This window comes from Erigeron canadensis, chromosome 9 (genome assembly GCF_010389155.1).
Source record: "Erigeron canadensis isolate Cc75 chromosome 9, C_canadensis_v1, whole genome shotgun sequence".
NCBI lineage: Eukaryota > Viridiplantae > Streptophyta > Magnoliopsida > Asterales > Asteraceae > Erigeron > Erigeron canadensis.
In genome coordinates, this window is record NC_057769.1 from 32,191,991 (window position 1) to 32,264,079 (window position 72,089).

The 72,089-nt window shown below is 30.8% G+C and overlaps 6 protein-coding genes across 7 annotated transcripts; 3 read left to right on the top strand and 3 right to left on the bottom strand.

Moving 5' to 3' along the window:
* The first annotated feature begins 550 nt into the window (after positions 1–550).
* Positions 551–1,669, top strand: LOC122583597 (putative F-box protein At3g16210). The gene has a single exon (XM_043755983.1). It carries the CDS (start codon positions 551–553, stop codon positions 1,667–1,669), a length of 1,119 nt encoding a protein of 372 aa, XP_043611918.1.
* A 1,659-nt stretch (positions 1,670–3,328) lies between these two features.
* On the bottom strand, positions 3,329–5,580 carry LOC122582801 (E3 ubiquitin-protein ligase PUB23-like). Its single transcript, XM_043755238.1, has 2 exons — positions 4,262–5,580; positions 3,329–3,593 (listed from the first exon to the last, which is right to left on the bottom strand). Exons 1-2 carry the CDS (start codon positions 5,490–5,492, stop codon positions 3,586–3,588), a joined length of 1,239 nt encoding a protein of 412 aa, XP_043611173.1. The 5' UTR covers positions 5,493–5,580; the 3' UTR covers positions 3,329–3,585.
* Positions 5,581–13,536: 7,956 nt separating this feature from the next.
* Positions 13,537–14,818, top strand: LOC122583829 (E3 ubiquitin-protein ligase PUB22-like). Its single transcript, XM_043756209.1, has one exon. The coding sequence runs from the start codon at positions 13,538–13,540 to the stop codon at positions 14,777–14,779; it is 1,242 nt and encodes a 413-aa protein (XP_043612144.1). The 5' UTR covers position 13,537; the 3' UTR covers positions 14,780–14,818.
* A 4,896-nt stretch (positions 14,819–19,714) lies between these two features.
* Positions 19,715–27,348, bottom strand: LOC122581898 (DExH-box ATP-dependent RNA helicase DExH1). Of its 2 annotated transcripts, XM_043754214.1 has the most exons (16): positions 27,066–27,348; positions 26,500–26,645; positions 25,477–25,576; positions 25,172–25,387; positions 24,667–24,762; positions 24,299–24,574; positions 24,023–24,226; positions 23,784–23,939; positions 23,575–23,667; positions 23,040–23,254; positions 22,746–22,905; positions 22,094–22,367; positions 21,537–21,729; positions 21,267–21,453; positions 20,298–20,666; positions 19,715–19,966 (listed from the first exon to the last, which is right to left on the bottom strand). In XM_043754214.1, exons 1-16 carry the CDS (start codon positions 27,336–27,338, stop codon positions 19,835–19,837), a joined length of 3,090 nt encoding a protein of 1,029 aa, XP_043610149.1. In that variant the 5' UTR covers positions 27,339–27,348; the 3' UTR covers positions 19,715–19,834. The 2 variants fall into 2 exon arrangements, with proteins under 2 accessions (XP_043610149.1, XP_043610150.1); XM_043754215.1 differs by lacking the exon at positions 27,066–27,348 and having other exon boundaries at positions 25,477–25,580; positions 26,500–26,552.
* Positions 27,349–40,132: 12,784 nt separating this feature from the next.
* LOC122581237 (syntaxin-121-like) lies at positions 40,133–41,881 on the top strand. The gene is made up of 2 exons (XM_043753414.1): positions 40,133–40,726; positions 41,217–41,881. Exons 1-2 carry the CDS (start codon positions 40,248–40,250, stop codon positions 41,632–41,634), a joined length of 897 nt encoding a protein of 298 aa, XP_043609349.1. The 5' UTR covers positions 40,133–40,247; the 3' UTR covers positions 41,635–41,881.
* Positions 41,882–42,106: 225 nt separating this feature from the next.
* On the bottom strand, positions 42,107–46,999 carry LOC122581236 (cytochrome P450 97B2, chloroplastic). The gene is made up of 14 exons (XM_043753412.1): positions 46,740–46,999; positions 46,458–46,641; positions 45,752–45,859; positions 45,491–45,575; positions 45,077–45,315; positions 44,382–44,555; positions 44,242–44,289; positions 44,105–44,164; positions 43,901–43,987; positions 43,658–43,746; positions 43,328–43,419; positions 43,174–43,235; positions 42,913–43,062; positions 42,107–42,404 (listed from the first exon to the last, which is right to left on the bottom strand). The coding sequence occupies exons 1-14, from the start codon at positions 46,859–46,861 to the stop codon at positions 42,180–42,182; spliced, it is 1,725 nt and encodes a 574-aa protein (XP_043609347.1). The 5' UTR covers positions 46,862–46,999; the 3' UTR covers positions 42,107–42,179.
* Between the last annotated feature and the right edge of the window lie 25,090 nt (positions 47,000–72,089).

Genomic DNA, 72,089 nt, shown 5'->3' on the forward strand with positions numbered 1-72,089 from the left:
TGATTGGGATAAAATTTTAAGGAGTATTCACGTTTGTTTAAATGATACTAGGTGTAGAACTAGTTACAGATGAAACGGGTCGATCTAAGAGGTTAACTGGGTTATAAACTTAGTCATGTGACATATATCGGAATATATGCAGCTGGTCTTTCGAATGTAATGTACTCGATATGGCACTAACCTAGTCACATGATCATCATATATATAACTTGACTTTGTAAATGTAAATGACTTGAGTTGTTTTTCAAATTAGACCCAATATATGGCTTTGTTAAGTTAATGACGTTAGATCTTTTGTAAGTAAATTAACTAAGAAGTCATTAACATAAATCAAGAGTATTGGGCCTTAGATGCCTATAATATTAATTAGGGCCTAACACTTAGATTAAACCCTAATAATCTGAGCCCGAAACATCCCTTAAAAGTTGAAACCCTCGATGCCACTTCATCGGTTTTATATTCATCTGCCATTATTTTTCTTACATTATTTCAATGTTTTGAAAACTTAATTATTACTTCCGAAGAATAATAACCTAACTAGAATTATACAATGCCGGATTATATGTGCGAAGAGTTGATGATCAACATCTTGTCAAGACTGCCACCCAAATCCCTACTCCGGTTTAGATCAGTCTCGAAATCATTACGTTCTTGTATCGATAGCCCATCTTTTATCCGCTTGAGAACGCTTCGATCTTCAACAACAAAAGTCTTTATCAGACACATGTGTAATCAAGGTTTAGATGTCGACTTCTACACTTTACATACGAAAGGTGAATTGCCATTGTGTCCACAAACCGGATACAATGACACAAAGCCAATCAAGTATAATTTTTCTTCTTCGGTTATAGTCGGTTCATGTAATGGAATTTTCTGTTTAGCTGACGATGAAAAAGACATTTATCTATGGAACCCTTCAATTAGGCGCGCGGTGAAAGTGCATGATCTCACTTCTTGGAGTTTAAATGAACTATACGGGTTTGGTTTTGACCCAATCGTCGATGATTACAAAATTTTGAAGATCTCTTATTCCCTTAGCGGACAATGGACTTCATCTGTTTACGCCGTTAAGACAGGTATTTGGAGTGAGATTTCTTCTACACCTACTACTACTTCATTTAGTACAGAGGTATCACGTTCGTGCTTTTTGAATGGAGCATTGCATTGGCTCGTTAAAAGGATTATACGATATGATCATATGAGCATGACTTATCTTAATATATTGACATTTGATTTGAGCACTCATGTTTTTGGCGAGATTGAGTTGCCAAAACGCAATTGGGAATCCGGGCATTTAATAATCATAGAAGGTTGTCTGGCTGCAAGTTCTTCAAGAGATGGCAAATGTTTGATTTGGATAATGAGAGAGTACAACTGGTCTGTCTTTTTTGTATTCGGGTTGAATGTAATTGGAAGAGATTTGCAAGTATTGCCCTTTAGCACCAACGATAAAGATTTAATGATCACAACTTTACGTGACAAGATCACAGTTTATAATCTTGACACTAGGGTCCAACAAAGAGTAGCTGCATTCAGTGCCTCTTCTACGATTATTAACGCTGAAGTATTTGCTGAAAGCCTTGAGTTGTTAAACTGGAGGAATACGTATAAGGAAAACGAACTGTCGTTTATTGGAAGAAGAAGATCAGGAATCAGATCGAATAAGTAAATTTTTGGAACAGAACCGTAGCAGCAGTGACTAGTGGTGGTATTATGCGATTTTTAACCTTTTCGTTGGTCAAAAACTTTTAATTTCTGATTTGAATTGTTAAATTTAGTATTCTGAAGTTGTTCAAAGTCTTGTTTGAATCTGAAAATTACATCATATGCAACATTAAAATTGACATGTTTTAATTTACAGTACTTTTTTTTTTCTCAAAACAGAAATAAACATAATAAAATTGATGGATGGTGCGAGGTTGTAAATGTTCTTTGAATTCAGGTGCCATGATCATGACTTGGAGGCAATTCCCCTCTGTTTGTTAATCATTTTAGCTTAAATAAAATTAATCCCTATCACATCAATCGAAACTCGTGAATAAGAACACAATGTGAATACGAGTATCTTTTAAAGTATTTGACAGTGAATACGGATTTAACTGCGTACATCATATATACTCATATCGTCTGAACATAAAAAATAAAAATGAAAAACAAAAACAAAAAACCTCTGCATTCTTATGCAAACCAATTATCTAAAAGTTATTTGATCTTAGTGAACAAAATATGCATTCAAAGATCTTATTAAGCAATATTCTCAGTATATTTTCACATTGTATCACAGTTATATATTCTAATAATAATAAAAGTATATGATAGTAATGTGTTTGCCGAGTTGTATATGTGTAAATATGATCATAATCTACATTGGTGGATAAAAAAATTACATAAATTTTTTTTGGTTTTTTAAAAGGTGAATTTCGCTGGAAACTTCGTGTCGCGATCAATTTGAAAACAGAAGATCCGACATGCGTTGTCTTAACCGGGTCTACTATAGAGACCTCACTCGAAGTAGAAATGTTTATTTTAAATACCCGATGGGGAAAACCCCCCTAATAATACGCCTAAAGGCACGATGATTAATAAGGATAAACCCTGCTCCTTTGGACTTGAGTCTGGATATACCCAAATCAAACCTTCATAAAGGAACTTAATTCTTATGTCTTCGTCCAACACTTTAACTCAGAATCTCATGCAAGAGAATTGTCTTACAACTTTAAGGTAAACGGCCGGCCCTATGACTCTACGAGAGTTGTGACGAATTTGATATTTGCTCAAGTTTAAACTGCCCGCTAACTAACTCAATGTTGACTTACAGTCAACGTTTACAAGTCAATACTACAAGATTTTCCTTGCTTTACAATATTTCAATATTATTTAATTTATTCAATATATTAATCAATATGTACGTCGTTCACACGTTAGGCACGCTTCTTTTATTTTAAAGTGATCGATATAGAAAGAACTTAATACAAGTAGCTAGAAATTAATTATATGGCTATTATTATTTAATTTCCAAAAGATTAGCTAGGTACACATATATATTTCATCATCGATCATAATGATAATATAAATGTGATAATTATGCAATGATGATATATATATATATATATAAAAACGATGCTATATATAGGGGTAGTGAGTATGGGGTTGTCCCCCATCTAAGCTTAAATGGAAAACCCATCACATTTGGTTTTATAATCATAAAAATCATGAGGGACCATGTATTTAATTAAAATTCAACAAATATTAAAATATTTGTATGTTAGGGGTTCCTCGTCTAAGCTTAGATGAGGAACAACTCCATACTCATTTTTCTCATAATATATATATATATATACTTCTTATTTTTTTATTATTTATTAAACTACGGTTAGAAGTCTTTCTATAATAGTACATATTGAAATAAATTTAAAAGTAACACATGTTTAATTAATGTAAAGATTGGTGTTGCAGGTTTAAGATTCTCGACGGACAATATATGGCTTCACTTTAGTTGAGTCGTCGCCTAAAGCCAGCATTCCTTTCTTGACATATATTGGATGATGATGCTCCTTATTTTATATTCAGCTCTTTCGTACCTATTTAAGTACCTATTAACAATAAAAAATTATCAGGGACAAATATATCATTCATAGTTAGATTATAAATAGATATTAGTACAAATTTAGTTCACTTTCTACAATATTTGAGCAGTAGATTATTAAGGGTTTTTCCCATATTACGGGCCGGGCAAGATCAGACTTTTAAATGGGACGATATAGAGCCAAGAACCAAAATCGTGACTACTCTATTAAAGATTAGTTCCAGTCTCGATCGATCTTTTGGTCGAATCAATTTCTTAAGGTTTGAATTCACTTGAACGAAACTAAGACTCGTTTTTGGGTTTAAGGATTTTTGTTCATCTCTTACTTTAACTAGCTTGCTAGCATTATCACTTATTAATTGAATACATATATTTTATACATTACGGATGGTTATTGATCTAAGTTCATTTTACTAATTAAAAAACACCATTGTCAAACTGTTTTTGTATCCAAGTAAATTTGATTTCGTAATATTAACATGTGAAAGTCAATACATGCAACTTGCAGATTGAAACATATCTAAATTGGGATCTAAATTTTTGCCCCAGATTACTAAAACCATTAGCATGGTAAAACCTAAAAAGAAAAAAAAATTGAACTTCGGTTGATCCAAAGTTTTTCGATTAATTAGTAAGTAATTAACCAATTAATCAAACATCTTTAATTTCTTTCACCTAAATCATATATCACACAAGGAGACTTCTTCCAAACCCTAGAATTCACCTTCAAAATCTCTCTTGCTTTCTCCTTCATCTTACTCCCACAATCAACTTGTAACACTAACAAAAGCTTCTCCACCACCCCTACCTCCAACATTTCTTGCACAACACGCGCGTTTCCGGAATACATCGCCACCGAATACAATATCCTCACCGCCCTCTCACTTGCCACCGGCGAAACCCTAAAAATCTTCTTGGAAACGACCGCTAAACCACCTTCATGTTTCAATAAATCCGCCCTTCCTTCCGCACATTGACAAACCTCATACAATACAATCATAACCATCTCTAATACCCTCTTTTCGGTACAATCCAAAAGGGTATCAATTAACACCCTGACTACCCCAGCCTCGGCCGCTTTGATCCTATTTCGGCCCCACGGACAAACATTTATTAGTAGTTTAAGTGTTGCTTTTGTTGCCTTTTGAGAAACTTGATCCTTCAAGATTTGTGTTAGCTCCATGAAGAATTTAGGGTCTAGTGACGTCACTTGCATGGGCTCCGCCACCTCAAACATCGATTTTAGTAGCATAACGGCGTAAGCACGTGAATCATAACTGGTGGCGCGTTGCATCACACGCGTCAATGTTTCTACAAAATCTCCCGTCTTTCCAAATAAAGACTTGAGACCCGTTTTTGAGAGTTTAAGGTGGCAAAGAATACTTAATGCTTCATCGGCTGCGGTGACTTCCCCAGCCGGTGAAGATGACGTCATGGCATTAGTATCATTAAACATGTTGTTTAAGATGGTTGTTAGGTAATCAGTTGCTCCAACTGATTCCATCAACCGTTTATTTTTTTCGTTCTCGGAAACGATTGTTTTTAGTCTTTTTAAACTATTCATTTGCAAATGAGGAGACTTTGATTCTTTGAGAAGTTTTATGATATCGGTCTTGGAGATCGAAGGTCGTGGAGTAGGGAACCTTTCGACTCCTAATGAGGCATTGAGAGTGCACCAAGATTGGATTAATCGACGAAGGGTGTGGTTCGGTGTGAGGTCGATATCCACAACGACTTGTTTGGTTACGGGACAAAAATCGTTCTTTTGAGAAAACAACCATTTTTCAATGCTATCGCGATCATATGTGATTCCCGTTGAGAGTGTTACCGGATCTCTCATGATCTCGAGTGAAATCGGACAAATGAAAAATCTTGGAACTTCAACTTCATTTTGAAGATCACCCATTATTGAATCAAGAATTATTTGAAGAGAATTAAACCCTTGTAAGTGAATATGAAAAAAAAAGAAGATAGAGAAGTTGAGAGCTTTTGTGATGAATTTTTGTTTGTTATGAAATGATCATGTTGTTTGATACTTATATATGAATTTATATATACGAGTTATGTGAGGGAAAAATTGAATTTGAAAAAGGGAAAGTCAAAACACGTAGGAAGTTTGACTTTTCAAAGATGCATAAATGATCGATCGAGAATCTCAAGGAAGACAGCTTGTCACCTTCCTTTTGGTCATAATATACATGTGGGATCGATAATCCAAGTGTACGTACGTCCAAGTTGTTTGTGGAGTGCCGCAATTGTAAAGAATTGAAGAAATTAATTTGTCATAAAATGTATACTTTTGACCCATGTGGTCCAAAGCTTGTACTTTTTTAAGGAAGTGAACTTTGATATTTCCAAACGTGGTAATTATTATTTTGCACCACCTGAATTTCTCGTGTATCGTTTGAAATGAATATTGATATCCCCTTTCCATTCTAGGATGCGTCAAAAGGATTTAGACATAACTGCATTTGTGGTGACCTATTATTACTAATTAAAAAATTAATTGGTAGCTTTACTCATTATAAAGAGCTACAAATGTTTGTTATAATATAAAAAGATGAATGACAAAACAATTATGGTGTTTAATTTGATAGAAAGGAATAAAGGATTGTTCTTTCGTGAAAGGTAGTAGCAATTATTTGTCAATTAATGTTTTGCTGGTTATATAATTAGGATATTCGTTGATCCGTAACTTATCTATTAAATTTACATCAGCAAGATCGAGTATTTTTAGAACTTCAATTTTGACTTCACTTTATGTATTGTCTTTGGTGATCAAAGAATATTGATTTACTTAATTGACAACTTTTCCTTTTTCACTGATGAATAACGATCTATCTACTTGGCATCATATTATAAGTACCAAATTAACCAATCTGTATAGTAAAATGGAATCACTTGTTTAAAATATGTTTATCCTAATTTCATATGTTTTCTTTTGATATAATAAATTAGAGGTGATTCTATGAATGATAATTTAATGGGAGGTGACTTTTGATAAATCTACTACAGTCGTGCATTAATGGTTTGTACAATCAGCTATATATAAAACCTGTACAATGTGGTAATTTTATCGAAAATTATGGCATGAACAGCAATACTATAATTTTATAGATCGTTTCTACATTTTATTGATGACAAATCGATCAAAGTTTGTTTCCATTTTCATTTATCCCTCTTTTTATATATAATTACACATTTGATTAGTCGGTTTCGTTTTAACCAGCCAGCCGACTCGGCTAGAGGTTGAATCGGAACTTGACACCAATTCATGAGTTGAACTTGTGAATTAATTTAAAAAATCTATTATTGTCACTTGCAATGTCTTATTCTTATATAGGAGCTAGCCTTATCTATCGCGTTGACCACCATAAATTTATCATTTGATGCGGATTCAAAAGTTTCAAACACTAGCTTGCCATGTCAAATTTATCATTCTATAACTTATTTTCATTTGTTCTAATAAGCTAGAAAAAGAATTCCATGTGGTAATGTGGAAGTAATATATGTTTATAAATTATAAAATATCCAACTTAAATATTACTTGATATTGTTATAGCTTGTTAAGTGTGATTAGTTACACAATTTCCACCGGTTTTGATACCTCTAATTGGCAATATGGACAAAAAAAACATCAAAGGTATCATTTCTCAGCATGTTCGTATGAGATTCGTTTCTTGATTTCTTCATCTAATTTGTAAATAACTTTTATATTAATCATGCATGAGTTTCCTTGATGCTTGAATACTATGGATTTTAGTCATATATAAAAATAATCATCACGTACCTACCATGTAGTTGGATAAGAGTGATTATAATATTGAAATCAATTGCCTTGCAAAAAAGATAATAATAATTAATTATAATAAAGAAATTAATTCAATTGGAATATAAATGAAGGAAGAAAAAGTATTCAGTGACGAAATGGTTCATGCATATATATGCTTAATCTGGCGGTGGCTGATTGTCTGCCAATAAACCTTTTGACCTCTCAATCTCAATAAATTAATTAGTCAAAAGTTTCATTCACCAAAAAATTGAAAAAAGTAATCAGTCAAATTAGGATACCCACAATAGTCCATGTAGATTTTACAATCATGTATAATTATTATATTCCTTATAACTTTTTTTGCCATATATGTAAATATATTACTTAATTATTCAAGTGATTAAAATGTGTTGTCTTATTATATTCGTCGTGTGTAAGACGTACTAAAACATTCCATATACTTTAATCAGATCAGTCTATTCAAGATTGATAGGAATAGATTTTGAATAGAAATAACATTAATATATAGTGAATATATTTTCATTTCCACATTGGATTGGCTTAATTACGTACGGCGTCGGTTTTTATTTGGTTGATCATCGAGGCCGGTTGGACTATATATGAAGAACTTAACACCGTATATAGCGCGCAATCAATGTGCATGTGGTGTTCACTACAAGAAAAGCTAGGGACTTTCGTATATTTTTTTAACAACAATGTTGTTTAGAACCTGTCCTCACCAATGTTTTAAAAATCGGTATTTTAATCATACCGGCGTGAAAAAAAATTTCGGTATTACCGGTATTATCGGAATTACCGAAAATACCGGCCGGTATGACCATTTTAGTTTATTTTGTTATTATTTTAAAAAATTTGTTACAATTTGACAAAAATAGTCAAAAATAATTATAATTCACTCCAAAATAACACCAAATAGGTATTTCATAACAAAATATAAGGTTTAAACAAATAACAAAAAGCTAACAGTAAGTATCATAAGAAAATATTTTAAAATTTTTTTTTTAAAAAATAAATTAAAATACCAGAAATACTGAAATGGTAATACCAGAAAATACCGGGAATACCGAAAATACCGGCCGGTAAGAAATAATGAAAATACCAAAAAAATACCGAGATTAAAATATCGAAGTAGCCTCAAATACCGGTAATACCGGCCGGTATATACCGGTATTTAAAACATTGGTCCTCACCAATCAAAAGTGAAGGTCTACTCAAACCAAGGAAAACAGTTTCCTTTAACCAGATTTCGCTACATATGCATACAAGAAAAAACCAGACTAGAGGCCCCAACAAACTAACTTTCATATTTACCATAATAGTGTTGGCCAAGGGTGAACATGACAATCTTATACGTTTATAAAACTATATATTTTTAGTACTATTTTTATAAATTTATTTAATTATAAGGTAATTGGCAACCCCAATGTAGTGTGATTGAAGTTTGTAGTTTACCATTACACTTTTTATTATTGTGAAAACTGTTCGACGACGCCAAAATATTATGACTTCCCCATTGACTTTAAGTATATCATATTTACCATAATATTAATTAGTACATATATAGTTATTTACACTGACCAAAAAGCTAATTATGTAGGAGAGGATCATGAAGTCATCTCAAGTTTATCATGAGTGTTGTTGACGCATATCGACGTTGCGATTTTGCCAAATATATAGTCCATAGATCGAGCCCTTTTTATAACAATTCCAATAATAATTAAAACATCTAATTAGTTACCCAAGGACAGCGAGGTAGCTCAATTCATTAAGCCGGTAACAGAGGAGTCATTCATCAGTTGGTGTATATATTCCACCATTAATTTGTTATTGGAAATGATTAATTCTCCTAATCAAATAGCCTAATAATACTTTTAATTATGAGATAATAACATGTGGAAAAATCAGGGGCAAGATTAGGATAAAGAATTAGTGGATACCACATGTCACTTTCTTAATGTGTTAGGAGGATTATTAGGGTATTTGGTTAAGAGGATTTATCATTTTCCTTTTGTTATCTATACTTCTATACTACTATATCAAAATTATACTCCTATGTTGAAAAATTTACAATTTTGGAACATGCAAAATTACCATTTTACCCTTAACTAATTAACCTATACAATCATTTCATAATCTTTTAAAAGATATTCACATTTCTAAAAATCAAATATCTTTGAATCAATTACCTACACCCCTTGACGCCGACACCATCACCATCCGTCAACTACACCACATTGCAACTAATGTCATTACCGCCACATTGCTCGGGTATCATGCTCGTTAAATTTAAAAGATATCAACCTAATAATCAACCTAATTCCTTTATCACTTAACATGTGTAATCCACTTATTCTCTCTCCAAATCTCTTCCTTTGATTATGCCAAATGTCATTATCATGTTATTAGGTTAATCATTAGGTTGATCTATTAGGTTGATTAATCATTTTTCATATAATAAATTTTTTGGTATTACTCCGTATAATTTTAAAGTTAACGTTTTGATTAGTGTTAAAATTAGTTTTGTTGAAGATCATATTTAATATTCAAAGCATCTCCCAATAATAATAAAAGAGCCCCTTAAATTCTTTTTTGAAAAAACCACAATCCTTAGATGAGAAGTAAAATTGAATTGTAACCTTTGGATAATTTTTTTATATCATCTTCCATATTTAGATTAATTTTTACTATATTATATTATAATAACTAGTAACTAATTAATTAAAATAAACAATCTCTCAAATAACTTACTAATTAATACTACGTACATTTAATTCAAATTAAAACATAGTGAAAATATGGACTTAAGGAGATATGCGTTCCTACTTTTCTTTTCTTTTTTTATTTTTTTTGAAAATTATTATTTTCTTAGTTTATTTTTTATATAATAAACTACTTTTATTCTGAATTTCTAATAGACTTTTGTTTGTTTGTTTTTTTGTTTTGTTTTGATTTCATTTAACTGACTTCGATATACTTTATGTTAGTTTTTATATATTTCTAATAAATTCATTCTTAATTAGTTTTTTATTTCACTTTCTTACGTTAGTCTGAACAATTGACTACATTATATTTGTAGTTTGTTATATGCTAAATTATGTTTCAATTCACTTTTTATATTTTACTAGCTAATTAATTCAGATTCAACCCGGACTTATTAATAAAAGTCTTATAATATTAAGTTACGTCGATGTTTAAGAATTATGGGATAGTTTAACCATACTCATAACCTTGAATACTATACCTTATATTTCGATAAATATAATTAGTTTATTAGCCTGCATAATATGCAAAAAATTTAAAATTTTGTTATGATAAAATTATTTAGATGATTGAAATTATAAGAAGGTTATGGGTTTGGTTTTCATTAGGAAGGGTTTTTCTTATGTTTACAAGTTTTCCCCTATGGTGTTACCCTATTGAAATATGATCGGGTGAGCTATTGGTGGCACAATTACATTCTAGCATATGATTCATTGGTGATTTTAAATAACCTTTAAAGAAAAATATTTTGAAAACTAATAATTAAGTTATTAGAAGGTATGGGATCAATTCTCATCAAAAAAAGGTTTTCCTTATAATTATGGGTTTTCTCCTAGCGTGTTTTTATTATTGCAATATGTTTGGATAGGCTGTTGGTGGCACATTTAAATTCTAACCTATGATCCGTTAATAAATTTAAAAAATCGTTACAAAAATGGATAATTTGAAAACTAATATTTTAGTTAGTCTGATAACAATTTTAGCATTAAAACTAAATTTGGCAACTGGCAGAAGTATGAATAGATCTACATTACCATTCCATTGGTTATGTAGAATTATCTAAATTACAAGAACAGTATTTTTTGTCATATATAATACGCAAGTAATCATACGGAGTTATGTATAAAGGTGTATTTGATAATATATGCCCTCATAGTTTTTTAGATTTCTTTTTAGTTAATTATAGAACCCGTAATAAGATTAAATGGTTTATTTATTTATTTGAGCCAATGTGAGGTTATTCTATTTTCTAAAACTTTTACCTTTTAAAATAATTATTTCGATGAATCATTTCTTCGGACAGAAGAAGACAGAGAGCATCATTGAATCCCGAAGAGGTTTCCTCTCGGTTTCATATTCAGGAGTATAATAAGTCAATTTATAATCTTTAGACTAAGGTTATACCCTTGATAATGATATAATGTAGAGTTATTTAATGTAAAAATTTGGTTAGTTAAAAAAAGTTATGTATTTGAATATCTATATATAACATATTTTTAATATATGTCATAGAAATCACTGTTTAAGTCACAACTTTTATAGCTATGTAAAAACAAAATATAGTCTATTAAAAAGTAGTAGTTATATTATATGTTATAATATTTTAGATATGAGTGCTAAATTCATTACAAACATTATTAGAACAAATTAAAGTTAAATACGATATAATTAAAATTGTGATTTTGTATAAAACATTTATAATATCACATAATAAAACTTTGTCATATGTATTTTCTTTTATATACTTTACTATTATATCTTAAAATATTTACATAAATGATACTAATTAAATGTTGATAGTTAATACAATTATTTTTGACAGAATGATAATATAATTATTTTCAATATTTTTGTACTTACATCTGTCAATATTTGATATCATGAAAAATAGCATGTCATTCATTATATATGTTCACCCGCGTATTACGCGGGATTATAATCTAGTTTATAATATATATTGGCAAACAAATATGTATATAATAATTATTCTAAATCGTCTTATATGTTTGGCCCAATGATATTCAACTCATTATGTTTGATACTGTCTCTTATGCGGATCACATTGTTGCATAGGAAACCAATGAAGATCTTATTTGATTACTCTTTGGGTAACTGTGGAGATTTAGAAATGACTTCACCTTTTGATATCAATAAAACCGAGATCCAATGCCTTGATTATTGATAATGCGATGTTATAAATCCTTTACACATGGATATATATATATATATATATATATATTGTAAAAATCTAATGAATGTGTTTATATTTTAGCGTCATTGACCACTTTTATTGTCCAACCCAATTTAATAGAGCTCCCTATCCTGAATCATTCAATGCGATTCTACAACTTAACTCTACAAGTTAAACTATTGCGTTTTTTTTATAAAGAAAATGTTAAAAAACTTAAAGACTGTAATTAATGTACATTAAAAAAAATAATAATAACATAATTTGTTGTATCTTTCATATTAAAAATTCATCTTCATAATTTTGTTATAAATTTACAGGTATTTTTATGCATTTAAAATAAATTTTATTTGCATAGTGTATAATAACTAACGTAAAGAGTCCAGTTGACATTTATTTAAGGAAAAGTCAAAAAGGAATTAGCTATGAATTGGCAGTGCCAATAATACAAGTGGACAACCAGTTTTTATAGGCATTACACCGCGATTCTTTTCTGTATTTTGAATATCCCGTTGACAAGAGAAATATTCATATAGTTCCACGTCGATCATTTATTAAAATTTTGTTTTTTATATCACGCACCAAACTTCATATACTTGTCATTCAACCCATACTACTACTTGAATGTAGAATTTACATATCACGCACCGAGCTTCATATACTTGTCATTTATTTATTTTTTATTAAGATCAAATTTTACTATCAACAACAATAATTTGTACAGAAACAACAAAAATTAAACTAAAACTATACAAAATTATTTTTTATAGAGGACCTAGCTAATGATTAAGTTTGTCAGTTCTAAAAAAAAGATGGACCTAATGAAGTAAGTGTTTAAACATCCATAACCGTATGATGGCATGGTTATGGAAAAGAAAAAGAAAAAGGAAAAACTTAAAGGGCCAAAGATGGACATTTAGTAATCACAAAGAACGTCTTATCCTTTCACACTAGAAAAACACTTTTGCCACTCTTTGAGCATAGCATAAATCTATTTTTGAAAAGTCAAAGTCTATACGTGTTTTGACTTTTTCATGAACCCTTAATTAATAAGGGCTTTAACAATTTGTATAAAACCAAGTCCTCCGTACTCTTTGTATCATTCATATCCAATATACAAAGAACAAAGAAATTCTCGATCTACTTGTACAACATAAATCAACAATCAAATTTTCCAATATTTTCTAGCATCATATATATTTAGTTCAACATGGGTGATAATATTCAAAACGACATCGAAATTCCAAGCTTTTTCGTGTGCCCAATTTCGCTAGAGATGATGAAAGACCCCGTCACACTCTCATCAGGAATCACATATGATCGCGATAGCATTGAAAAGTGGTTGTTTTCTCAAAAGAACGAGTTTTGTCCCGTAACCAAACAAGTCGTTGTGGATATCGACCTCACACCGAACCACACCCTTCGTCGGTTAATCCAATCTTGGTGCACTCTCAATGCCTCATTAGGAGTCGAAAGGTTCCCAACTCCACGACCTTCGATCTCCAAAACCGATATCATAAAACTTCTCAAAGACTCAAAATCTCCTCACTTGCAAATGGATAGTCTAAAAAGACTAAAAACAATTGTTTTCGAGAACGAAAAGAACAAACGTTTGATGGAATCAGTTGGAGCAGTTGATTACCTAACAACCATCTTAAACAACATGTTTAATGATAGTAATGTCGTGACGTCATCATCACCTGGAGCCGCGGACGAAGCGTTAACTATACTTTACCATCTTAATCTTTCACAAATGGGCCTCAAGTCTTTATTTGGAAATAAGACAGCAGATTTTGTAGAAACATTGACGCGTGTGATGCAACGCGCCACCAGTTACGACTTACGTGCTTACGCTGTCATGTTACTAAAATCGATGTTTGAGGTGGCGGAGCCCATGCAAGTGACGTCACTAGACCCTAAATTCTTCATGGAGCTAACACAAATCTTGAAGGATCAAGTTTCTCAAAAGGCAACACTTAAACTACTAATAAATGTTTGTCCGTGGGGCCGGAATAGGATCAAAGCGGCCGAGGCAGGGGCGGTCGGGGTGTTAATCGACACCCTTTTGGATTGTACCGAAAAGAGGGTATCCGAGATGGTGATAATTGTTTTGGATCAAATTTGTGAGTGTGCGGAAGGAAGGGCGGAGTTATTGAGCCATGGAGGTGGTTTAGCGGTTGTTTCTAAAAAGATTTTTAGGGTTTCGTCGGTGGCAAGCGAGAGGGCGGTGCGGATGTTGTATTCGATAGCCAAGTTTTCGGGTAATAGAAGTGTCGTGCAAGAGATGTTAGAGATAGGGGTGGTGGGAAAGCTTTATTTGGTGGTGCAAGTAAATTGTGGTAAGAAGATGAAGGATTATGCATGGGAGATTTTGAAGATGCATTCTAGGGCTTGGAAGAATTCTTCTAATTGTATGCCTAATAATTTGATTTCTTCATATCCATCTAATTAATTAGCTAGCTAGGTTATAGATGTTTTATGAAGTTTTGTAGTTGCATGTGTTAATTGGTCAGATTTCCTTTAATTAAACAGGTTTATGAAAAACCTTAGTTAAAGTAATCAAATGACAAAAACACAGATTATAATTAAATTTGTAAGATGTAAATTGTATTATTTTTAATTTTGATGTTAGAATGTATCTAGGATGAAACCTTGAAACCAAAGGAATTAATTGGAAACATCAAATTAAGATGTTGTCCTTGGATGTGATGAAGTGCACCATGATTAATAAACTACCGATTTAAAATTATTGTTATGATCGAGAATTAATATGAGATTTGTACGTAGTGTACTCTCTTTTGAGAGAAAAACGGGTAAAGATAATCAAAATCCGGTTATATTAGTAAGTAACTACGTATGATGATTGTAACGGGGTCCTAGCAAATAGCCAATCTAGATGAGAGTCTATGTATATAATTTCTTAACCTTTAATATTTGAAACAGCAGAAACTTATTAATCAATAATTTGTATGTTACAAAAACACAAATACGAGTTAATCAGTTAATTACAAGTTAAACTTGTAACAAGATAATTGTCTAATTGACAATAATATATCTAATGTTTTGCTAAACGAAACCTTAGAGGGCGTTTGGTCACATAATGTTTTTGAAAGAATTATAATTTGTCAAAAGAATTGAAATTTTAAGTTATTAAGATTTGAAAGTTTTAAAATCTGTCATGTGTTTGGTTGACAGAATTTAATAGAATTCAGTTAAAGGAATCTGAATTTAATTTATAAAATAACAAAAATACTCTTTATTAATAATAAAACAAATATAGATATTAATAATATTTAAATTTAAACAATATAAATAAATTTAAATGTTAATAATATAAATAATATATTATAATGTATTATTTATTTTATTAATATTTATTATTTTTATATAATATTATTACAAATATATAAAAATATTAATAATATAAATAATATAATAATAATATTATTATATAATTTATATTATTAATTATTTTTATATAATATTATTAAAAATTTTTATATAATATTATTATAAATATATAAAAATATAAATATACAAAAATATTAATAATATAAGTAATATAATAATATTATTATTGTATTATTTATGATATTTTTATTAATAATAGTAATAAAAATAAATGAAATAATAATAATAATATCTATTTATTTAAGAGTTTTTTGAGTAAATTATACACATTCCATAGGAATTCTATTGGAATATCAAACATTCCTTTCATATCTTAAAAGAATCTTAAATTCCATGTTTTACAGAATTTAAAGGGATGTTTTAAATTCCAATTCCATTATATTTTCCAACCAAACATGGTAAAGGATGGAATTCATATTCCAATTCCCATGAATTCCAAAGAATTCCGTGAACCAAACACCCCCTTAAGGGTTTTCGTTACGGTAAGTGAAGCCTCCAATCAAGCATTAACAACCAAATTAATGAAGTAAACAACATTTAGACGGAATTCTCTGGAATTCCGTGAACCAAACTGAGGTTGTGGCTTTTATGACGGAAGACGGCGGCACCATGGCAGAAGGGAGGTTGGTGTCAAGCACTCAGGGTGGTGGCACAACAACGAGGTGGGAGGTAGGGTGGCTGGGACGAAGGTTCTAATCACTAGTGGTAGTTGCAGGCGACGAGGAGGTAATGGTGGCGGTTGATGGCGGCATGACGGCGGAGCAAAGAACGATGATTGCACTAGAAATTCAATGGAGGAAAGGTTTGTGTGTGTTAGGGGCTTTTGTGTCAAAATGTTTCAATTCCATGGAATTGAAAACTTTCCATGGGAAAAGGGAATGATTTGTGAATTCTCTATTTTAAAGAATTTGAAGGAATATTTTTAATTTCAATTCTAATTCCTTTCCAACCAAACAAGGTAAAGATTGAAATTTAAATTCCAATTCCATGAAATTCTTTGAGATTCCATGAACTAAATACCACCTAAGAAATTCCATTCTCTTACAGTTATATACTCACAAAAACTCTCTCACGAAGGGATCCGATTATAATTTAATTAAATAACTTCCTAATATTTTAGACGATTTAGATTGGAACACGAAACTTAATTTTGAAAATTATTTAACTAGAGAATCCACAATGAAGGCCAAACAACTAGCTATATGGTCATCCTCGATTTTACTTTAGACGTGGGTTTGGCTCCAAAAAGTAACGTAATATGTGTGATTTTTGACATGAATACCTGTAAAAGCCTAACCGGCCTCTTTTTTCTTTTTTATTTATTGTAATTAGTTATTTCTTTATTCAATATCGGCACATGATCTACTAAGCATGTATATTATTTTATAAAATAATAGTTTACTACTTTTTATTTTTATTTAAGTATAAAAACTTGCAAATATCGGAAGGTCTAACATACATTTTCTTAATTAGATCCGCACTTTGTAATTTTCTCGTTGAATAGATGTCACATTTAAACATGTTGATTATAGATATGATCTCTATCACCTAATAGTTAAATATCTTTGTATGTTTATTTAATTGGAGGATTTTCATCATATATAAACTGGGTGGTTACAAACATATCTCGATTCTTAATAAAGATCTTTGTTCCAAGTAGTTTGAAGTTTGAAGTAATTAAGTAAATATATTATTTTATCAAGAGTTTGTCACTTTGTTAGAAAAAGTCCAAACTGGAGTAACCAAGTAGACCAGCCCAACTTGAAAATCATTTTATTGTTCTATGCCGGTATTGAGAGTGGGTCCAGTCCAATTAAGACCAAGTTACGTTCGTTCAAAAGAAAAGGATTAAGACCAAGCCAATCGGCTAATTATATTGAAGGAAGGACCCGACGATAAGATTAATATAATGAATGGAATAATCCAATTTTAAAGTAGCATTTTGAACTTTTACCTAAATTGAAAATTCGGTTGATGTACTTAAAAAAAAAAAAAAAAATTTAACATGTCTATATTAGCAAGTTAAATGACTTTGTGAACTTCATAACTATTAAATTTGAATTAAGTATAGATAATCTTTCAACTTCAAATTTCATATTGGAAAAGGAGGGGGTTTACTTGCATTGAATTTCTTTTTAAAGTTATAGGTTCATAAGACCCTCCTTTATCTTAACGTTAATGCGAGTCAAATGTTTTAAAACTTAGAGGCTAAATGCATTATATATATGTCCTGGATCTCAGCTTATATATATTGAATTTCAGTTAAGGGTTTGGTATAAAAAAATAATATAAGAGAAACAAAAATGGTTGTATTTCTCGATGTTTTAAAAACAGGTTTATTGGTTAAATCGGAAAAAAATCTGGGGCCGTTCTGACCAGTTGACCATTTTGCATTTTTAAAGATTGATGTATAAATGCTACAGAATCTGTTACAATCCACTACAAAATAACTAATAGTTATAATAAAATAAAAATATAAGTTTTAAGTTCATAAATAACACAAAAAATATTAAAATATATACATCATCATAAATTTAATTAAATTCTATGGAAAAAAAATACAAAAATAGTTGAATAGAAATAACCGATCAAAGATAGAAAACTGATTGGTTCAGAATAAGCCCCAAAAGTTTAAGGGCTCAATTTTTTTAATACAAATGCAGTCGAACAAATCTGATCGGCCAAGTCATTCCAAACTCTTAATGCATTGGTATTTTCTTTGTTTGTTTGGTTGAGTCCCAAAACATAGAACCTTTCAGGAAATAGGTTTTTCCATCTATTTACTACATCCGTCTTAATTTAAATGTCCTATTTTGACTGTCATAATCTTTTTCTTTTAATTTCGACCATAAACATTTTTGTTTTTATCGTACAACACTTGATATAAGTTATATGAATGGATTGGGGTTTTAATATACTTTCCGTTGATGTAAGTTTCATCACTAATATATATTACAAACAAAATTGCTTACGGTCAAAATTAAATGGAAAAAACTTTGAAAGTCATAATAAAACTTTTAAAGTGACACAGGGAGAGTATTTTATTTCGCTCATTTTTATGAATATGAATAAATCCATTTTGTTAACAATATATTTTTCTTCTCCAAACGGTGAGCCATGTGCAAAAGAAAGGAAGAGTAAACCAAACTCACTTAGATGGGTTTGTCATTGGTTCATTTAAAATGGTCTAAGAAGGGTTCCACCTGAAACCCAAAGTCTTGAGTTCAAATTTTGACAATGGAGTTTTTTTTCCCTTAAGGGGTTTAATTAAATGGGTACTTATCAAGAAGTCCCTCTAACACGGACGCGGTTGATACAACATACGTTAAATCTCTCGACATTTACGATAAAAAAAAACAGAAGTAGAATATTATAAGGATTCAAAGAACATGTGGTCTCTCTTCTAAACCCTGATGACCAACCTCTCCATCTTCTTCTCTTTCGTGTTTGTTCCACTTTCTTGTCTTTCGTGTTTGGATGATGAAATGAAACACTTTAATGTTGAACCAATTTATTTATTAGGGTTCCTACATATAACTAGTATTTCTGGTTTGTACTAACGATTATCTCATAATCAAAATAAAGAAACACTAAATTTGTGTGGATCATGTTATTTTATGCTAGAATCTCTACTCTATTGTGAATGGTATATATCATATAACGTAATGAGTAAAATGCAGTGTCTTTCTTTGTTTTCTAACTTATGTTGATATACGACCTACAACAAGACGTCAAGACATCATGTCGGAAAGACGTAAACTCATAGCTAACATGTCGTTTCTAAAAAAAATATATAAACACTATTTTACGATTAACTATTTTTTAGGCTTGAAAAAGGGATAATTGCCATGACAGAATCCATTATTTATTACATTTTAATATTTTATAATCAGTATATTAAGCACCACCCAAGTATTACTGTTTAGCTTATTTAAGCTTACAAAACGGCAATTAAATAATGATTTATCCTCAAAACTTGCTCTAAAATCATCTTAATGAACACATGGCATATAAAAAACATCAAATACCTGATTCAATTATCTGTGTATGAAGATCCAGTGTGTGCTAAACTGATTATAGAAACTAAAACAAATTCTTAATAACGAACATTCTGGTTGTGCAGTAACTCGACAAGAGCAGCAACAACTCCTTTTCCCTCAACATTTACATCAACCTTTGGATCTTCGATCTTCCGTTTCAACAATCTATCTACTTCTCCTCGTAGTTTCTACAAATATCCACCCAAAATCAATAATCAAGGGGTTAAATTTAAGGGTGATTGATTGTAGAGATAATAAAGTCGGCACCTTCATGCCATTTACTTACAAATGGATCACACAAATTAGTCATAAGCACCCGATGATGTATTTTCAATGCATAAAACCTCATAAATTGTAATGATAACTGGAAATTTTATTACTACTTAAAAGAATGAGACAGTTTATATAATCATTTGACACACACACACTAATATATCCAAGTGTTTTTAGTCAACCATTTTTGACCAAACCTTTTTGAATCGTTATCAAATCCACCCATATGGCAATGAAATAAATTACCTTTATCAATCCCAGCACACTCTTGGATGCAGAAAACTGGAGGTACCCATCGAGCATCTCGATACCATCTCCATTTTTGCTTGGAATGAGATTACCACCGAACATTAGAAGAGCATAATCTGATATGTTTGTGGAGTCTCGAACGTATACGCTGCTGGTTTTCACCTTTTCACTATAAACCATGTAAGGAAGAGGGAAAAGATGGACACCGGCATTGACCGATGAAGGATGGATATCGACTTTCCCGACGTCTTTGGTATAAAGGGCTGTTCGTTTTCCTCTTCTTTTGCATTGAACGACATTTGGATACAGACCAGCACATAGTACAGCACATACCATCTCCATGTCATCACTGTATTGGTTATAAGTCTGAAAACACACATAAATTCACCATCTAAGAGATTAAGCTTAAATTATAACAATGGGAGAGATCATTTGATCAACAATAACACAGGATCAAGTTAAAGACCAAAGACATATAGGCAATATCAAGACAAGTAAAACTAAATTTGCATGCATCAAGAGCCATTAAGATTCTTTATGTTCTTCTTGTGTCAGTGTCAAAAAGAATAACATTGTAGGATCCAAGTCTATTGTAAAGATGGCATATATGGCCAGACGGATCAAAACACGTAAGTTGGTTAAACCCAAAACACTATATGGCCAGACGGATCAAAACACGTAAGTTGGTTAAACCCAAAACACTATCTGCCACAACAAATTTTTCTGGACTTTAACCTTTTTATAAGTCAGGCAGAGAGGGTAATTTGTTTCTGTCAGGTTGGTTGGACCTTAAACAATTTTATCCAAAAGCTTTTAACTTTTCAGAGATAAAAATTTTACTGTTTCGGTAATGATGTTTTGAGGGGTGGTTTATGCATCAGAGAAAACACTATCTATAAAGCGTATCATGATTCAACCCATTCATAAGTATATGGGCTGAAACTGTCACCTCTAATAGAAACTTACATTAGCACCCTTGGATTTATCTACAAAGCCAATATCCGACAGTAAATCCAAAAACTGGAGCCTCATGTCCGCTATCATTTTCATGGTTTGCATTGACAAGAAATTTTCCCAACAGAACGATCTTTCACTTCCAGACCTTTTTGCTTCCTTCCACCCTTCAAATGCTTTAAGAAGAGCTATGTGGTCACTGCAAAACCGGATAATATGAAAATTGAACTTCTAGTTCGATATAATTCGTATCTTGGTTAAGAGTTTCTAGAAAAATCCAACCTGCATGAATCACCGGCAAAGGATCTTTTTGCATCATCAGCTTCCTCTTTCCGATTAATTGGAAGGACAAATGGGCTGCGAGATGCAAGAGCAGCAGCAATTGTCAATGCAGGATTAACACATTGGAAAATTGACCCCATAAGAAGCATCTTCCCTATATTTGGCTCCACTGGGAGAGTGCACAAATGACGTCCTGTTCAATGAAATGAATTCTCACTTTATTAAATCATTATCCAACACCATATTCACATCATGGTGACTACTAACTAGACGAGGTCATTTCTATCCAATTACTTATGAAGGACCCGATTCAAGCTATGTTTTTTTCATTAACTGATCAAAATATAAGACTAATAACTAAACAGGAAACATGCCAGATTGGTTAATTAATAGAAATGTAAGTTTTTGGACAGCGAGTGTTTCAGTTTAACCAGGCCGGTTTGTTTCGAACTGTAGAACAATTACCCATCTGGACCCATTATCTAATCCAGTTGACCCACCCAACTTTTAAAACAATAATGGTGACATATGAAAATGACAATTATTCTGTGTCATACCAAGTGGAGTGAGCTCTTCTGTATCATCTAGAGCCCCAATGGTCTTAAGAAGTTCAATGGCATTTTGAACCGAAAGAGCATCAGGGGGCTGGAGTGCCTTAGCCAGGAAAGATCCAATGGCTCCAAGTTGCAGGCTCTTTATCTGCAAGCACAGTTCTTGTAAAGGTGTTCGGAGAATTTCAGGTAGTTGATACTGGAGCATAGCATCATGGACCATTTTCGGATACAGTCTATAACATACTCCAGGCTGTACACGACCAGCACGACCACGTCTCTGTCATTACCAACAAAAAATGACATCAGAAACAGGACTGGATTAAACATTGCCTTAATAGCTCTGATGAGTGAAATACAAAATAAATCAAAACAAGTCAAGAAACTCAAACATGCCAAAAGTGGCCCAGAGTTTATTTCTGGCATAAACCTCCCAATAACATTTTATTACAAAATTAGATTGTTACTGACATAATATAACTTTTTATCCACTTGTTGTACCATGAAGTACTTATGAACATTTCAAAATGTTTAATCACAGTATTTCAGGTCGATAATCAAAACAAACCAACTTTAACGACTGCCAAAAAACCTGACAATTGTGACCTGTTACCAACCCAGCCAATTTGCACCTTTATCATTTGAGGCAAAAAGACACCTGATGTGCTGAAGCTTTTGATATCCATGATGGTAGTAGACAAGCCAGCTTGTTTAAAGCATCATAACTAGTCTCCTTAGCTTTTCCACAGTCAATAACATAAACCACATCATCTATGGTTATACTACTCTCAGCGATATTAGTCGCTAAAACCACTTTCCTGCAGAAAAACCAAAACAGTTTTTGAAGAGCGTACAGTCAATAAGTTACTAATTTACAAACATCCAAACATTTGCTAAAGAGATCTCATTTGCCAGGAAATATAAAAAATTGATCATAGTAGAAATAATGCACCTCATGCCTGGAGGAGGGCGGTCGAATATTTCACGTTGGTTGATAGTAGGCATTGAACCATGAAGAGGAAGGACAAGAAACTTTGTAGGATCACCAAGAAAATTGTTGATTTTCACATTGTCAAGCAGCTTTGAGATTTCATCCCAACCAGTAAGAAACACCAGAATAGCCCCTGGACCTTCATGCCGGCAGATATACTCGATTGTTGCTTCTATCTGCGCAAAGACAAGGAACTCAATCCCACATACATATTTAGCTGATTTTGATAAAATTTAATACAATCTGATTTTAATAAAAATTTAATAAACCGTAAAATTAACTCAAGCTTTTGCTAAAGATCCCAGATATGTCATTTCCAGCCTTGAAAATTATGCTGATTTACTATAGCTATAAACTAACTGTTTCGTGGAATAAGCTTAGAAAAGAAAAAAAACGAAGTGAGTGATACAATCACAAGGTGGCCTGTCACATACAGACATATGTACATAGATACATGCATATGCGTGTGTATTAACGTAATTAGTATAATACATACAAGACCCAAGTCTGTTTCTGAACCAGACCAAGCTTCCAGAGATTGTCTCGTATTTGCGCTGTAGCTCTTGTATACAGAACTGATGTCCGCATCCTACAACACAATTAGGTTCGATAAGCCCAATGACAATACATCATAAACACTAATAAGAAAACAAAAAATATATTCATGTCAAATGTTCATTAATAAATTAAAAATTAAATGCATGCCTCGAATTGCTCAGTGATGGGATCAGTCTTAGACTCTTGTTGTCTCCTACGCCTCTTAGAATATCCTTGATAACTATCGGACTCTGATTTCACTGCATAACGGGTTTTCTCAAGTACATCTTCTAGAAATAGCTCTTGCACAGGAAATGTCAACCCCTGATAATAAAAATATCATGATTTGATTAATATATGAAAGAATGCCAAAGCCAAACATTTTATAGGATGACAAGAAGCAGTACCGGGATGTGAATGGTTGGGGCATTCCCAAAATATTTGGAGAACAAGTCAGCATTAATAGTAGCACTCATCAATATAAGTCGTAAGTCTGGCCGTTTAGGGAGAAGATCACGCAAAATTATTAAAAGAAAATCCTCATTCATTCCTCTTTCATGAATTTCATCAACCAGCAAATGGCTGATTCCTGTTAAGCTCGGGTCTTGAACCTGTGAAACAACACTATATTGATAAAACTGATATCACAGTTATAAACAAAATCTGAATGGAATAACAATTACCAATTTCCTAAGCAGCACTCCTGTTGTACAAAACAATAATCTTGTTAGTTCAGAACGTTTTGACTCCAAACGGATCTGATAACCGACAGTTTCACCAAGATTTTCTCCCCTTTCATTGGATATTCGGGCAGAAACAGATATAGCAGATATACGGCGAGGTTGGGTGCATATGATATTACAGTCAGAACCACGTAAAGAAGATATTTCCTCCTCTAAAATGAACTGAGGAAGCTGAGTAGTTTTGCCACACCCTGTTTCCCCAGAAACCACTAATACCTATATTGTCATTTTAATACAGAAATAAGTTTTATAGTCGAGCAAAAAAAGTAAATCAATAAACATTGCTCAATCATCTAGCTGATAGGAACCTGATTTGCAGCAACGGCTTTTAAAAAGTCGGATTTCATTTTGTGGGCAGGAAGCTTCTCTCTAAATACACACATTGCCTTAACACGTTCAAGTTCCTGAATAGATGTAAATCATCAAATACGGGCATAAGTTTTATAGTTTCTCTACATTGTTTACTATAATATCCTGGGAATACATCATAACAGAGATATGAATGTCAAGCTATTTACTTTTAAAAAGATCAATTTGGGACGTGTTTTATTACAAACGTCAAAGCATAAAATTTAGATAGGGGGGGAGGGGGGACTGATTGACGTTCATCCAAACATCTACAAGTATTTAGATTCTTATTGCAACAATATTGCTTTTTGCCAACTTTTAATTAGAATTGAAGTATTAATAGCTTAGAGCTTTAAAGCCTAATTTGACCCCTTTTGAAATGGCTTGTTTCAAGCTGAAGGCATATTGAGTCGGTACCCAACCCACCCGAACTGCGAGTTTTTCTGTCTCTACAATATGGGGTACCTTCTGCTTTTCCTGTCTTTCTTTGAGTTCAACACTAAGTGCCTTTTTGGCACTATCTCTCTCCAAAACTGATATTCTAGCAGTTTTATCTGATTCTTGAGGTAATTTTTTAACACTCTGAATGGATGTACCCAAAATGTTATCAACTTTCTGAGTCCCTGTTGAACTATCCAACAGATTCTCAACTCGTCTCTCAGTTTCTGTAGACATGTGTATCTACAAAATAGATATGGAACAGACAAGAATGAGAATCTCATAAAGGATTATCGCACCCAATGTATACAATAAATACTAGCTTTTTGCACCTCTTTCTGTGCAGATCCATGGCGCTCATCAAGATCAGCCCGGTAATTCGGTAATGGAACTTTGCTCACCACAAGTGCCTTGCCTTTGTTGTATGCATGACTTTCTTTCCACAAGTAAATGCAAAAACAACATAAGGTAAAAGGTGCATAAGATAAAAGCTGTAAAGTTAAGTTTTACACAGCATCAATTAGTCAAAATTTTCTAGATGATCCATACTTAACTGCATCCAACACTTCACAGTTCACAGAGATATTTAACTGAAATCGACATTCACAGTAGCATTAATAGAGTATATGATTAAGGTGTTTTCTTTTATGAATATAACTAAACCTATATATAATAAAAAACCTGGAAGTGAAAGGCATTTCTCTTAGCTGAAAATCTATCAAAATCGTGCTCTTTTACCACCACCCACCCTATGATATCATGGCAATCAACCACAAAAATAGGCTCCTCAAGCTATAACTTATATTTGGTTCTTTCTATTTCACCTATAGCCCTTAACCATTCACCTACATGCCACATCATTTCACCCACCTCTATCACCTAGCTCTTAAAGATGGTCTTACAGTACACAGTGATACGTTTCAAGATTGAGCAACTAACAATAACTAACTTATATGTGGTATTGTACATGGAGCCCACTAAAGTACTCACCTTTTTTCAACAAGATCAAAGTATTCTGTTTCATTATACTAATATCAGCCAAAACACAAACCATATGACGAAGTACTTTTACATTTTTTTCAAAAAGACATTATTTTAACGTCAACAAATTGACACCTCATCAAACATCGTATATCTTTCCGGTATATGTAATGACATTGTTTTCATCCGAGCCACAGTTGGTGTAAGTAAAACAAGACACATACTTGACAAGCCCATAAAGTTGTTTCAATACTCGGGTCACCCTCATGAATAAAAATGCTAAATACTTGGGTGGCCTTATACATTATCCGAACTAAGTTTTATAAAGAAGTCACATACAAGCATAGAAATAAGATAAAATGCATAGAACTTACAAATAAAGGCCAAGCTGATACGCCATATCTGAAACTGTTTGTTGATCAGCTCTACTAAAGAAATGTTTTATTACCAACTCCACCTCTCCTCCTTTCTTCATTTCCTCCATCTTTCCCCACCAATGATTCTTATCAAATACCTCTACCTATAACAATATAAACACATATCTATAAATATATATACACGCATACATTACAATATATATACTCTATATACATAAAGCACAAGTGCATAAAAAATTGTATTAAAACTTGTCATGTTTTGCCATTGTATGTATCAAAGCATCAAACTTTCAATTCCTATTTATTGTATCTATATGACCTGTAATAAATCGTAAACCGATATCAAGAAACCGGTTTTAATGAAACAACACAACAACTTATCTGGTTGTCATTTCATCAAAAACACTTGTTCAAAGTTCGATACATACAATTATATTTCTGGGTGTTCGATAAACATAACAATAAATTAAAAAGTTCAATACTTTTTCATTCATTATGAATCACCCATAAACTAAAGTCACGTAATTTATATCAAAAAAAAAATGAAAATTAAAGAAATTAACCTCTCCTTGCATTTGTTTAAGGCGTTCAGCACGCCAAACAGGGTCCCACCATCTTTGTTCACCTCGTCCACCGCCACCGCCGCCACGTCGACCCCCGCCGCGACCTCCTCCGCCGCGGCTGCTGCCACCACGACGGCCGCCGCCTTGAGAATTGGGACGGTAAGACATGATGGAAGTTGTGGAGTATTGGAAAGTGGTTGGGAAGTGAGAATGTTTAGTGATGAAACGCGGAGAAAAAGAGCGCAAGTGTAAAGGCAAGAAGTGTGCTCGCATCGCACTTTTATTATCGATGGTGGGTTTGAGAGTTTGAGAGTACACATGATCAAATAATATATTTATTTTGTTATTTTCTTTTAAAAGAAAGAAGAAAAAAAAAATGTAAGTAGCAATTTTGATTATATTTAACACCATTTTAAGTTGCTTTTGATTTCATATAAGGGCAAGTGTAATGTGTTAGTGATGGTATATTTTTTAGATGGATGTTGTATTTTGGTTTTAACGTAATTGTTTCATTTTTATTTTATTTTTTGTTACGAAGTACATTGTCATGTTTTAGGAAAAATTGAGTATAAATCTTAAAGTAGTGATGAGTTTAATATCATACCAGGAATATCGAATAGCGAAAATAACTACTTTTAGTTACAAATCGATGGAAGCGCAACACACCAATATAAGGTATTAACCAATTGTTCTTCGATTAGATTTTAAGTTATTGAAGTAAAAAAGATTAGCTGAGTGACAAACTAAAAGATGAGCTTTATGAGTTCTCATCGATGATATAGTAGTATTGGTAAGGGTGGACTAGTGGAACTCGCTTCATGTAACATTTAAGTTTGACAAGGCTTGTGATTAGAGGCATGAGTTATATTAGATGATATTAGTGTCCTTTGCTTGGTAATTGGTCATGTTGTTAAGTCTTTTGAAGAATTGAGTTCGAGGGTTGTCGTGTTATAAGGAAAATAAGAGTAATCAAAGTGAGGGGTTGAAATCCTCTTTGACTATCAAGTCGATTTAGATCCTTGAATAGGGGTGGAATTTATTTTGCATAGAAGCTACATTTAGCAAGGTATGCATCATAAGACGTATATGGAATTGGATGACATGAATGTCTTTATGTCTTAAAGTTAATGTCTTTTAGATTAAAAATAAATAAATAAAAAATTGTTCAAACAAAATGTATTTACTGTCGTTTATAAAAATGACAGTTTTACTTACTAACGACATCCAAGGGGCGATGTTCATTTGGTTGTTCAATTTAGATTTCCAACAAACAAAAGAAGTGTGACTTTAATAAATCTTGTTTTACTATGTTAATTTTCATCTTCTTGTTGGGTAGTTAATGAGAAAACTAGTAATAAAAAAAATATCTATGAGAGTTGATGGTTAATCATTACTTGAGATGTGATTAACATGATGTTCTGAGATAAGGTTTTCAATTTTCATTAAAGCGACAAAAAGTTATATGTACATTTTGGTAACGTGTTCGTTTAAGAGACAATTATAATCTATTTAGTATCTCTTTTAATTCTCTTCTTTTAACTATATATTAAACGTCATCATCATGTTATTAGCTTAATTAATAGATTGATTTGTTAAGTTAATTAATTATAACTTAACAACATTGTATTTTATGGAATAAAAAGTTGTATTTTTGATATATATGGTTGATGGTTCGATATATATATATATATATATATATATGGGGACAATCAAATAAAAACAGTCTTAAAATAAAAACACGGTGAAAACACTTAAAAACTACATTTTGATGCATTAAAAGTCCATAAAATTAACATAGTGTATAACTAATTATCATTATTTAAGTGTTTAACAACACATTGGTCTATCAAAATCGAGAAAACTATGTATTTTGTTGTGTGCATCCATCTTGGATGCATATTCATCAAAATGATGCATCCAACAAAAAAACGTGATTTTTTCGATTTTGACGGATCAATGTGTTCTTAAACACTTAAATAATGACAATTAGTTATGCACTATGTTAATTTTATGGACTTTTAATGCATCAAAATGATGTTTTTAAGTGTTCTCACCGTTCTTATTTTAAGATTGTTCTTACCGGAGTGTTAGGGGACCCTTATTTTGATAACCCATTTTTTTGTAAGAACAATGAGAATTCCTAATTTTTATATTGGATCACTTTTTTTTTTGTTCATTCACATGTGAAACGTTATAAAAATATATGTTGCAGAAGATATTTTTTTTCAAAACCTTATATATAGTCGTTTGTCACATGTGAACAGAAAATGTGAACAAATTAATTCACAAGTTCACAAAAGGCTATTTTGAAGATTTCTTAAAAAAGTTTCTTCTACAACATACATTTTTATATCATTTCACATGTGAATGAACAAAAAAACATGTGAACAAATATATAATTTAAAAGTTCTCATGGTTCTTACAAAAAAAATGGTTCTCAAAATAGGGACACTATATATGTATATATATATATGAAAAAGTTAAATTAGGGATTCCTTATTTTAGAGACTGTTAGGGACTCCTTCTACCTCCTTCTTCGGCCACCACCACCATCATCTTTGACCACCACCACCATGATCATCTCCGACCACCACCATGATCCTCCGGCGAGACTTATACATGTGTAAGTAACTTACACATGTTTTAAGTACAATTGTTTTTAGGTTGATCACCCATCACCGATCACCCCCTATGACCTATCACCCTCAATGACCTATCACCCCACCAGATTTGGTTTATGAATATCCTTAAGGGTGAAGTCTGCTCCGAATCATAACTTTTATTCAACTTACACGTACTTACACATGTGTAAGTCTCGCCGGAGATGATCAGTGGTGATTAGATCTGATGAAAATGGATGGTCTAGATCGAGTCCCTAACAATCCCTAAAATAAGGAGTACCTAATCTAACTCACCCCTATATATATAAGTAATTTTCCTTTTGTTTTAAAGGTAAAAAACCAGTTGGGTTGGATAACAGATGTCAAGGGTTCGATCGTCATGCCCAGCAAGGCTTTTCTACCTATGGTAAAACATAAAAGTAGTCTTTCTACCTTTGGTTAAGGTAAGACTATCTACATCTTAATCTTTCCCACACACTGTCGAAAACGGTATTAGGAATTACCTTTTCTTTTTGTTTTAATGGTGTTACTAGGATCAAGAAAAGCCCATCAAATGATACAAGTAGATGGGCCATTTGTTCACAATTTCAAATGTAAGCTTAAAATGTTATATTTAAAAGACCATATCTAAAAGAAAATTAAGCCCAAAACCAAACCATCTTGATTATTATTAGAATTTATATACAAAGGTCAAAATGTCGAATACTCGAATGCAATCCAGGATTTACTTTTTAACAAAAAGGACCAACGGAAAAAGAAAAAATCAAATGCATTTAATCACAAAGGGCGAAAATTACCAATTTTGTTAGCTATAATCTATAGGGTTATTATTAATGAAGTCAGTAAAAAAATTACATTTGTGGTTAATAATTATTTTTAAAGACATCTATAATATATTATAAAAAGAATAACCCCATGTTGAAAGTTACATGAGAAAAAATGTCTCAATTAATTCTTTACATTAAAGACTTTTACATCAATTATCTATACCACTCGACGCCGCCTCTACTACGAACAGTCGTCACCCACTAACACCATCGCCGCCACGAATACCGCCGTATAGCGTGGGTACCGTGCTAGTTTTTTATAAACAATTTCCTTGCATCTGTAACGTTATAAAGAAGTTGGTATGACTTTTTGTTTGGAAAATTGCCAAAGCTTAAAGAAAATCCTTAAGTTTTAAGTTTTGGGTTGCCAAATTTTTAAATCTAGAAAACTAAAAATTTGTTGGTGGTCACCTCTTCAACTATATTCGGCTCGCTTTTTTTCTTTTTTTTTTTTAATTTTTTTTTTTTTTATCATCTGGATATTCTCTTTGCCAAAATGATATAATAAATACAGACTATAAACGCTTGATTGCTTGATGGTACGTTATCTGTTTATCAACATAAATCAAGATTTAGTAGGCAAAGACAATCGCGAAGATTTCAATGTCCAAATTAAACTGAAAGTAAAAAAAAATAAATCTAGAATCATAACAAATTCAAATATATAAACGTCTTTTATTCATATGACATCCAAAGCTATAAACTTTTAAATTTTGTGCCCCAATAAAAAAATGGGTCCGGAACGAGGGTCTAGTTAGGACTTAGGACGATGTCTTTAAAAATATGAGATGGAGAGTGGAGATTATGGCTAAAAGCCTAAAATGGAAGTGCTTGATATGTTTTTTGAAATTTGAATTTCGCTGGAAACTTCATGTCGCGATTTAACAGCGGGAGGTTTAGCATATTTTGTCTTAACCGTAGGGGCAGAGCCAGTAGGGGGACTGACGGGTGCTCAACCCCTGCTAACCAGTCCCGTTTAATCCCAGTAGGTACAACCGAACAAACAAATTTTGAAAGTTTTTGTAATCTAGCCTCCCCAATCACCTAGAAAAGGTAAGTTTTACCCCTCAAAATCGAGTAATAACATTAAACAACGGTTTTCTTCTAATTGTTTTCTGGTGCCGTACCAGATTCATAGATAAGCCTTCAGCTAAGAAAAGAAGAAATGCTATAAGTCAAAGTAAACTACGTTCTTTCAGAACCTAACAACCACCTGAATTAGTCACGTTTTATTCTTTTATTATTAACTTGAGGTTATATAAGACCTTTTAGGTTATTCTTTTATTGTTTTATTAGGAGTTGATATTTTGAATCTAACTAATTTAAGGGGATGTCATATAAATTAGGCCACCACAACTTATAAAGTTACAGAAAATATCATACATTTTTAGTCTAATTTATATAACTTATTAGTTTTTTTAAAAGTTTTTGAACGATATATAATGTTTTCAAGGTCATCCTATTTTGACACTAATACTTCAATTAGTGTTACAAATCTGACTTGTTTTGAAAAATTATATAGAAATCAGGTACAAATACAGTTATACAACAGTGACTATCAAAAACATCTCATATTTTAATTTACAGTGAGATGATTTCTTGTTGTCGTACTTTCTAATATAACATAGTGATAGATTGTTTTATGCACAACTAATTTTATGCACGTGAATAATAACCCATAGCAAAACTATAGAGTTATTAATTTGTAGTGTACAAATGAGGTTGAATTATTAGACAAAATTTTTAGATTATTTGCTTAAAACAAAAGAACATAGTCGCGTATAACCTAGAACCACAACCTGACTTTGTTATACGATACGGATATGATATTCGTCACAATTATATTAGGTATTCAACCCCTGCCAATCCAAAATCCTGGCTCCGCCTCTGCTTAACCGATTACACGCTAGAAAACTCCTTGAAGTAAAAATGCTTATTTCAAATACCCGATGGGGAAACCTCCTGCTAATCCGTCAGAAGGCACGACTATTTATAGGGGTAAACCCTGTCCTTCATACTCTAGGTATATCTAAGTCAAGCCCTCATAAAAAAAAAAACTTAATTCATATGTCCTTCTCAATGCTTGAACATTGCAAGGGGATGATATTACAACCACTTAGTTAAAGCTCAAGGAATAATATAAATCTTGAATAATAAATCTTGAACAAACGAGGATTAAGTTCACTTTTTTTAAATCCTCAAACATATAATCGCAAATCATAATCACAAGTACAGAAAGCTAAAAATCTCTCTTTTTTGGAAAAAATAATTTCCCATCCAATTCTCATTTTGTCTCGATGCATCTACTAAAGAAATATGTTATCACAAGTATCTAGCTATTTCTAATTATCCGGTTTCAGAATAAATCAAATATGGTTTAAATTTACCTAACCTTCATATTCAAGCGATTGTTCAGTAATACTATTAATTAACAAAAAAAAATGTCAAATCTTAATTTAATTAGGAAGAGAAAAAAGAAGTTTGTGAGTCAAACTAAGGCCAATAAGGCAATACCTATCATATTTACAAAAAGAAGAAAATTCAAATCATAAACTTAAAAACGTGCATTATATTATATATAGTTTTTAAAGTAGTAGATGATTAAAGGAAAAGAAATATTTTCGCTGCTAATGAAAGGAGCAATATATTATTGGAAAAAGCCCAATCTGGCGGCAAAGCCCTTTTTCATGTGGCCAACCACATCGATCTCTATTGGTTGACTAACAATTCTAATCCAAGACAATCCTCCAAATACGTGGTATTCATTTTTAACTAATTTTCATTAAATTAATATGCACGAAAATTATTCTTGTATTGTGAACTACTCATATTTATTGGACATGGCATCGTTTTTTATACTATTTTCATTAAAATTTACTAAACTTTATGTTAAAATATAAACTTATTCTCAATCTTATGTTTCCAGATTTTTTAGTATATGATTAGTATTGTGCAGGTGTAGTTTCTTGTAAAGAAATCCTGAAGAAATAAAGGACTAAAGTTATTTCAAGAGTGGCTGTAAAGGACTAAAACTGTCACACTGGAATACTTAAAGAAGGACTAAGTTTAGAGTCGGTTTACGAGAGAAGGGCTAAAGCTGTCAAATGAAGAAAGAAGATTTAGTATATATAGAAGCCTTTTTCCTAATAATTGATCAGATCGATCATTACAGCTTTTATATCATATATTTCTCTTCCATATTTTTTCTTACAAAATATCTGTAATAATAATTAGTTAAGAGTAATTTGTTATTGTAATAGTACATTCAACACATAAGTTGAGTGAATCACAATTGATTAGCGTTGGTGGTTATTTTTCAGGTTTGAATCTAATTGAGATTAGATTTGTTTTGTTGATTTGAGAATCAATAGATTTGATATTGTTTTAGTTCATGGTATCAGAGCCAAGTTCAATCAAATCTAAATCTATTTCAATAATAATTTGTGAAGGATATTGTTTTTTTCTTCGATCGCGGCTGATCTAGGGTTTTGTCAGATTTGGGGCTTTTATGTTTAGATCGGTTGTTTCATAATGGCGTATGATCCTTTGATCACCGTTTGATTTACTCTATCTATTTCTTTCGATTGAGAGTTTAATTAGGTTTATTTGACTAAGTGAATCAGATAAACCTAATCTTGTTGTTCCGCTGCAGATTAATTCAAATCCTGCTATTTTTATTGACTAAGTGAATCAATAAATTAGTAGGGTTCCATCTTCATATTCAGTCGATAGCACTGTTTGTCTTCTTCCTTATCTTTTTATTTTTGCGTGTTTAAAAGATTTTTTATTATTTTTCTCATATTCTTATTCTCATTCAAAACAATTGTGTTAAACTTGACCTACCTCCGTAAGAGGCAAGGAATCCTGTCCCTGACACTCTTGGGAGATAAGATCTATTTTTAAAACTATATATATATATATATTTTTATTTTATTTTATTTGTTTTTTGATTCTGTGTTTAAGTGATTAATTGAGATTAATTACTTGTTTGTTTTGTGGTTGTTAATTGAGATTAACTGTATCTGTTAAAATGGATGATGATAATGTGAACAATGGTTATGAATATGAATATGAATCTGATGTAAGTGATAACAATGTTACTTTGATTAGCAAACTTGATCTTGGTAGTCCATTACATTTACATCCTAATGATTCTAGTACTTTGTCAATTGTCTCTATCAAGTTAAAAGGAACTGAGAATTATAAAGTATGGAGTTGTGCTATGTTTCTTGCTCTTGAAGCTAAAAATAAAATTGGGTTTATTGATGGTACATGTAGAAGGTCTAATACTGATGAGGTTTTAGGCAGACAATGGGATATATGTAATGCTGTTGTGATTTCTTGGATCTTAAATTCTATTGCTGAAGAATTGTATCTAGGTCAAATATTTTCTAGAAAAGCATCATTAATCTGGAAAGAGCTAAAAGAAACTTATGATAAAGTAGATGGTTCTGTCACATTTAATCTTCATCATAAAATCAATTCTATGTGTCAGAATGGTATGCCAATTGCTGATTATTATCATAAGTTGAATGCATTGTGGAAACAGTTTGATGCTCTTATTCAATTGCCTAGATGTACTTGTCATGCTACTGTTGAGTTTTCTAAGCATAATCAGCTGTTGAAATTAATGCAATTTTTGATGGGTCTTGATGATGTTTATATGCCTATTAGAAGTAATTTTTTAACCAAGGACCCCTTGCCAGATGTTAAAACTGCTTATTTTTTAATTTCAAGAGAAGAATCACATAGAGGTATTGTGTCTAATGGTACTTTGCAGAAATCTCAGACTTCTGTTTTTGTTTTTAAAACTGCCAATAATTTTAACTCAAGGTTTAGTAATTCTAATAACAGTTTTCAAAGAAACTTAAAGTTTGTAAACAATAATAATTTTCAAAGGAGTCAAGGTCAGTCTTCTGTAATTTGTGAACACTGTGGGTTCAATGGTCATACAAAAGAAAGATGTTTCAAAGTTATAGGGTATCCTAATGACTTTGGAAAAAAGAAAAATTTTAATTCTCAAAATTTTCAAAAGAAAAGCTCAAATAGCAGTTTTACCACCTCTCAAGGAAATGATAATGTTTCTGTGAGTTTTTCTGATGAACAGCTTGCTAAGATTGTAAATCTGATTAAAAAGAACACTCTGCAAGATAGTGGTGCTAATTCTAATATGGCAGGTGTGTTTATGAATTACAGTAAAGTGTTTAATGATAATTTTAGTAAATATTTTTGTGCTAACCATAGTATGATAATTAAGTCTATACTTGAATGGATTGTTGATTCTGGAGCAAATCATCATATAACCTTTTCTGATGCTAATATGACTGATATTGTTGATGTGTCAAGTTTGAAAATCAAAGTAGGTCATCCTAATGGAACTGTTGCTTATATTCAAAAAATTGGAAATCTTAAATTAACCAGTTTCTTGACTTTATATGATGTCTTAGTTGTTCCGGAATATTGTGTAAGCTTATTGTCTGTGCATAAGATAGCCAAGGATAGTAAAATGCTTGTTTTATTTGATGATATTAAGTGTTATGTGATGCATCAGGCTTTGAACGCAAAGATGATTCTAGGGACTGGTAGACAATCTGGAGGTCTTTATTATATTAATAATGATTTGAAAGGTAATCAATGTGTTTATACTAGTAGTGCAACAAAAGTTGATTGGCATTATAGGTTGGGACATCCAGCAGAAATTGTTTTGCATAAATTACATTCTGTTCTCCAGTTTAAAGATGAAAATTTAAAAGTTTGTGATATTTGTCACCAAGCTAAACAGACAAGAGATCCTTTTCCATTGAGTGATCATAAGTCTGTTGAACTTGGTCAACTTGTTCATCTTGATGTATGGGGTCTATACAGAGTTACTAGTAGAGGTGGATTTAGATACTTTCTTACTATGGTTGATGACTATACAAGAGCAGTTTGGGTTTATCTATTAAAGTCTAAAGAAGAAGTTCTTGAAAATCTAATTGTTTTTTATAATCTATTGAAGAATCAGTTTGGAAAAACCATTAAAACTTTGAGAAGTGATAATGGAACTGAATTTATAAATCAGTTATTTACTAAGTTTGTTGAAACAAATGGAATTGTTCACCAAACTACTTGTGTTCATAGTCCTCAACAGAATGGTATTGTAGAAAGAAAACACAGACACTTATTAAATGTTGCAAGAGCTTTAATGTTTCAAGGAGGTTTACCTCTAAATTTGTGGACTGAATGTGTTCTAACTGCTACCTATTTGATTAACAGATTGCCTTCTTCTGTGTTGCTTGGAAAATCTCCTTATGAGTTGATTTATGGTCATTTACCTTCTTTCTCTCACCTTAGATCAATTGGTTGTCTTTGCTTTGCAAAAAATCTTAATATTTCTGACAAATTTTTAAGCAGATCTTCTAAATGTATATTGTTGGGATATTCTAGTTCAAAAAAAGGTTATAAACTTTTATCTTTGGAAAATAATAATATTTTTTACTCAAGAGATGTTAAGTTTTTTGAAAATGTGTTTCCTTTAAAAGAAAAGATTTCAAAAGTTAATTTACAAAAAAAATACTCATTCTGATATTGATCACTTAAATTTTTTTGATCTAGAACCTTATCCCAGTGAACCCTATGATGAAGTGAGAGGAACTGGGAATTCTGATTGTGATGGCAGTACTTCTCATTCTGGTAGTGTACCTAGTAACACTACAAATGAAGATACTTCTTCTTCTAGTAGTGATACTAATGACATTGCTAATGAGATAGATACAGCAACACATGAAGAATATAATATAGATTCTGAGGGTGATAATATACATGAAAATTTAATTCAAGATAATCAAGAAAATTTTCATACCAATGATCAAGGGTTGAGAAGGTCTGTTAGGAATCCTCAGGTTAATAGAAAATATAATGACTATGTTGTGAATAGCAGTGTAAAATATGGTCTTGAATGCTATGTTAGTTATGCTAATCTTAATACTGAAGCTTTTGCTTTTGTGTCTGAATTAAACAAAGCTTTTGAACCTCAAACTTATTTTCAAGCTAGTAAAGATAGTCATTGGGTTGATGCAATGAATAAGGAAATGGAAGCTTTATATGAAAATAGTACTTGGGAAATTGTTGATTTACCTAAGGATAGAGAACCTATTGGTTGTAAATGGGTATATAAAATAAAATATAAAGCTAATGGTGAAATAGAAAGGTTTAAAGCTAGGTTAGTTGCTAAAGGGTATAGTCAAAAGGAAGGAGTTGATTTTGAGGAGACTTTCTCTCCTGTTGTCAAGATTGTGACTGTTAGGTGTCTAATTACCTTGGCTGTTCAAAAAAATTGGTCATTATATCAACTTGATATAAATAATGCTTTTCTTTATGGAGATTTAGAAGAAACTGTTTATATGAAACTTCCTGAAGGATATTTTAATTCAAATGACAAAAGGGTTTGTAAGCTTAATAAGTCTTTGTATGGTTTGAAACAAGCACCAAGACAATGGAATGCAAAACTAACTAGTGCTTTATGTGAAAATGGTTTTGTGCAAAGTAAAAGTGATTATTCAATTTTTACTAAGAATTGTGATAATTTGTTTATGGCTGTTTTGGTTTATGTAGATGATATAATTGTAACTGGAAATAACAATAAGGAGATTGAAAGCTTCAAAACTTTTCTTAGAACAAAATTTCAAATTAAGGATTTAGGAAAACTAAAATATTTTCTTGGAATAGAAGCAATTGAAAATGAGAATGGTATATGTTTAAATCAAAGGAAATATTGCTTGGATTTACTTTCAGATTATGGTTTGCTTGCAAGCAAACCTATGAATACTCCTTTGGATCCTAATGTAAGTATTACCAATCTTGAAACTCCTAATGATCCATTGATAAAGAACATATCTGAGTATCAAAGATTGATTGGTAAGCTTATTTACTTAACCCATACTAGACCTGATATTTCTTATACTGTACACTGTCTTAGTCAGTTCATGCATAAACCTTTAACCTCTCACTTAAAACATGCTTTAAGGGTATTAAGATATCTTAAAGGTAATCCTGGTAAAGGGGTTTTATTTCCATAAATGAAAAGGTTTCTTTAGAAGCTTATGTAGATGCTGATTGGGCTAAGTGTATGGTAAACAGAAAGTCTGTTACTGGTTATTGTGTTTTTTTAAGTGGTTCACTTGTGTCCTGGAAAAGTAAAAAACAGAACACAGTGTCAAAGTCTTCTACTGAATCTGAATATAGAGCAATGGCTGCTGTTACTTGTGAGGTTATTTGGGTCTTAAAAATTTTGAAGGAATTGCATATTGATAATGTTCTTCCTGTAAAAGTGTTCTGTGACAATAAGTCTGCTATTAAAATTGCTGGAAATCCTGTTTTTCATGAAAGGACTAAACATTTGGAAATTGATCTTCATTTTGTTAGAGAAAAACAATTGGCAGGTGTTATAGAAACTCAAAAAGTTGAAGCAAAGAATCAAGTGGCTGATATTTTTACCAAAGGGCTTGATAAGTATTCACACGGTTTTCTTTGTTCAAAATTAGGTCTTGTAGATCTGTTTGAGAATAAGATTAAGGGGGGATGTTAAAATATAATCTTATTCTCAATCTTATGTTTCTAGATTTCTTAGTATATGATTAGTATTGTGTAGGTGTAGTTTCTTGTAAAAAAAATCCTAAAGAAATAAAGGACTAAAGTTATTTCAAGAGTGGCTGCAAAGGACTAAAACTGTCACACTGGAATACTTAAAGAAGGACTAAGTTTAGAGTCGGTTTACGAGAGAAGGGCTAAAGCTGTCAAATGAAGAAAGAAGATTTAGTATATATAGAAGCCTTTTTCCTAATAATTGATCAGATCGATCATTACAGCTTTTATATCATATATTTCTCTTCCATATTTTTTCTTACAAAATATCTGTAATAATAATTAGTTAAGAGTAATTTGTTATTGTAATAGTACATTCAACACATAAGTTGAGTGAATCACAATTGATTAGCGTTGGTGGTTATTTTTCAGGTTTGAATCTAATTGAGATTAGATTTGTTTTGTTGATTTGAGAATCAATAGATTTGATATTGTTTTAGTTCACTTTATATCTTTTTAACAAGAGACAATCCTTTTGAAAAACTAATTTATTTTCAAATCTTTTTCCCAACCCCTCCAAAATTTTACTTGTAAGACTTAACTTTGAGAACTCAGCTTAGATATTAAGAAACGAATATATGTATATTTTTAGAAAGAAACATTAATATTAAGGAATTTGCTAGTTATGGATAAAACGCAACAATTATTTGTATATTACCATAAAATTCAGCCTTTAATGCTGTATTTAAAGTGTATAAATTATTATTAATACAACTCTTAGGACTATATTTAACATTTCTCTATATTATATTCGAGAGTTTTACTATTAATTAATTTATATTTATATACGATATTTTACAAATAACAAAAGCCTAATATATTATTCAATTAACCGGGTTTAGATACTTCTTAGTTATGTCCTGCCATCAAACCAACGACCCCGACGTAGTCAACTTTAACCAGCCCACCTTCCTTGCAAATAACCAAAACAAATAAATTAAATAACATAAAAAATAAAAGTCTAATTACCTCCGCGTTCTTTAATCCTCTAAAAATCAATTCCAAAATTCATTCAAAATCCATTCCTTCCAACAACAAAAAAAACTCATCACTTTTTATTTAACAACCTTTTCTTCTTCTTCTTTCTTTACAACCAAACTAATCTTTCAATCATGAATGATCTATTATCAAGATCCTTTTCCGGCAGCCGCAACAACAACAACGATATCGAGATGGGGAACACGTCGGGGGACACGACCGGAACAAACCTCGACAAGTTTCTCCAAGAAGTGGACGTAATTAAACAAGAACTAAAACATATCGAATCGTTGCATGAACAACTTCAAACGTCGAATGAACAAAGCAAAACTTTGCATAGTGCGAATGCTATCAAAAAATTAAAGAATAAGATGGATAATGATGTTGCCTTGTCTCTTAAAAAAGCTAAGCTTATTAAGAGCCAGTTGGAGTTACTAGACCGGTCTAATGTTTCCAATAGGAGTCTCCCGGGCTGTGGGCCCGGGAGCTCTACTGACCGGACTAGAACTTCTGTTGTTAATGGCTTACGTAAGCAGTTGCAAACTTCCATGAAGTCGTTTAATGAATTACGACAGAAGATGGCTGCTGAGCATCGTGAAACCGTTCAAAGAAGGTACTAATTAATTAAGTTATATGATAAATTGATCACTTTTTTAATGAAATAAGTTGTTTAAAATATTATGTATGATTTTAATTTGATTATTTTCCAGTGAAATAGTTTTTTATATAGATTATCTATTATGTTATATGATTATTTGCAACTAAACGTTTATTTGAAAAAGTATATATGAGTATATATTATGTTATATGATATGATTATATTTTATATGATATGATATAATTATATGCTAGTAACAAAAAAGAAAAAGAAAAAGAGAGGGAAGATTATCTGTGAGGGAAAGAAGTTGTTATCAATATTATGCTAAAAAAGAAAAGAAAATAACATTAAGATATTTGACTATTTTTTGCAAGTGAAATAAGCAGTTTTGAATATAATGCTTGAATCAATTGATGCTAGTTTTCTGATTGTTTGGGCTGATTTTAATATTGTGATCTTATAATTTTTATGCATAGTCTAATGAATGAGATGTGATAATCATTAGGTACTATACTGTTACTGGTGAAAATCCGGATGAAGCTACCGTGGATAATCTGATCTCCACCGGACAAAGTGAGACCTTTTTACAAAAGGCGATTCAAGAGCAAGGGAGAGGGCAGGTGATGGACACAATTCTTGAGATTCAAGAACGACACGATGCTGTTACAGTGATTGAGAGGAACTTGAAAGAGCTGCATCAGGTTTTCATGGATATGGCGGTTCTGGTGGAGCATCAGGGTGAGCAGCTTGATGATATCGAGAGCCATGTGAACAGGGCTAACTCGTATGTTGTCCGTGGGACTGCACAGTTGAATGAAGCTAGGAAGAAACAGAAGAATACACGAAAATGGACTTGTTTTGGGATCCTTCTGTTACTCATTATCATCGCCATCATTGTCTTATCTATTAGACCTTGGAAGTAGATGATTTCGTGCATTATGATTTCGATACTTTTTACCTTTGGTATGTTACTCATTTTGGGATATTCTTGTTCATAGAAAATTTTTATTTGTTTGCTGAGATTGCTGTCTTCTAGTTTGGTATTGTTATTGAAGGCAGTGGAGCTCTTACATTTTTTGGTTATTTGTTCAAGATTGAGATTCTTGATTTCAGCCTGTATCTATATTTACTTTATTCTGTTACAATAATACAATTACAATCATCTGAATATATCCATAGTGTCAATGTGTCATGTTAATATTCTAAACTCTTGAGTTTCCACTGACAAGAATCCGGTTTATAAGTTAGACTTATCTGGATTTGCTCTTAACCAAAAACCAGTTTGTTTTTTTTTCTACCCGGGTTGGGCCCACAAGAGCTAAAGCTCTAGCATAAAGGTTGGAAGTCAAGATTGGTGCCATTTAGACCAAATGCATAGTTAGGTAAAGAAGAATATCAAGTCAAGTTGAACTCTTCTAGAAGGGATGACTATACAAAGGTCTTTCTTTTACAATGCAAGAAAATCTGGTTAATGAATGTTAGATCTTTTCTTAAGTTTGCAAAAAAGTCCATTCTTTGTATGAATGGTTGCACCTGTGACTAGTTCCACAGACTCTGGAGATCCTTTCAGCTCCACATCGAACTTGTGTAGTAACATGGCTAATGCTATAGTCGATTCCATTAGTGCAAACTGGTCTCCTACGCATCTTCTTGGCCCTCCACCGAATGGTAAAAATGCAAAGTCTGATATAATCTGTTATCAGAAGACATGAACCGTATGTTAAATTTCAGATACACCAAATGGTTGTCTATACAACCCCCATTATGTATTTCAATGATTCATCCAGGACGAGTCTTTAGTAGAGGTGACAATTATGATTTTCGACCCATCTACTTGTAAACGGGTCGATTTGGGTGAGATTTATCACAACTGGTCAAACAAGAAAATTTTAGCTAAAACATGAGCAGGATGAAAGTTGCCCAGAGTCTATTTTCAAAGTTTAATACTCGTATAATTTTGGGATAACATTGTTTATGACTCTATGTTAATTGTTTATAATATCTTTGTTTACATGGACAAAGAAATTGTTAGTGAATCAACCAGACCAGACCTGGCGTATTTCGATCCGTACTGAGAAGAACACCTGACAACCCAAATTTGTTTTGGCCCACTATGCAGCCCACCTGCCCCACCCATCTTACCACCTAGTCTTTAGCATTATTGTCAATTTTGACTACTATATAGTAAGAATAGTATAAACCTCATTTGGATATAGAGCTCCAGGACTTCGAGATGGATCAAAACCAGCCCAGCCTTCAATGCCGTTGTTATTCCTTTGAACCAGAAACCTTTCTGGTTCAAATTCGTTGGGCTTCTCCCAGAAGTAAGGAGATCTATGGAGATTATATATCTGTTTGAGAAAAATTAAGACCTAGTGAGTCACTAATGCAACAATATCAAACTAAAATTATCTGCACCCAATGTGGTTTCTGAAAGATTCGAAACACAGTTGAGTACTTACTGATATAAAGATATCCGTTCCGGCAGGGATTTGATATCCTTCTTTATCACCCTGGTAACCTCCTGTTAAATTGAATGAGGTTCATGGCATTAGCATCTATGTAGAATAGGAAATTCAGTAGTGATTATATATTCAACTGACAACTATATATTACCGGGTAACTGATCTGGTTTTAGAGAACGCCTAATGAGCAAAGGAGGCTGAGGATACAAACGTAGACTCTCTGAAATGATGAGTCTAACATATCTAAAAGGTCGAACATGAGAAATCAGTAAAGCAATCTACCAATATATGCTGGAGAGGTGATCAAAACTTAACCCAGCTGATTTTGACAAACATGGAAAACCACTAACAAGTCTTTGTAGTTTGTTTATGAAAATTTTCGAAATTTGTAGACAAAATGTGTTTCGTTTCAACCCGAGCCAATCCCCCATTTTGCCACCGTTGATATCAAACAACTGACTTTAGATCTATCCTGACATACTCTAGCTTTTTAAGCGACTCCAAAGTTATCCCCCCCTGTGAGACGACTGCATCGATTTCAGTTTGTGCTTTCTTCAATTTGTCCGGATGCTGCATAATGGTGTCTCATCAGACATTAGTTTTGGCCACAAACATATCTCTAGACATTAAGACAGTATATATCTAAATCAACTCAAACATACTTAAATTCTGCATATTTAAATTAATCAACCCATATAAATCTGCATGTGATGATGTTACATACTTGAGCCAGAAGGAAGACCGCCCAAGTAAGAACGGCAGCTGTTGTTTCATGCCCAGCAATAAGCATAGTCATCAGGTCATCTCTTAGCTGTTTTATGAAATTGTAAAAACATAATTTAGATAATCAATGCTACAAGCAGCTTACATTTAGAAATTCAAAATTTGGAAAGTTAGATTCTAAAAGAGAGTAAAGGGATGAACTTACTTGACGGTCATCAACATCAACTCCCCTCATGTCAACTAAGAAACGAAGCAGACTCGCATCCTGGAATAACTTACAACCATAAAGTAGGCAAACAAATAAATTTGCATCATCGGGTATATTATTAGTATATTACATACCTTGAGATTTGCGTAGTCCCTTTCTTGCAGTTTCTCAACATCCGTTTCCTACCAAAAACATTTTTAATTTTAGTAACAATCCAGTATAGAGTAGGTGCTTGTCTCTTGTGTGTTCCTTTGATTTTCTTATAATTATTCACCTGTCTCGTCTCTTTTGCATTTTTTATGAGGCCATCAAGACAATCGTTGATGACCTTGAGGTCCTTGGCAAACTTTCTTTGTCTAGGAACTAGCCATCTAGCTGGGGGGAATTTCCAGTAAGGAATGTAGAAAGTAGAACGATGCTCGGCCTCAAAAAGCGTACCATAGACTGCCTAGAAGGAGCAGGATATAAACGAGCTTTTATTATCTCTTTCAATGGTATAATCAAACAGTCTGAAAAAGATAAAGGAGGCAATTTCAAGACATTTACTAAAGAGTTAAGAACGGGTGATTGGAGTTGTGTTTAACGGGTCAAACAGATGAAAAGAATAGATAGCTAGCAGTGAAATGAGTCCAGTTGAAAAAAGTCGTCGAAAGTATATTGTTATTTAAGATTTTCGATTATTGTTCATTACATGGGATGGGAAGATCCCACTTCTTGTGGGATGCTTTGCCAATTGTTTGTAGTGATTATATTAGAGTATATTTTGATTTTTTGAATAAAAACTTTTGAAGAAGAATAAGGTTTTCTCATCATATTTGGCATACTAGTTTTTTTATGGTAGTTGAAGCTTTGGACAAAAAGGTTTCAGCTAAAACCAAACTGACCCAACCCGTTAAACCTGTACAGAAATTGCCCATTTCAGCCCAGAGCAGTGTAGCATATGGTGGGTAATGTATCATTGGACTAGACCTTAATGACAGGAGATTCTTTTGTGACCGAACCAAAGTCATAATTGAAAACGCCAAGACCAATTATGTCAAGTGCCAAATTTGAAAATTCTGATTCAAGATCCAACTCAATTTCCTGAACCCCTTGTGATATTTTGGACTCTAGAAGCTTTTCGAGTTTTACTATTGATCTTTCAGAACAACTGGCAAACATTTTCACCATAGCTTCCAAATATAAGGTATGGAAGCCCGGAGCTATAACTGTGAGAAGTGCAAAATCAACAAATATAACCATATAGAAACATCAGAAACACATAAAACATACAACATGCTATCAATTTGTGGAACTTTTAAACAAATATGATTTAATATATCAGACTGTTAAGCATATTGATCGAATCGAACCTTTGACTGTGAATCAAATGAAACATATTACCTCTTCTCCTTTGCTTCCAGGTGTCTAAATCGGCAGGAATTAGTCCCTTTCCCATAATTGGTTCTAGAATATCAGCGAGAACTCCCTATATAATGCATATATAGAAATATGAAGTGTCTGAAGATAGTTCTGCCAACAACCTGACCTACTAGAACTAAACTATAACCCAACTCGGTCCAATTCAAGGTATGATTGAAGACATCATAGAGAAATTATTCATGGCAGGAATTTATAAAAGAATTCAAGAACTTAAAATCATACCTTATCATATGAAAACGCATTTTCACGAAGAATATATCTGGCGACAAGAGGATCTGATACAACTACAAATGCTTTTGGACCAAAGGCAAGTTTATACACCGAGCCATGCTGTTCAAAACCATCATTGACATATCAAAATCAATAACAACCAGCAAATGTATATTTATGTGCTACACTTAACCAGAACTATATTAGATTAAACTCCAACCACTGTCCATAACTCAAGCTACAAAAGTACAAATTACCTAATACAGCAATGCTATAGACATAGTCGTTTGCACACTTATTCAATGTAGCTCATAGCAACACTTATCGCATTCATCTTACAAACATAAGCGCAAAACGTGAGCTTCAAGAAATATATCATTATTATACGTCAGGCCTAAAACTCGAACCTACAACCGCTTGATAAATGGGTAACATCTAATACTGCTAGGCCAAAGTCCCCCTGGTTACATAATAACAGCTGAAAGTTTGTTAACCTTTTCCGGATAAACAAAGTTGGTTACCCATATCAAATTCAAACTAAAGTTCGTTGCTTTTTAAAGCAATTTGCCCTATACATAACATATAAATACAACACATACGAAGTTATGAACATTTATGTCTCATACAACTACAACTATCAGAAAGACTTCCAACCAAATTACACAAAATTACATGAAAACAAACTATAAACTAAAGATAAAACGAAACAAATTACTACCTCAATGAACCAATCATATAAAGAGAAGAAAAGTGGCTTTCCAAACAAATCAGAAACAGCACCTTCAGCAACAGGCATATTACCTATACTCCCACCACTCAAAAAATTAGTCAACAAATTGCTTGCATTATCCAAAACATTCCTACTTTTATTCTTCTTTTCATCTGTACTTGTTGATTGACACCTGCACTCATCACACAACACAAACCAACAAAAAAAAAAAAAATCATAATTCAACAAAAACCCAAATCAAAATTCAACAAATTTCACAAACTTATTTACCTGATTCTACATGTTTTCGGGTTCGAAGCTATTCGATAATTGGGTTTGGAACAAGATGAAGATGAGAATTCATTTGCAGAAAACTGAGGCAGTAAAAAACAGTTACTGGTGACAGTTGACATTGCTATATGAGCTGAAATTCACAAAAAGGTTTGAACTTGACAGAAAGATTTTAATGGGTATTGTTAAATTTTTAACTTTATGATGATATTTTAGTGGGGGAAAATTTTGGTGGCCACTGACATGGCTTTGTTGCTACAGTATAATATTAGCAGAAACTTTGAATCTAACACTGCATTGAGTTTTATTTGTAAGGGATAAGAAAAAAATGAGTACAAAATTAGTATCGGTCACACCCCACCTTAGGCGGAATTGTAGGATATGAAGAAAAGATATAGCAATAGCACATGAACTTTATAATAGAGTCATACTAAATGAATTTTCAAATAAATGTAAATTCCACAAACGGAAAGTCTAGGCAACACGCCTCAAATATCAAAAGAAGTAGCAAATTTCAAATAGAGTTCACTGTTTCAAATGCAATCTAGGAGTCCATGAAGGATCTCTTTATTGGTCTTCCTAAAGCCCATATGCTCAGTCTCCTTAAGTATTGTTATTACCTGAAAATAAATGCTCGAAAATGTCAACATAATGTTGGTGAGTTCGTAGGTTTAAAGGAATACAAATGAGTTTGTTGTGCATGATATATAAAGTTTGGACAATAGTGTAAATATAAACATGTAGTAGCATGTATGCATACCAAATACCGATCAATGCCATCATAGTTTTCCAACAACACAAACTCATCAATGCTTGCCAACAACACAATCACATCACTACTTGCCAACATCTCAATCACACACTGTAATACCAACAACTACCAACTGGAGTATATAGTTGGTCGATAGATTTCAAATAGTCTTCAATAGATATCAACAGACATCTATTGCATCATAGAATCAACACAAACAAGCTAGCATACACATTTCATAATTACACGTATTTATCCAAGAAAACAAACAAGTTTTGGCACAACTAGTAAAGAAATGAAAAGTGTTTTAAGCATCATTTTTCCCCAAACAAATAAAATAAAAAGGGGCCACGAAACTCACCTCAACAAACAAGTAGTTATGCGAGGTCCAAAATGATCACTAGAATTTACACAACACATATATAAGAACAAGTTACAATTATGGACATGGTCAATAACCGTCCATTGTAACCCGTATCTGATGATGTACATATATGGCTACTTTCAAAAGTATTCACAACTGATTTGTCATATATTATTAAGTTACAAGTTACATAACTTAATATAGAGTATTTGTTTTAATGAGTTATGATTGAATTCTATAAGCTCATATTCGTTGAAATTTTTGGTAACTTTATCTATTTTTTATTAGGATGAAACGACCAATTCAAGTTTTCAAATCTTAACTACTGTAACTTTAGAGTGTTATAAACTTACATGAATTTTTACTTAATTTATTTCGCACGTTAACTATTTTTAAAAATTCCGTAATCACAGACTAGTCAGAAAACTCACTGTTTGCGCGCAGAAAAGTTTTATAAAAGTTCAGGGCCTTCGAAGCTTCAAAAAAATTCAAAATTTTTACTGTACACTCTTAACATCTTAAAAATTTTTCTGGAAAAAAATTAATCTTCCAGTTCATAAAATCGATCAAGATATGACTATTTGAAGTCGACCTAAATCTGTTCGGAAAACTCAGCTTTGCGCAGTTTTGTTATAAAATTCGTTTGACAACCTTAAACTTCATATTTTGACACGAAACCACTTCCACCAGAAAGTAGACTTCCTGAAATTAATTTTAGACACCAAAAATGTGACTTAACCATCTTCCATGACCAAGATACGACCTTTCAAAGTTAACAAACCGAATCTGTCCAGATTCTGAAATAACCCAAACTTACTGTTTTAAAGACTACTACAACTAATATTTATATATAAACTTTCAAATCTTTCCAACACCTAATTAAATATGTTATTATGATTTTCATGCCTTCATAATTGGATTTCTTTTATTACATTAATTATTATGCTACATTAAATACTTAAACTTTTAACATTAATATGATTTATACTTCAAGTTTTTGATTTAACTCTAAAAAAAAACCCTTTCATTCATTATTATAAAATTTGTCATAATATACATATTCATCAACATAGGTTACTTATAAATAAAGATTAATAAATAAAAAAAATGTGCATATATATATATATATATAAAAAGATAAGATAAGAAATTTTACCCCAAAATTGATGATCACTCCCTAGATACCTTTACAACATAAACTAAAATATTATTCTATAAGGATTTTAACCATAAATTTTATATGATAATAACCTTTGAATTTTTTTATTTTTTTTGAGAGTTATATTAACTTACCAAATAAAAATCCAAGGATCCTTTAGATGAATTCTTGGCAATTGAAGAATTACAAATTTGTTTTGTGTTGCTGGTTTGAGTTCGACGGCAGTAGCAAAGAAAGAGGGTTTTGCTTTAGATTTTTGTTTTGTTTTGATAGTTAATTTATAAATACATGTATATCTTCTTATTCCTATAGAGTTAAGTGTTTGAGTTAGTATGTATTTAGGATAGCTAATTACTAATATTAGCCAAAATTTTATTTGGAATAGAAATCCCTCATGATCGTAAATTATAACCAGGAGGTTAAAAATTTGTATTTTGATATTTGATATAACTAACTTAATTGCATTTGAGCTTTTAATTGTTTTATTTACTTATTTATTTAACCTATAAGTAAAAACTATTATTATTATTATTAATGTTACTTATAATTCTTATCATTTACTTTGATGATTATAGACTTTGACCCACTTAGTAGTGTATAGAGATTTATCAAAGTCTGTAAATAAATATGACTAACAACTACGCGTCTAGAAATTACGGGGATAGTTATAATCATCTACGTTTAAGAAGATCAAATATCAAATTTCTAAACTATTGAAATCCAAGTAATAGAAATCCCATATTGGAAATGATCACCACATTTCTATGCTTGTTATACTATATAGGCATATTGACTAGTCAAGAAATTTGGAATGTAAGTTAAAGACTATAATAAATTACCAGTTTTGTTGACGGATGTCATAGTATCTTATTGTTTCATTCTTATTAGAGTTTTTTTAATCAAAGAAAATAAAGAAAATAATATATAGTTTATAAGTTAAGCCCAAAAGTTTTCTTATTAAATTGGTCAGATTTGAAAGAAAAAAAAAAAAAAACTTTTGTGTATAGTTACTACTTACTACTCTAACCTTCAACAAAACTCTATAATAAATGGTATTTTTGTAAAAATATATATTCTTTTCTTTCCTTCCTATAAACTAAAAAATGCATTATTCATTTTTTTTTTTTGTTACTCTTTCACTATCTAATAAGGGTATTTATCGGTTCGGTTATTCGGTCTATTTGGTTCGGGTTTTTCTGTTTTTTTATTTTTATTCTTTAAAACCAAAACCGAATCAAAACCTAATTCATAACTAAAAAACCAAACCGAAAACCGAAAAAACCAAATATGAAAAACATAATCTTTTTGTCCAAGTTGTGTTCAATCAAAATAGGTTTATAATTTCAATTTTCATCAAAGTAGTAATATAGACTTCAAACACAATATAGATAAATAAGTAAACATAACTGAAACTGCTAAACTGTTGTTTGTCATCATTATTAAAAAAAATTCCATCGAGTTTTTCATTGTTTGTCAATTGAATTTTTCTAATTTTAAAAAAAAGTTAACATAATAGACAAATAGACATAAAAAGTAAAAAGTACATTAATAATTATCCATACAAAAAAATATATGCATTAAATATTTTTATAATACATAATAGTAATATAAGTTATTCTGTCTTTTCGGTTTAACCAAATTCATTATCATATAACCATAACCAAACCAAAAACCACATATTTAATTTGGTTTTGGTTACAAACCAAACCCAAAACCAAATTAAAAAACGGTTTTGTTTTTTTTCGGTTTTTAAACGGTTCGGTTTACAGTTTAACAGGGTAAAAACCAAACCGCGAGCACCCCTACTATCTAATCATCTTTTTTTTTATTATTTGTTTAAATGAAATGGAAAGGGAATTTTTAAGTAAAATGTTAGGCAAATAATTTTTTTAATATCATCTTTTTAAGATTAACATGTTAAAATTATTAAGTTATCAATTATAAGAATGCATCATTAGTCATTACTCTTAACTGAAACATATTGTTTATTGTTGTGTCTAACACTCCCACATAGGATTTTGACTAGCACGGTACCCGCGCAATGCGGCGGTGGTGATAAAGACGACGTTTTTATGGTGGCGGCGAGTCGGCGAGGGTGGTGGAGGCGTCGAATGATATAGATTGATGTAAATGTAATTAATGTAAAGTTGATAGTGGAGATATTTTAGAAGATATATAAGAGTTTAGGGTGAAAAATTAGTTTATTAAGGACAATTAGGTAATTTCTTATAAGTATTAAATAAGAAAGGTTCATTAAGGGTATATTGGTCATTCTCAAGCTCTCCTTTTTATAACCTTTCAACAATAAGGTATAATTTTTATAATGTAATATAGATAAGGTTTGCATACCAATATATTTTCCTTTTAAACATATATGATAATATTTAAATGAAAATGTTAAATTAGCCTTAAAACTGTCATTAACAACTTGAAAAAAGAATTTATTGAATATAAACTTTACAAAATTAATATACTTGGCCAAAATAATTTAAAATTTTAAGTTGACTGGAAAAAAAATGATTATTGGATAACACAAAATTATTAATCAAACAATACATGGTGCATGTTTACCTTATTCTTGTGCTCGACCTCATAATCAATTTCATTTTGATATAATATAACACGTATATTTCTTCAAAGCGTGATACATATATATAAGTTTAATTGGTAAGACCAGATATTAAACTGTTAATTTCATGGTGGCATATTTAGAATATAAAGGGATTAGGTATTGTAAACAAATATAAAAGTAAAACAAATAAGACAAGATCTTGACCCTTAGATCATGGTTAAATTGATGCATGAAGATTCACGAAGCAATTGATGCACAATGATTTTCATGATGCACAGTGATTTTCAGTGAAGAATAACCTATTGTTTTATTTATTTTACTTTAATACTTGTTTTATTTTACCTAAAACCTTATAATATATTATCGAGTAGTGATGATGTAAATATTTAGAGGTTGAGTATTGTAAAACAAATATTAAAGTAAAACAAATCGGACAAGAACTTAACCATTAGATCATGGTTAAATTGATGCACGGATATTCATGAAACAATTGATGCACGGTGATTTTCAGTGAATGGAAACCTATTGTTTTATTTTTTTACTTTAATACTTGATTTATTTTACCTAAAACCTAAATATGAAAATGTTGAAACATTTAAAATCTATAATCCCTTATAAAGAGAATAGGATTAAGACATTAAGCATAATTCCCCCCCCCCCCCCCCCAAAATACCCCTACTTAAACATAAAACCCTTTATATACCCTTATTTTTCTCATTCTCTCTAATCATAACACCTTCTCATCGACCTTCTATCACCCTGCGCCGACGCCATCCTTCTCCACCACCTCCCCCGATCTCTACCGCCGCCTCCCTTTTATATTGTTCTCACCTTCTAGCCGTCGTAACGCGTGGACACCATAGTCGTTTGAACAATGCATTTTCAAATGTAAAAGTTCTTAGAATTTTAGAAAATTACGACACCAACCATTCTAAATATAGATATAACGTATAGTAAATGTTACCATATTGTAATGAGGTGTGACTATTAGATTAATAAAAGTATATATAATAGAATATAGAGATATATTACACTTACAAATAGATCTATTAACAAAAATATAGAAACGTAACACTTACAAACAAACATTATAGATAAAGTTTACGAAGTCATTTGGCCACTAAAAATATTTTTTAATCCCATTTTTTTTTCTCCATGTATTATTAAACCACGTTAGTTTTTTACCTTTGTTTATAAATATTTGTATGTAAATACAACATTGTTCAAAATATTAATGAAATGAATGTCTATAAAGTCAAATTTTTACATATGTAACAAATATATGTTGTTGAGATGTAAATTATATCATATATATAATGCAAATGAAGTCAGCTTAACTAACAGATACATGCATCTCTGGTTGTTTTCATAGATCACGGATTTGACTTTCTAAATTGACAAGTCTGTAAGTTTTTTCATGAATACTCGTCACAACTCCTGAATTTTTAGCTAGCAAGTGTGTTGGGTTGTTCCATGGTATGGTCCGGTGTTCCATGAAAGCCAATACTCGATTAACTGTTTGAAAAAAAAATCTTATATAACATATACTTTCTCCGTTCCAATTTTAATGTCCAAATTTGACTTGTTGAGTCAATCTTTTATAACTTTGACCATAAATATTTTTATTTGTATAATATTATACCCAATGAAAGTTATATTAATGAAAAATACATCTAAAATTTAATCTATCCATATATTTTACATCAATTATTGTATAACATACATGAAATAATTTACGGTTAAAGATTCGAAAGAAAGATTTCAAAAGTTAAAATAGGACATTTAAATTAAGATGGGGAGAGTATTATTTATGGCTTAGGTGTCTATATATTAACTTGATCAAGATGACATTACATGCATTCATCTTAACAACTCACAAGTCAATCATGAAACAGAGCTCCATCTCTTCCATTTTTATTTTTGTCATTGTGAGCCTTGCTTTAGGTAAATTTCTTGTCATGTGTTAATTTTTCCAATGTTTCTAATATATTATTAAATTAAAATGTAACTTAAAATCAACCCTATTTGTCTAAGGATAATCAATATTTCAAAAATAAACCTGCATGTTTTAACTTTAATTATGTGATTTTATAAAATTTGGAACATAATGAAAAAATTACACTTTAGGAATATATAGTTTATGTGTAAAATTCAAAAGTGTTTGGTATAAATCTTTAATTATCGATGTGTTTTATTATGAAAATTAATTAAAATAGTATATGTGATTATATATATTTTATGGAGAAATAAGAATGATTGTTCTTATATATCTTTGAAATAACTATTTATCTTCAAGTATATATGATAGAGTAAGATATATTTCTTAAATAAGTTATATTTAAAGATATATATATTCTTATGTAATTGCAGGGTGTAAGATGTCAAAAACAGAAGCCACATGCAACGTGTTTGCTCGCCTCAAGATTATAGGTTGCACCCACGATTGGTGCCTAAAAACATGTGAAAATTATGGTTTAGGTCAATCCCCATATATATATGGACATTGCAAGAATGTGTTCCTTTGTATATGCTCATTTTGTCCTCCGTAGTTGTAACTAGTTTAAAATGCAATGTTAAAGATCGAATAATCCCTTATAATGCAAATTAATAAGTTGGGCCACGAGTTGTGCGTAGTCAATTATCACGATTAAATTTATTCTATTGATATAATTTCGTTAAGGTAATTTACTAAGATTGAATTCACCACTATTTATATGAAAACTAGCACGATAACCATGTTCAAATATTTGTCATATGAAATGTATATATATATATATATATATATATAGAAAGAGAGAGAGAAAGAGAAAGAGATTGGTTATTGTAAAACAAGTATTAAAGTAAAACAAATAAGATAAAATTTTGACCTTTAAATCATGATAAAACTGATACACGAAGATTCACGAATCACAAGGATATATATTGATGCACGATAATTTTCATGATGCACGATGATTAATTTTCAATGAAGAACAACCTATTGTTCTATTTATTTTACTTTAATATTTGTTTTATTTTACCTAAAACCTATATAAATATTTGTTACACCCCCATAAAGAAATTTTTCTCAACTTGATGATCTGGCTGTCAAGATATATATATGGGAAACAACATTAGTACTACATTACCATCATCATTTGATTATAAGCAGATGCTCATCCGATCCGGACCTTCATCAAATATATATTGAACTTCATTCTGACATGTACTTATCGATCGAGTCTGATACTGACAAATTAAGAATCTGATCCTCTTCTCACAGCATCTCACAGCTTCAAGTCCTATATTATCACTATATATATACTCACAACAAATTAACAGCACGCAATTATTCAACAGTTTTTTGTTTACAAATTAGTGCTACAATTAATTTCAAGAGATCGATATATGGCTATGGCCAAGGCATTGGTGATCAGTGACGACAAATGATCAGTGGTCATATTCAGCAAAATTAAGCAAGCTCCTCATCAAGGCTAGCTAACGCTATATGGGTTTAAATGTTTAATTAGTGGAGCATATATATTCTAGAATCTAAGTTGCTAACGATTTTTTTTTATAGATGATCGAGTCTTTATTAACATTAGTAACTAAAAAAAAAAAATACATATAGCAATTTGATGCATGCATTCTATTAGAGCATATATATGAATGAAGGTTTCAGCCTCTTCTTCTTCTATGCTATTCTAAGTTCAGTACGTTTTATATAACGTATGTGCTAACTTCATTGCCATGTTTGTGTAATTTCACTAGCTTGTTAAAAGAAATGGGAGATAGATACTAAGCGTGCAAAAGTTATGTTTAAGCGTATTTCTACACTTAAGTACGAGAGGTACGTAGGTTAATCCTGGATCTATAAGGTGCAATGGGGGAAATGATTAATTTTTGCAAAAGTTTACGATTTGCTGATGACTTGCATCAGCTACCGAGTCTTCTTCAGCGACTCCAAGTCCCAACAAAAACATTTACATTTAAAATTAAAAAAATTCAATTAGACGAAACGGAGTGGGGCGAACCCATCCCATTTCGCCTATTATATCGCCATCCACACCACCCTCATGTGGCGATGCAGCCAAAAATTTGAAAATGACGACTTATATATATTGCCCAACTAATACAACCAACTCTCTCTCTTTCTCTCACTTGATCACCCTCAACCAATCACCTAATGCCATTTGTCAGAAATCCCTTTACCCAACTAGATAGCCCCACTCCCCAATTTTTCTACCAAACATTTATTGCTTACATGGCGCCACATGGCGAAAGTCCCTTCCTTAGGAGGTTGCCTCACTTCGTTTAGCCTTAGGGCCTACTGATGTTTGAGGAGGACGATTGATACGTCATTAATCTTTTATTATACTAAAGTACAGTTGCTCTAATAACTTATCGACCAATTACAGCTTTCGATTTCTTAATGTTGACTTTTGTTTTCAATTTTCACTTTAATTTACACTTTTTTGTTTTCCATCATAAATTTACACTTTTTACCCAATAATTTTAATATAATTAATAAATAATAATAGCTTATATATATCCAATAGAATAATAACTAATATTTATCCAATAAAATAATAACTAATATATATCTAATAATATGTTCTATCATATATATAAAATTAATTATATAAAAATAAAATAAATTTATTATAAATATTAAGATTTTAGTAGTAATTGTACTATTTTAATTTTAATATATATTAAAAGACAGTAACTAATGACTTATTAACCAATCATATCGTTCGATTTTATCAAATTGACTCTCGCTGATGTCATCATTTAGTTTTTTACATAATTTTATTTAATTAATAAAAAACAAATAACTAAAAGAATTATTTTTACAATGTTATTAAAACTGGTTTCTATCTACAAAGTCTGGTTTTCACACACGAACAATTGTACATTGCGGTATCTTGAGTTAAGTCGAGAAGGGACTTTAAGGTATTAATATGTGACAAAGATAAGAAGACAAAAAACACTATAACAAATTTCGTCTATAAAGAAGTCTTTTAAATGATGAATGAGGGTATATACTTTCTATTTTTCTTTTATTACATTAGTTTTCTTTCTATTAGCTTAACATTCTTGCCATTTGAATTGAACACTCGCTCGGTATCCACTTATATCTTTAACTTTCACTTTATAAGCTTTTATAAGTTACATGTATTAATATCTAATATTAATAATGTTACAAGTCTCATGTCCAGTATAGAAAACAGGTCTATAATCTAGTTACTTTCTACTATAGAAAAATTGTTCCTTTTGGTTTTTTAACAACGTGGGTAAGCGATCGTCACAGATATTTAATATCCATGCAACAATAAGATGGATGATGAGTTGAAATTGTTTTTCTTTCCGTGATGACATAGTTAGATGTCTATAAAGTCAACATATATATTAAATAAATGTTGTTGAGACATAATTTATAGTTTCCTTATATATAATAAATAATAAAATGATTAACTCTTTTAAAAAATCTTTTATAATCCTATTAAAACAATCTAAACATGACATCTAAATTTTATTAACTCTCTTTTTTAATCTTATTTTTTAAGTTATTCACATGCATGACGACCTTCATTAGAAAGATTTTTATGAACATTAGTTAAAAAAAGATATATCATCTTCCGTATAATAAATACGATGAGTAATGTTTATGACTTGGGCGTCTATAAATCAACTTTTTTATAATGAAATGAAATATAATGCATTCATATTAACAACTCACAAAGCAATCATGAAAAAGAACTCTACTTCTTCCGTTTTCATTTTTATAATTGTGATCCTTGCTTTAGGTAGGTAGATTTCTTATCATATAATTACATTTAATAATTTTAGATATAATATTCTTTAATATATATACATATATATTAAAATCAACCTTTTATTCAAGGATTATCAATATTTTTAAAATAAAAACTGTATATGATTATATTTATATTTATTTATAGAAATTAAAATGATTGTTGAAAACTAAGAAATAACTATTTATCTTCAAGTTTGATCAAGTAATACAGTATATTTTAAAATTTTATTTTAATTATATTTTTATGTAATTTGCAGGATGTAGGATATTAAGAGCAGATGACACATGCAGTGAGTACGCTCACTACCACCTTACATTTTGCACCCACCCTTATTGACAAAAAACGTGTGAAGAACATGCGTTCGGATTCAAACCTATTGGACATTGCAAGAATCCGATAACTTGTATATGCATACTTTGTACTCCTTCATATTCCAATTAACTAGTGTACGTTTACATCAACGATAAAGATAAGAACTTTTTAGTATATTATGATTATAAAGTACGAACCCAATACGGACGTCCGCATTGGCCATTGGGGTAATCTAGCTAAGACAAATATCTTACTTCCTCCTAACTAATTAATCTGACATTACCCTTTTTAAATCAATAACATACACTACACAACCACCACGTACCAATCGCCATTATAATCGCAGTCGTATTACGCGGTTATTCATCTAATATTAAAAAAATATAGATTATAATTAAAGAAGATTTTAATGATTTATTAATATTATATTTCATTAGTTATGGTTTAACATAATTGACATATATCATATATTCAATCATAATTTCATTATTTCTATCGTACGTAATCTCACAATTTTCTATATTATCATAAATACGAATAATACTGTAACGATCAATTACATTTTATCAACATACTCCCTCCATCTTACTAGAAGTGTCACATTTTGAATATTCAAAGTTTTTGTTATTTAAATTTGACCATAAATATTTTTTGTGTGTTTTATAGCTATTGATGAAATTTATACCTAATAAAAATAAATCTGAAACATGATCAATTTATATAACTTTCATCAACTATTATATAATACAAACAAAAATAATTAAGGTCAATGTTGATAAATAAAAACTTCAAATATTTAACATAATACACTTCTATTGAGACAAAAGGAGTATGAGTTTAATCTAATTACAAAATATTAACGAATGCAAAAGGAAATTTCCTCTTACAATAAAACATGAGATTAAAAAAGAAAGATTTACATATATATCTCACTTCTGAGACATAATTACATATTTACCTAAAGTATAAGTTTTCAATGCATAAATACAATACTTCTAAAGAATGATTTGGATAAATATGTAATTATGCCTTAAAAGTAAGATATATATGTAATCCATAAAATAAAAATATTAATAAATTACAAATGTCATGTGTTAATATATTAGGAGGATTTTAACATAAGATGTTAGTTGTATTTATCATTTTTTTTAGTAAATTGGATTTATATAAGATCAACTTTTCACATATACAACAAAATATATACGATGTAATTTATTTTATATACATTTTTATTCTTATACTAACTAATTAACTCGGGTTCAACTCGGGTTTATTAATAAAAATTTATAATATTAAGTTACGTCGATGTCTAAGAACTATGAGATAGTTCATCATACTTATAATGTCGGAATAGTATACCTTATATATTTAATATATATAATTAGCTTATTAACCCGCATAATATGCAGATAATTTAAATATCTATTATGATAAAACTATTTAGATAATGAAAATTTAAAAAACCATGTATAAAGTATTAGAGTTTTCAAAATAAAATAAAAACTTTATTTTAAAAAAAAATATAATAAAGAACAAAAATAAAAATGAAATAAACTTAATTAAAGAAGGAAAATGCTTATAATATCGTAAGTAAATTAAACAAAAAAATTAACTTTAAAAAGAATTTGAAGATACCAAGTAAGCTATTCTTATAAAATGATGATGTCATAACAATTGTCTTTTATTTAATATACCCAGATTGATTGATAATATTAAGATGAAAAGATACGGTGACACTATTTTTAGCCGTTTAAGAAAAACAAATTAGATAATTACATTTTAATGTACATTGGACTTAGGCTAAAAAGAAATAAATCATAAATCAATTAGAAAATTATTTAAATTTTAAATAGGATGATGTCATAATTAAAAATAAAAAATAAATAATTGATATAAATACATAAACTATCTTTCTTTTTTATTTATGTAAGAGATAAAACAAACTACTCTTCACTTTTTTAACTTTTGGCTTTTAAAATATATAAACTATCTTTATTTTTTATTCATCAATTTAAATATTTCAACATAATATACTTATAATATCTTTTATGAAATTATTTACAACATAAATCCCTCAATCTTTAAAATAACTATGCAACCATCAATTACATAGATACATTAATAACCACAACATCGCCTACCTATGACCTCCACTGCCACCAACACCATCATCGCTATCACCGCCACTGCATTGTACTGATACATGTCTAGTCATAAATAATATTTTTGATTGGGTGTCTATAAATAAACTTTTCAATATAAAATAAAATCCATTCAAAATTAAGAAACTCATAAATCAATCATGAACAACATTCCCGTCTCCTCCATTCTCATTTTTGTCATTTTGAGCCTTGCATTAGGTATATTTTTTGTTATGTAATTTTCTAAATATTTTAAATATAATACTTTTTTTAAAATAACTAAAATCAACCCTATTTAAATAATACTCCATAATTTTGCTTTTGAAATATATATTTTTTTCTGTTCAAAAAATATTTCAAAAAACAAAACTATTATTAAACTTTTACTATGCGATTTAATAAAAGTTGAAATATATAACGAGAAAATTATACTCTAGTAATATTTATTTAGCGTGTAAATATTCAAAAGTGTCTGGGAGAAATCTTTAATTGTCAAGATGTTTGTTATGAGGATTAATTATTTAAAATAGTGAATATGATTATATGTATTTTTCTAGACTAGATATCATTAATTGTTCTTATATAACTATGATGAAAAAAGATACTCTTAGTAATATTTATTTTAGCATATAAAATTCAAAAGTGTTTGGGAAAAATCTTTAATTGTCAAGATGTGAATGTTTATGACTTATGAGAACTAATTAATCAAAATGGTGTATACTATTTTATGTATTTTTCTAGAGAAATAAAACCATTGTTTTTATATAACTATGAAATAACTGTTTATCTTCAAGTTTGATTAAGTAATATATGCACCTAAGTTGGGTGAAAAACCTTTAATATTTTAATATTTTGAATAAATGTTTGGTCCCCATGATTTTTATGATTTAAAAAAAAGTATGTGAGTGGGTTTTTCACCCAACTTAAGTGTCTAACAGCCTTATATTCCCTTCCCCATATATATATATATATTAAATAAATTATATTAAAACAATATATATTCTTATGTAATTGCAGGGTGTAAGATATCAAAAGGAGAAGATACATGCTTTGTGTTTGCTCGCTACCATCTTACATTTTGCACTCATCCTTATTGCCAAAAAACGTGTGACGAACATGGTGTAGGATTTAAACTTTCTGGACATTGCAAGAATCCAATAATTTGTGTATGCAAGATGTGTAGTCCTCCATAGTTCCAACAACTAGTGTTAAATGCAATGTTAAAGATAGAACTCTTATTTATATATATATATATATATATATATATATATTGATATACACACATTATGCTAATCAACAAAATACATATATCTAATATATATATATATGAGAATATATATATATATATATATATATGAGAATATAAGGTTGTTAGGTAGCTAAGCTTATGTCTAGAATACTCACATATTGTTTTTTTTATCCATAAAAATCAGGAGGCCATGTGATTTAATTAAAATTCAACAAATATTAAAAAATTAGTATGTGAGGGGTTCCACACCTAAGCTTAGGTGTCAGACAGCCTTATATTCACTTTTCCATATATATATATGTATATATGGATTAAAATCTTTTATAATTCAAACCAACTTTACTAGTAAACAGGCCCGGTGATAGACAGGCGCAAGCTGCGCACTAGAGCAGGTACCAATATTTTGGTGGGCACCAAATATGTATTAACATGTTATATATCTATTGGTCCAAAGTTTTTAATTAAAGCCCGTATGTCATGGAGTATGTGTTGTCAGTTTTGAAGTAGCTAGTTTTATTTATTTCATGTATATTTTAACTTATTTATTTCAGGTTATAATAATATATAATTAATTTACATACATTTAAAAGTAGAAAAATAGGTTTTACTAAAAGCATAAATTCTAAATCATTTTATTATATAGGTTGCCATGAGTTGTTTTGATATATCTATATATATAATAGTGTTAATATCCTTAAAATGTACCACAATATATATTATACTTATCGTGCTATTAATGTTATGTGTAATAAATAATATTTAAGGATGTTTCATTACATGCATTTGATTTTCTCAATTATAATCTAATTGCAAGTATCTCAATATATATATATATATATAATTATTATCTTTTTATTATTTAATGAATAATTTTCAATGTTTAAAGGCCCAATTTATCTTAACGCGCAGAGTAACTAAAATCCACGACACGGGCCTGCTAGTATAGTCGAGAATCTTTTAACACTTTACAAAATACTTAGGGTGCAATAAATAAAAGTACCTAGTGTATAAGAGTACTATGGACATATCTACAAGGGAATACACTTTATAAAGTACTTAATGTACAATACAAAAGAAAAAATAAAGTACTTGGTGTACATCCCACGTCACAAAACTATAATTGACTAACGTGAATATCAAAACTTTAAAACTAATGCAACAAAACTTTAAAGCTATAAACTCCAAAATGTAACACATCTTTAAACTTGGAAGCCTGCTAAAACTAATATCCAGCCATCAAATTGATTAAACCTCTTCGGCCCAACAGTACAGTTAGTCCTCAATCCTCATACATTTGAGCCCAACCCGTTTTCCATCTTCTTGATGCCCATTTTACCATCTTTAACGTCAATTTCCAAAACATTCCTTTTCTGTGAATCAAGAAATCAAGCTAAAAATACCAAAAATTTTTATGCACCTGCCTATTGACTTATAAAAGTCAAACTTTCAGCATTTACCAATCAGAAGCCATACACCCTTTGGCCAAAAAATCAAAACCCCCTATAAATCCATTACAACCACTATCCTTGTATCTAAATTGTCACAAAACATTCTGCTCCACCCGTTTAGGATGTAACCACTAAATTTTACCCATTTTGACCCAACTGCCCCATTGCAAAGCAGCAAACCTTCTATATCAATACCAGAATACCCAATCCAATTTCATTTCCCTTCAACACATAATTCAAATTTTTTAGCATAGCCATCCAACTTGAACACAAAGTCAAACATCCATAAACTATAAAATTTTGTTGACATGACAAATTTAATGTAAACAACAATGATGAACCATCATTCAACTGCACCCAAAACAGAAGTACCAATAGTAACAACGTATCGCGGCCCAATTGAGAAAATACCAACATAGCCTTCAGAGCCAAATTGAACTCCAAGGGACTTGTTCATGGTAATTAGTTCTTTGGTTGGGATAAAAAATGTAAATTTGAGTCATGATATACTTAAATAAAATCTAGAGCTGATTGCAATGTTTTAAAAACTGGTATTTTAGTTATACCGGCGTGAAAAAATTTTCCGGTATTACCGGTATTATCGGTAATACCGGAATTACCGGCCGGTACGACTATTTTTAATTTATTATATTTTTTTGTGTAAAATCCTACAAAATTTGTTACAATTCAACAGAAAAAGGTCAAAATGCAATTATAATTACTCAAAAATAATACCAAATATGTATTTTATAACAAAATATAGGTTTTAAAGTTCACAAATAACAAAAAATAACATTAAAATATCATAAAAATAATTTTTTTTTAAAATCAAAATTTATATTTTGAAAATACCGGTATGGTAATACCGGAAAATACCGGGAATACCGGAAATACCGGCTGGTATTAAATAGTGAAAATACCGGACTTAAAATACCGGCGTAGTCTCCGGTACCGGTAATACCGGCCGGTATTTACCGGTATTTAAAACATTGGCTGATTGTATCGAAAGGTAACTAAATTTAATCTGATGTTTGTCTCGGGTACCAACTGAAAACCCCTCAATATAAAATCATTATTATTAATGATCTTTTCTCAGATATATCATTATTATCCATCCAACCCGTTTCAGATAAAACACAACACGAACTAACCCACTCAAAAACAGAAAGTTTGAAATTGCTAACTGATACGAACCCATCCTATAATAGGCTCGTATCATGTCATAAGCTAGGTGTAGAACTCACTCCCAAAAGCTAGCTCAAAGGAGGAGGGGACACCTAGGCTTATAAACCACCAACCAATCACATACTTGGCCGATGTGGGATCATATCAATACCTCACCCTTTGTAGAGTCAACGTCCTCGTTGGTCACGGCTATGTTGGTCACGGTTGGCACCCTTCTTCTTGGGTCCAAGCCACCACTCCATAGGCCACTACTCCGAGTGTTAGAACCTCGAAAGGTAGGGCTAGCTCTAATACCAATTGATATAAATAAGAGTTATATCAAGTTAATAACAGAGAAACAAAGACGGATTAGACAAATAGAAACCGATGAAAGTCGGTTGTGGTATTGATAGTGGCTGGTTTCGAGCACCAGGGACTCTCTAAGTTCAGACGAACAATAACAATTCTGATAACCTAATACGATGGCACGCAGGCCTTATTTATGGACTAAACAAATAACCCTAACTTGATTAGCAAGTAACCAAAAATATAAGTTTTTTATAACAAAATAATATCAAATAGGTTTGAAATTCAATCAAAAATAATATCAAATAGGTTTTTTATAACAAAATATAAGTTTAAAGTTCACTAATAACCAAAAATAGCAATAAAGTATCATAAAAACAATTTTTAAAAAATTTCAAGATTTCTTTTTTGAAAATACCGAAAATACCGCAATGGTAATACCGGAATATTCCAGGAATACTAGAAATACGGGTCAGTATTTACTGCGACACGAAGCTTAAAGCAATGTTTTAAATACCGGTAAAATCCGGAGGATATTTCTGATATTACCGTTGCGGTATGCCCGATATTTTCAAAAAAGAAAATTTGAATTTTTTATAAAATTATTTTTATGATACTTTATTGCTATTTTTGGTTATTTGTGAACTTTAAACTTATAATTTGTTATGAAAAACCTATTTGGTATTATTTTTGAGTAGATTATAAATGCATTTTGACTATTTTCATTAAATTGTAACAAAATTTGGAAAATTTTCATAAAAGAAAAACAAAACAAATTAAAAATAGTCGTACCGGCCAGTATTTTCGGTAATACCGATAATACCAAAAAAAATTTCCACACCAGTATGACTAAAATAGTAGTTTTTAAGACATTGGCTTAAAGCGAAATTCACCTTTCAAAATAAAAAAAATTAATAACTAAACATTAGGTACCATTTAAGTAATTAAGAAACATTAGGTATGAAACCAGCAATATCGTGCAAACGTTAGGTGTCATTTAAGTAATTAAGAAACGCGATATTACATCTTTACCCCTCACATGCAAGTCACATGAGGGGGTTTTTAACGGCCACGTGACGGCGTTAGCCTCCAGTATAGTCCGAGTGGAAATTTGCATACGTTGGGTATGATCAGCGTAATTTTGAAAGGAAAAATGTGAAACCAGTAATATGGCGCAAACGTTAGGTACCATTTCAGTAATTAAGTCATTTAGGTCGCTATACTTTTTTGAGTATTTGTTTAGTTAATCTAAATATCGAGAACATTTGATAAAAGTATATTTTACTTTGGTGACAATTTTTAATATTACAATGGCCTAAACGACTAAAAATTAAGTAGATTATATAAAATGACATTTTTTGAAAGTAGTTTTTACTTTTTGTTAAATTCTGAAAGTACAGTGACCTAAATGACCCAAAAAAAAAGTAAGTTACAGAAAATCACTATTTTGTGAAAGTATATTACACTTACGTTAACCTCTAATAAAAATGATAATATTCTATTTCTTTCAAATTTTAATTTCTTAAAAAAAAAAAACTAAACAGGCCTTAAATATGATAGGGCTATTACATTAGGTTGCAGGCCAGCAATTGAAACATATATGTGATAGGCGTTTTGTAGCAATAAAGCATCTATCAATTTGTTTAGGTTATTACATGTGATGTTTGGATGAGTTTGTATTTTTATTAATTAATGACTGAATTGATAAAGTAATTGAATAAATAATGTCTTTAGAGCTTCCACAATATTCCGTTCGTCACATGTCCTTCGTCCGTCCTCCAGCGAAACACTGTTTGGCCTAAGGTGTCCCCTAAAGGACGGTAGTCTTTGTGTTTTTTTTACCCCAAATTGTTAAGGTGTGTCTTTTACTAGTCTTGACATTTGGGGTGCATGTTATTGGAGATTAGTCTTTGACATTTCCTTATTTTTAAAAAAATTGATGTGACGCTGACTGAAACATGTCCATGGAAGATACATCTCCAACGCTGTGAAAGTTCTTATAGATAAAGTCAATACAATTACTTTTTATATAAAGTTTTAAAATAATAAACATTTTTTATTGACTTAATAGACTAACTATTCTTTTTTTCAAGTCCATTAAACAAACGAGACGTTAATTAGTATATGAATTGTAGTAGATGTTATATCATTTTTAACGAAACTAGCGTTATACCCAGCCTTTGGCTGGGGATTACAAATTGATACACCAATTAAAAAATAAACACGAACAAAAAATATAAAAGAAAAATAATTTAAACAATACATAACTTTATAAAAATATGACAAACAAATATTAAGTATTGAGTTTATTGAACAATACATAACTTTATAAAAACATGACAAACAAATATTAACTAAGTATTGAGTTTAGGCTTTTGTGTAAATAAATTTTGTAACTCTATTAAATAATGACCTAAGATAGCATCTCTTTGTCTAAAGATATAAAATAAGTTGGAGTCGAACCCTGCCGTTTTGAAACGGGAAAGCAATAAGGATGTCAAGAAACCACCCTATCTATCTTTCCTATTGTTTAAATACATAATATCAATATTAATTTACAACTGAATGGATGAAATGTTATATTAATTGACCAATTAGAAAGAGTTACTGTTCACAAAAATTTAAATAGATTATAATATAATATAATATAATATAATATAATATGATTTCTTGCATTAAAAAAATTATTAAATATTTCTGAATACAATGTCTATAAAGTCAACTTTTTATTATTCACACTACATTATAAAGTATATAATTATTTTTTTCATTTTTTTTTCAATTAAGTTGCTGATAAATTTAAAAAAATTCCCTTTTTTATTCACTTTTTTAAATATCTCAACTTGAAATACCTAATCTACTTTAATTACGTACAATACCGTTAATAAGATGGTGTTTGGATTGCACTATAAAGTGATAATCTGATTATTGCGTTTGTAAAACGCAGATAATCTGAAAAAGTGATTATTGGCTATGAAAATGCAGTTTTGAAGAAGCATGTATCTACATGCTTTTTCAATATCTACATGCTTTTTCAAAACGCAGTTTTGAAAAAGCATAATCTATTTTGAAAACGCAGATTATATTTTGTAATCGCAATACCAAACACCATCAAAATCTAATTTACAACATTTACCCTCAACAATTAAATAACTACACTACCTCCTTTATATCAATTACTTTTACATTAACAACTATACTTTTACCGGCACCCCTGCCCTTGTCACCACCACCGCTATCGCCGCCCCCGCCACCATCACCGCTATCATCGTTGCCGCCACCCGTCACCGCCACCATCACATTGCTGCTTCGCGTAAACATATGACTAGTGTGTAATAAATATTTGTTGTTGAGGTGTAATTTTTTTTTTTTAAATATATAATAAATTATACGAGTAATATTTATGACTTGGGTGTCTATAAATTAAATTTTTATGAAACATAATTCATTTATATTAACAGATTCACAAATCAATCATGACGAACTACTCTGTCTCTTCCAACTTCATTTTTGTCACTTTCATCCTTATTTTAGGTAAATTTCTTGTTATATGTTTCTTTTTAAAATGTTATAATATAAAATTATTTTAAAATATAACTTCAATCAACCCTGTTTATTCCAGAACAATCAATATTTCAAATATAAAAACTGCATCATTTAACTTTATATATGTGATTTAATGAAAACTGAAATATAATGAGAAAATTACACGACAGTCATATTTAGTTTACATATAAAGTTCGAAAGTATTTGGGAGAATCTCTCATTATCAAGATGTGTTTTATTATGAGAATAAGCAAAATGGTGTATATGATTATGATTATACGTATTTTTCTAGGGTAAAAATGATAGTTCTTATATAACTATGAAACAACTATTTATCTTCAAATTTGATCAAGAAATATCTAATTTTTTTAATATTTTATATTTAACAATATATATATATATATTACTATTTAATTACAGGGTGTAAGATGACAAAAGGAGAAGACTTATGTCAAGTTGTCTCTCGTATCGATCTTTGGTTGTGCACCCACCATAAATGCCAAAAAAAGTGTGACGAATATTATCCCGATCCAGGCCGATTAAGAAAAGTTTATGCACATTGCAAAAGTTCGTTCAAGTGTATATGCACAATTTGTACTCCGCCGTAGTTCGAGCTAGTTTAAAAAGAAATGTTAAAGATAAAACTTTTTTCCCTTTCTAATACACTATGTTTAACAATGAAATACATAAATCTAATATTTATTGTAAAATTAGTATTATAGTATAATAAATAAGATAAGATTTTGATCCAGGTGAACAAAACTAACGCAAAAAGATTCATCGATAACAAATATATAAAACTGATGCACAAAATCAACATAGCACATTATATATATTTATGGCTCCCAAAGCTGAGAGAAATAATTAACCTGAACTTTTAATCTGAATCGTTGAAAGTAATAGCCAAAATAAATCTTAGCCCTTTAAACCGAAAACAATTATAAGTTCCAGCCTCCCCGAAACATATACACTATAATCATCTTTCTCCATCAATCACCCCAAACATATATCTCCATCTAAACTATAGCCGTCGCTGCCACCATAAATTAAATGGAAGAAGAAGGTAGAAACGGGTCAATAACACCAGTGGTCGGTTAATTAAATCAAAAAACAGTCAGGTTGATTTTTATCCACCACTCATCGTCATCGAAGAAGAGTGGTTTCGAAGTTTTGGTAATGTTTTAGATTTTGGCATTTTATTGGATACTTTAATTGATGATTTTGTTGTAATCGTCTTCAAATTCCTAGCTTTAATTGATTTTGGGTATACATAAATTTGTATGGTAATTATAATTTTGCTAGGTGGTGTATGTATATTATACATTTATATGATTTGTTTTTAGGTATGCAATCACAACATAGTTTGTACGCCTCCTCTTTCATCTTTTCTCCTGTTAATATATTATGATAAAAAAGTTCTAATTTTCATTCTAATTTTGTTGAAATTTATTGATTTAATAGTGTCATAGTATGTGGTTTAATTGGTTTTAATGAATTGGGTGTTCTTATTTTAGGGATCTTCAATTTATTGTCAAAGGATATTGGAATTGAATAATTGGTGGCTTTATAACTACACATTTATAAATCCGTCCAAAGTTTCTTCTCATTTTAGTTTAGTTTTTTTTTTCTTGATAAAAATTTTCAATGTAAAAGAACGAAGTGCGATTGTGTATTTCAGTGATGATTTTGGTTTAACGTTTTCCAGGGAGGTGGTTTACAATGTTTTAGTGCTTTGGGCTTGAAACATTTCATTTTTTAATAGAATAACGCAATTTCATTTTCTTCGTACCTGTGCAGGAATGCAGGATTGGTGATAGAAATGGTATGCAAAAAAAAAGGTAACTTAGAGTGAGATAGTTTTTATGGGTCTATGCTTTTGAAAACATTGGTCATACTTTATTTATATCTTTTACGTCAAGCGAACAACCAGTTTTCTTTTGTAATTATAGATTATAGTTTGTTTACATTCTTTTTTTTTTCCAGGCTTTAAACCTTTATCGAAGGTATGGGCTGTTATTTAGTAAGCTTAAAGGTTTGTGTTAAATATACATCAATTCTTTGTTTTGATTTTGATTCATTGCTCATGTCGTGGTGTAATTTATGATTGGTCACATCAATTAATGTGATCTTGGTCATTTTTTAGTTATTAGCCTGCATTTGATGTGTACTTGATAATGGTGGTGCAGAGTTATAGCACCATAAGGATAAGTCAGCACAATTATCTTGGGTGTGAGCTCAAAGATGGGCGATGAAGGAACCCCTCTCTTGCAAGAAGTGGAGTAGCATTTTACAACTTAGTAGCCATAAATTTAGCCCAATGCCAGACACGTAACCATATATTGTTCTACTTATACATGTTACAAGATTTGTTACCCTCACAAGGTATGCGACAACCTTTGATGTATTTATATTTAGCGTTTGCAGGTGATTGAAGTTCTTGCTCGTGCAAGGCTCGAGTCTTCTAACCTGGTTGTTGGTATTTAATGTTGACTTCACTAAGAGAGCAGGAGCAATGAAAGGACATATATATTATTAGTACTATGACACGTTAGTTTTTGACATATATATTATTATTACATTGTTTTGAACTTATTATTAAACTTTCACTTTGATGCCTTGAAAATGATTTCCATGGGCTGAATTAATGTAATTCAATTTGAAAGCTAACTTCCATTTTGCCAACGAGTTGTTTAGTCAATATGTATACATATTATACTTTTAAGTTCTAATCATGTATGTGGACTTGAGCAATCTCATATGTGATATTGCAAGCACATGCTATGTGGGTAAGCAAAATTATGGCCGAGGAAAGTGTTTTTGTGACACTATTAGCTACAAATTCTCTACAATCAACTTTATCACTTTTGTTAGTAGTTACTTCTTTTATTATGAGGGTTTATATTCAAATACTTGAATTTTATTTTATATAAAGAAGTGTGGCAGTTGATGTGTGTTTTAATTATCTACAGAAAACATGAGTAATGAAGAAGAGAAGAGATGTCCCTTGTGTGCCTAAGAGAGGGATTGGACTGGCTTATGAGACTTCGTAGGAGAGTGTGGCATGGCCTATGAGAGATATTTTCTAATGGCAACACCAGCGAAACTTCATTGAACAAGAAAGTGTGCATGTCGTGGTTATTTCAATCCATCAAACGGTATATCCATTCAAGGTGGTTGGAAAAATTTACTGTTCAGTCTTGACATGCTTCAAAAGTTCGTTTTCTTCTTTTTGCTTCTTTCGGGTTCAAATAAACCCAATGTATTGATTTAGTAGACCTTATCGTGTATGTAAATGTATCTGCAGGAAGAACACCCGAGGTTCTTTTTACCCCGTTGATCCTAACTAGGCGCTTTGTTTTGGAACGCTACGATTGTTCTTTTCCATTATTTTGGTTTTTTTTCTTACTGATATGGAGATATTTTTTATGCGGCTCCCTCATTACCATGAAATTATCAAGCAGCCTATGAGTGGAACAAGAATGAGGCTTGTTGACATAGTGACAACCCCATGGGAAGACAATTGAGGTACTTAAATGAATGCTCTTTGTAGAAAATTATTATGAATGATAAGATGTGATATTAATAGACATAGTTTATACATGTGATATTATGAATTTCAAAGATTGTGAAAATTTGTGATTTGAAGGAGTTATTAGAAGTGCAACCTTATTCCGGCTATAAGGCATCTGAGTTAAAGGATTGCGCATCTTATTCATGACTTGCAGTTGATTGAGCATACGAGCATCTTCTTTTGGTATGCACAATTCATATTTGATATATACTTATGACACTAAAACACTAAATTATTGGTTTTACAGCCTTACTCTTTTTATACAATTATATGCTTAACTTCACATATGCTGCAAACTGAGTGGACAGGCCAGGCTATGTTTAAAAATATGGTTTGTGTGTATTTACTTTTAAGTATTAGACAAAATGGAGGTTTTATAATCATGTCATTGATCTTTCGTTTTTACAGGTACACGTTAGTGGTACAAACATACAACAACAAAAAGTTTATGGATTGTGTTGTTTTCAACGATAATGCTACTAATCATGGGTTTCAAGTATCTTATGTTTGAGTTTGTAATGTTTTATGTTATGCCTTATTAATAAAACTTAGAATTTTGCACTTTTGTCAATTCATTGTATCTTTATTATATAAAGTTGAACATGTGTATTTTTTAAATGTATATTTATTGTTCTTAACCCGGTCAACGACCGGGTATTGATCTAGTTGTATATAAACTTATATATTTAACTATTTCAAGTGACATTAAACCAATTAATCATGATTGCTTCCATGATGTAACAACCCGAACATGATGCCTAACAACTTTTAGTTATAAATAATCATTTTTTAATAGTTGGTTAGTTTGAACGAAATCATATATATATATATGGGATTTCCTAACTAATGACATTGGGCACTAGTTATGGTACATTCAAATAAATATGTATCTTCTAAATTAATAAAATTTTACATGTAATGTTCATAAATTTAATCTGATTATTATACATGTTTGACATAAAAGCT

Bases quoted from the DNA above. Each gene is read 5' to 3' on its own strand.
- LOC122583597 (XM_043755983.1), top strand. From the start codon at position 551: ATGCCGGATTATATGTGCGAAGAGTTGATGATCAACATCTTGTCAAGA.
- LOC122582801 (XM_043755238.1), bottom strand. From the start codon at position 5,492: ATGGGTGATCTTCAAAATGAAGTTGAAGTTCCAAGATTTTTCATTTGT.
- LOC122583829 (XM_043756209.1), top strand. From the start codon at position 13,538: ATGGGTGATAATATTCAAAACGACATCGAAATTCCAAGCTTTTTCGTG.
- LOC122581898 (XM_043754214.1), bottom strand. From the start codon at position 27,338: ATGCGAGCACACTTCTTGCCTTTACACTTGCGCTCTTTTTCTCCGCGT. The intron at 25,577-26,499 runs GTAAGTTCTATG...GTGGAAAGAAAG, and splicing joins TATCAGCTTGGCCTTTATTT to TCATGCATACAACAAAGGCA. The intron at 25,388-25,476 runs GTGCAAAAAGCT...TCTATTTTGTAG, and splicing joins ATGGATCTGCACAGAAAGAG to ATACACATGTCTACAGAAAC.
- LOC122581237 (XM_043753414.1), top strand. From the start codon at position 40,248: ATGAATGATCTATTATCAAGATCCTTTTCCGGCAGCCGCAACAACAAC. The intron at 40,727-41,216 runs GTACTAATTAAT...GATAATCATTAG, and splicing joins CGTGAAACCGTTCAAAGAAG to GTACTATACTGTTACTGGTG.
- LOC122581236 (XM_043753412.1), bottom strand. From the start codon at position 46,861: ATGTCAACTGTCACCAGTAACTGTTTTTTACTGCCTCAGTTTTCTGCA. The intron at 45,316-45,490 runs GTAATATGTTTC...CACTTCTCACAG, and splicing joins CTGGAAGCAAAGGAGAAGAG to TTATAGCTCCGGGCTTCCAT. The intron at 42,405-42,912 runs GTTTATACTATT...TTCTGATAACAG, and splicing joins GAGCTCTATATCCAAATGAG to ATTATATCAGACTTTGCATT.